This window comes from Pogona vitticeps, chromosome 1 (genome assembly GCF_051106095.1).
Source record: "Pogona vitticeps strain Pit_001003342236 chromosome 1, PviZW2.1, whole genome shotgun sequence".
Lineage (NCBI taxonomy): Eukaryota > Metazoa > Chordata > Lepidosauria > Squamata > Agamidae > Pogona > Pogona vitticeps.
This window is the reverse complement of record NC_135783.1, coordinates 140,896,991-140,957,948: the sequence shown is the minus strand read 5'-3', so window position 1 is coordinate 140,957,948 and position 60,958 is coordinate 140,896,991. Positions and strand designations below refer to the sequence as shown.

The 60,958-nt window shown below is 42.0% G+C and overlaps 1 long non-coding RNA gene across 1 annotated transcript; it reads left to right on the top strand.

Annotated features, from left to right (window-relative positions):
- Nucleotides 1-7,190: 7,190 nt before the first annotated feature.
- Nucleotides 7,191-42,447, top strand: LOC110074263 (uncharacterized). Its single transcript, XR_013542683.1, has 5 exons — nucleotides 7,191-7,352; nucleotides 7,442-7,520; nucleotides 8,232-8,284; nucleotides 39,515-39,717; nucleotides 41,086-42,447. It is a non-coding gene; the product is annotated as an uncharacterized LOC110074263 (long non-coding RNA).
- Nucleotides 42,448-60,958: the final 18,511 nt, after the last annotated feature.

Genomic DNA, 60,958 nt, shown 5'->3' with positions numbered 1-60,958 from the left:
ATTCTTTTTTTTCAGCACATATGCTTTGCGGCGAAGCCTCCAATAAAAAGTTCAGGATTCTTGCCATAGATACATCAAGCCACTCTGTTGAGGGGAAAGGATCATGATGGAACACAGGAAATCCAGGCATATCCTGAACCATAGAAATCTGGATAGAGAACATACGAGACTTGGAGATTAAGAAAAGGTTACATATAAAGATGTCATCTCTCAAATATATATGAAAACCTTTTTGGTGACATTTCACTGAAATATATCAACAGTGAGAGGTTGAAGATCTTCACACCACTTTCCAACATCCTACCCAACCCTGCCATCTCTTTTTTGTCAACTTCTTTCCCTCTTCTTTCTGACATTCTCAGCACAGTACTGTATTTAGAATCAAGAAGTGTTGGAAAAGAGTATTTACAAAGAATGTTTGGGTGGCTATTTACAGAGAGCCCCTTTACTTATCTTAAAATATTGTGGAACAATTATTTTTTTTAAAAAAAAGGTTTGGGGCTCCATTTGAAGTATTTTTGTTTAAATTTGAGCCCTAAAGAGAGCCATCCCACATATGTCTACTCATATGTAAGTCTTCTTCATTTTGGAAGAGGCTACTCCCAGGTGAATATAATTGCCCTAATACTATTGGTTAACTTGGTTTATTCCTTTTATAGTTAGCAGAGTATGAGGTAGACACAACTGAATAGAGAAAACATGAGAAAACAGCTTAAATCTTTGGAGCCCACCCCTTTCCACAGTGACTGGCACTTTATATGTTGAAAATCACGGTGGAAGCAATAAAGTAGGGGAAAAGTTTCTTTTCTTACAGTTGTTGTCTGTACAGTGGGGTCTTGACTTGAGAACTTAATCCGTATTGGAAGGCGGTTCTCAAGTCAAAAAGTCTGTAAGTCAAGTCTCCATTGACCTACAGTGCATTGAAAACCGATTAATCCCGTAACAGGCCGTTTTTGTTCCATTTTGGTTTTTTTCTGGTCTGTAAGTCAAATCTCAGTCTGCAAGTCAAACCTAAATTTTGCAGCCAGAGAAGTCTGTAACTCAAAAAGTCTGTAAGTCAAGCCGACTGTAAGTCAAGGGTCCACTGTACTTACAGTCAATAGAAAAAATAGGAAAAATTGGGTCTGCACACACGGTAGTGACATCCTCCATTCTTGTACTTACTTGGAGATCGGGGAAGAAAGAAATACCACAAATGAAGTGAAGTAAGCAAAGAAGGAAGAGGGAGCGGGGACTTGCCTCAAGTAGGGAAGGAACTCCATCAATCAAATCAACGGCAAAGCAATCGCCTTAGGCTGTAAACTGCCCTCAAATACCCAGTGTTAGTGCATGCAAGATTGTTATTATCTCAACAAATACTAGCAACTATCTTGAACTATCTGCTCTATTAGAACACGGTTGTTCCCTAGAAGCACCTACATTTTAATTTATATGTGTGCACATAAGTATTAAAATCTTAAATAAGGCGTGCTCATGAATATTTAAAGCAGGGTTAAGGAATGTGTGTCCTTTAGAAGTTCCTCTTCATTGGCTGTGCTGATGAGGTGTACAACTCAGTCACATCCGGAAGACCACACATTTCCACCTCTGGTCCTGAGCCTAGCAGCAGACATGAGGAACCACATCTGTGACAGCAGCAGACAAGAGAAAATGCCCTGTGGTATGGAGTACTATAAAACATTGCAGAATGCCCATTTTTATCCTGAATCTCTCCATAACTTGGAAATACAACAAAAGCGTCCTTATGCCATTTTCTTGATCAAGAATCCCCATGTTACAAGCTTAGTTCTGAAGAGTGAAATGGCAGTTTTCACTGCATATTGGCAGGAATGAACAGCAGCAAGCTGGCAATATCTACTCTTGGGCATATTTAGGATTTCTTTGAATACCTTGAATTTCACCCCCTACATCAACGGAGATAGTAATCATTCCACCCTTTTTTGGGGGGCTGATACTTGTTGTGACCAATTTATCACTGAGTGGCCCCACTTTCAGGTGCTGAACCTAATCTATTATTAGCTAGTCTAGTCCTTAGATGACACACAGAGAATCAACAACACGGTCTATAATCAAAAGTCTTACCAACTTTGTAAAACCTAGTGAAGTTTGTACTCTGTTGGCATTGCCTTCTGGATTTGAGGGGTACCTTCACATCACAAAGAGATGGCAGATTTGGACTCTGAAGAGACATTTCAAAAGAGTGGCATACTTTAAGGCTGTTTATTGTGTTGACCTTTTGAAACATCACTGTAACCAAAAGTAGATGTCTGTAAAAATGATCACTGTGCCCTGAAACATATAGCAGTCCTTGAGATATGAAAAAAAAACAAACCCTAGCTAATTCCTTTTTCTCATTGATATAAGTTGTCTTGACACTATGGGATGCCTTGGCAAGATATTTCCAGACTCGATGATATTCCTCACCTCCAGAACAAGAGTGATACAGGAGCATTTCTTTTCCTTTTTAAGACTCCTGCAATATGTGCAGAATATCTCTACAGTAGCCTGCTTACATCCAGTGTTCTTTCCATTTAAGAAACAAAACTCAGGCATGCCTGAACCCACACTGAACAAGAATAAAAAACTCAAAAAGATGCAAATAACCCGCATCTGCTACTTCTTTTGATTCTTCAAATTCATCAAGGCAGCAGCCATTGTAGTTGTGAGTTATTTGATCAAATTGCGGAAGATACACAGTCTGAACAAGATGCACACATTGTTTGAGTTTGGTAACACCAGGGGATAGACTGCAACTTTTGACATGGTTAGTTTGCACAATTCCTTCTCTTCACCTGCGAGGAAGAGAGACACAATGGTTTTACAGCTGGGTCCCCTCATAATGCTCAGAGTCTGAATGAAGTGCCCCCCATTCCCATCCATGTAAAGCAAGAAAGTCAGCCTGTAGTCAAAGATGCTGTCCAATATACGGTGGAGGACAAGCCTGCAGTTGTGGTAATGTGTCCTGAAGGACTGAAAGTACACCACACAAGAAATTTAAATGAAAAAAGGATGGGTAAATGAAAGCTTTTCTTTTTAAAAAAGAAAGAGCAAGGAAAACAATTATTTCATGTTTCAGAACTTCACTTCGGAATGTGTGTTGGTGGTTATCAGATGAAAAACCCTGAGAACAGGAACAGCATGGCAAAATGTGTGCACGCGTGAGTCATCCTTCTATTTTAATGGCTCTTTTGGAACATGTTTGAGTGGGCTCTTGAGATGTTGCTTTTCAGTCGTGCCATTGTGTAAATATTTGAAAACTAAAATTGAGATTTCAATTTTTTTAAAAAAATCATCTATAAGTTCATAACATTTTAATGGACTCCATGGCAGATGGCAGTAAAATCACACACACACACACACACACACACACACACACACACACACACACACACACACACACACACACACACACACACACACACACACACACACCAAGCACAGGACTTGGCAGGTGTGTAACACGACTCCTGATAGCAGGATGGCAAGATTACCTTCTCCTAAAAAACCATGTCTAAGGGACTTGGCTTCCAAACTGTTATTGCATGTCTGCAGGTGTTCAGTAATTGGATTAATGCAGAGCAGAAGGAATGTCTGCTACCCAAACGGGGCTGAGGAGAGCCACATTCATTTTGGAGAGCAACCTGGAATGCATGATGACAGGTCTGTTCACACACACAAAGCCTGATCTAAGTCTGTGAGTTTAAAATTAACCTCTGTGAGCAATCACCTTCCCGAGAAAAGTTTATCCACATTTAAATACAATAACAGCAGTGCCGTAAAGGAAGTGTGGGGTGAGGGTGGAAGGGAGGAGAGTTACAGGGTGTTGGCCTGATATTTTGATCGCGCTCCAAAAGCAACTTGTGTAACCTCTGTGAAAGATTTTATATCATGAATAACACTGGTCTCTAGAATCCAAGATGTCTAATTGAAAATGTCCTTGATAAACACAATAGTTCCTGGAAAACAGTGCATTGGTGTATAGAACTTATTCTAACCTGGGATCAAGATCCTTCATAGCTGACTGATATTCTTTTAAATATTCGGGTCAAACAACAGATAAATCTTGCTGTTGAAAACTAATGAAAAGTTCCTTTTCATTGAATAACCAGTGACCGTGACACCCATATTTTTGATCATATCTATGCCTACTTTTCATGCCATGAAGGAATTAGAAAAGATCAAGTGTAAGGATGTGTCACTGGAGACTAAGACCAAGATAATCAACGCTCTTGCATTCCTGATCATCATGTATGGGTGTGAAAGCTGGACAGTGAAGGAAGCTGACAGGGGAAAAAACCCTAATTCATTCAAATCACGTATTGGAGGAGATGTTTATGGATACCCTGGACTGCCAGAAAGATGAACAAGTGGGTCTTGGATCAAATCAAGCCTGAACTATCTCTGGAGGTAAAAATGTTGAAACCAACCCCCATGAGTTTCTAGGGCTGAAGGGGATTTGAACTCATGCCTTGAGCCCTAGTCTGGCACTTTATCCACTACATGTTACTGGCATTGTGTTTGTACTTTGGATTATGTATATTGCTTTGTGAACATTTCCCCCCTCAGAAACGCCCTGTAGGTTTGATAAATGATCACATTCTTCAGTGAAAGTGTCCCCCCGCCCCCAGTGAATCTCCATTGTGAATTCATGTGTCCAGATGACTAAATTTTTCTTATGGAAACAGAAGTAATCACCAGCAGATAGCTCACTATTCTGTTTATGGATGCATCAATATAAATCTACAGAGGCAAGTCAACTCACTATTTCGGAATTCATTTGTTTTGATTGTTCTCCATTGGTATTACTGGGGAGGTATGAAAGAAATGTTTTCTGGTAGCAGGATTATGAGTTTCTCACTGAAAGACCTAAATTTTCCCTTTAAAGAAAAGAAAGAAATTAATCAATCTTCATTAGTGCTTGGTTCCTACTTTTCTGCTGAGGTGATGATATTTTTCATTCAGGTGCCCATGCTCCATCTGTAGGCTAGCTTGAGGCTTCAGAGATATGCTGAGGTGCAGAAGGAAGGAAAGAAATGAGAAAGGAGCCTTTTGCTTAGTTAGTGCCTCAATTACTAGTAAGGTAAAGGTAAAGGTTCCCCTTGACATTTTAGTCAGTCGTGTTCGACTCTAGGGGGTGGTGCTCATCCCCGTTTCCGAGCCGTGGAGCCAGCGTTTGTCCAAAGACAGTTTCCGTTGTCACGTGGCCAGCGCGACTTAGACCCGGACCACTGTTTACCTTCCCACCGAGATGGTACCTATTTATCTACTCGCATTTACATGCTTTCGAACCACTAGGTTGGCGAGGAGTTGGGACAAAGCGACGGGCGCTCACTCCGTCGCGTGGATTCGATCTCACGACTGCTGGTCTTCTGACCCTGCAGCACACAAAGGCTTCTGCGGTTTAGCCCACAGCGCCACCATGTACTAGTAGCCTGTGGCAAATGATTTAGCTGAGTCTTAACTGATATTTCAGATTCAGTCACCGGGATTTCTGCTCACCTGTGTTGATTCCCTACAGAGCTTGGAGAACTTAGCTTTTTGGGATTAAAATTCTCAGGTTCCTGGGCCCAGATGCCTTCCTCACAACTCCTGGTTTTGCTCACCCCTGCTCCAATTACGAGACCATAAAATAAATCACTCAATTTTTCTACTTTGTTAGACTTTCTCTTCACTTTCTCACTAGCCTTTTAACACATGGATTTTACTTCTCTTTTCTTCACTCTGAACACTCTACTTGGGTACCCATTTTCTACAGCAAGCAAGGCACTGTGTTGTGTTAGAAAGAGGTGAGGCCTCTCAGTGTGTCACTCCCTTTCTTGGTGTTCAAATTGGAGGGAGGAGCGATGGCCCTCCAGAATGGGAGAGGCAGGAAGTTAGCAAGACCTCACAGGGGCCACCCCAAATCTTTTCTACCTGAGGCAAAGGACAAGATGTTGTCCTCCTGACATCCAGACTGACAACTGAATCTTATTTTAATAGCCGCAACAAGACTACATCCCCCATAACACTAGAATGGAGCACCTCATTGTCTATCCTTTATGTCTGATGCTGCCTAAGGGAGCTGCCTCATTGTGCCAAAAGGTAGGGTGGCCCTTGAGTTCTAGAAGTTGATGGTTTTATGTGAGCAGATGCACCTGGCTTCACCTCCTTACATGGTCTCCAGTGAAATGGAAGTCTCAGCATATTTTATATTTTTTCACACAGTGCCCTCCCTCTTGGCCTATTACTAAGCTTCTACATACAGGAAGAAGGAACATCTGGTTTAAGCTTTCCCATTGCAGATGAGAGAGAGAGAGAGAGAGAGAGAGAGAGAGAAATCTGCTAATTGTGGCATAAAAGGTCACAAAACAGCTGGCATATATTTTGCATTCAAAATCCGTATTTATTGTGTCTGTGCCATTCCCCCCAAAAGGCAAAGGAATTAAAACCATCCATTCACAGGCACAAAGATTTTCTCATGTGCATAAACCAAACCATCCCTTTATACCATCTCTCTCTCTCTCTCTCTCTCTCTCTCTCTCTCTCTCTCTCTCTCTCTCTCTCTCTCTCTCACACACACACACACACACACACACACACACACACACACACACACACACACACACACACACACACACACACACACACACACACACACACACACACACAAAAATTAGACAGGAAATGATGCCCTGCCTGGAGTTTGATGTTGTACTAAGGCTCATTGCGCCTCAACTCTACAATCTGTTTTCCATACAAGGGTGGGGTCCTATATGTGGGCACAAAAATACCTCTCAGCATGTACTGAGTGACCTGCATAACTAACCAACTATGGCATATCCAGAGCTCAGATGTAAGTAGTTCAGAATCACAAGTTCCTTGTAATTAGTTCCTTTCTGCAATGGCTAAGACATAACTACCATATTTTTCTGTATATAAGATGCCCCCACTTTTCTAACCCAAAATTAAGAAATCAATATTTTAAACATAAAACAGAACACATTTTTATTTAGTAATTAGGTAACATTTACATGCCAGTGCTGTCATGTTATGCATCACACGTCGCTTTGAGCATATCACTTTAGTCAGCCTCTGGGCTCAGAACGCTCGGATATTACCAGTCCCTGTTGAATCTGAGCACTGCCTACACGCTCCACCTCCAAGGAGGTGTGTTCCAATTGGTTTGTTCAGCATCAGCTGGTGTCAGTTACATAAGGCTCATAATTGGAGGAAGCCTGTTTGTAGAGGCAAGGTACGTGCTATTTTGCAATCGTGTGGCTCTCTCCTTGGCTTACTTCCATGTATAAGACAGCCCTCAATTTTTAGTCTAAATATTTCAGACAAAAGTACTGTCTTATACACAGAAAAATACGGTAAGTTACATTACAGTTATAAAATAACATGAAATCACTTCTTTATTTGTGCAATTGCAATTGAATTTTCGTTCCTGTTAATATTACAGGATGCATGTGGGTTCGCTCCATGGATCTGTTTCTGTACCCCAGACCAGCAAGTTGTCACATTCTGGAGTGTTTTAAACAGTAAGTGAAGATAACAATCATGTTTAAATATCATTGGGGGGGGGTTATTTTAAAAAGTGTAATTCTAACATGACTAAATATTTCTGGGCCTTCCAAAACAGGAATGGTAGCTAATTACTTTTAAAACTGATTTTCCAAGCTCTTGTGTTAGTAAAGGGTGAACTCTGTTTGAGTTGACTAGAAATTGGCTCAATGTTCATATACTTCTTGGAGCAGTTTTGAGAATTTTTAAAAGAGGGTTTTCCCCCCCAATCTTATAGTAATGATATAAAGTAATTTTCAAAGGTATAGATATAGCCATACACATACATATTGTAGCAATGTATATAATGTTGGAACGTATAAAGCTGGTAACCCGTACATGCCCATTACTGTATTATATCCTTGAGCTGTAACTGCTTCTTTAAGACATGCCCAAGTGAAATGTCTAGGGGTGCATTTAGATGTGTCATATAATGGGCTGTAAAATAGGTAACTCCATAAAGCTCCTGACCTCTCCATAATGCTCATTCAGTACAGAAATTCATGGCAGTTTCTCTGCCTATTCCCAATTTTCCTTTGATATATTTTGTGACTCACTGTATCTTGTGACTCATACGGGTCTTTATTGCTTTGGAATATAACATGTATTAACATTTCCATTTCAGTAACTGCATTACTATACTTTTATTTTTCTTCTTCCGAGTTACTCCATTAGTGTCTCTGTTTCAGGGGACAGCTCTCCAATTTTGTGGATGATGGATCTCATGACATGGTCACCAAAGGTGTGTTCTGACTAGCCAAATATGAGTTAGAAGCATCATTTTGGTAGATGACATTGTTTTCTTTTGTTTTGCAAAGGCTGTGTGCCTTTCTTTTCATTCCTTGCTGTCCTCCAAGCTACTCAGTAGCTAATGACATCCTCAGAGACTAGGCCAGTCCTGTCATTATTTATTTATTCATTTCAGACATTTTTATACTGCCCAGTTTAGTGACGTGCACTAATCTGGACAGTTGACAATATATAAGCTACCTCAAGCCACCCCCAAGACCAAAGGGGGGAAAATCCCATCATACACAACAATCATAAACAAAAATTAGAAATTGAAAAACCAGCATACAATCCAAAGATAAAGGTGGTGTATGATGAACCCAGATCCCTCAACTCCCTTGGTGAAAAGATATCTTTAAATGCTTCCTTTGTCTTGTGCATCTTCTTAAAGGTAAAGATGGAGCCACAACCAAGAAGGCTTGACTCCTAATGGAGACCTCCTTTGCCTCTCTCAATGTGGCCACCCATAAGAGCAAGGACTGGGAGGACTGGGTGGAATGAGCAGAAGTTCTTCAGGGGAGAGGCTCTGACAGGCAAGGAACCCAAAACCATTTTACACATTAGTACCAAAACGTTGAATCTGGCTAGGAAAGAAACAGGAAGCCAATACAGGCTAGCCACGACTGATCCAATATGGTTGAACCTATTCACTCCAGAATCAACCTAGCCACCATATACTGCACCTGCTGCTACAAGCTCTCGAGTCAACTTTAAGAGCAGCCCAAGCAGAGAGTGTTACAGTAGATGATCGTTGAGATCAATGGCACAGGAGCCAGCGTCATCAAGAACTCTGCCATCTGGGGGGGGGGGGGGACAAACAGAGCAATCATCCCAGGCAATGCAAAGCAGCTGCCTCGAGGTAGAGATGCCAGAGTACAGCCAGGACCACCAAGATGCTAAAGGACTGAACTCTGTATGTGCTCCAGCCCTCTGCTGAGTCAGTCTGTTATTTATAGATGTGGTAGAAGATTTTGTCCTAAGATTCTATTGTCATTCTGGATAGCTTCCATACATGGAATGAATGAATGCACAACATCATTGCAAACTTCACCTGAGGAATAAAATGTGTTGGGCTGTTCTGAGTTTCCATGCCTTGGTGGGTATGGTGAAACACGAAAAATATATGTCCACTTGTTCTGTCACCTTTTTCTGCCTTGGAAGTGGTCTATTGGAACAAGCAATGTGCCGCTTCAACTAGGAATCCCATTGGCTTCACTGTGACCATTGAACTGCAGTTCCCGTTTCAGCAAGGAACTGAACTGAGCCCGCTGGTGCTCCCATCGTGCTTAACGGATAATTAGACTATATTACCGCTGGAACTGAAACAAACTTCCACAAATTGGTGTTTGATTGTGGTAGAAGGAATCCTTTCACTGAACCGCTAAGCATATGGAATGAAGATTTGAAACGCTTCTCTGTTGTTCTTCCAAACCCTACACGCTAATCAGTCATGCTGTGCAAAAAGCTCCTTAAGTCTGATTTTTAAGGTGATAGCAATAGAAATGCCCCAGCTGCCTTGAAAAAAAGGCCAGCCTGCAGCACCAGGAGCTTAGGCAAGATATCATTTTGGTTTAGAAATCCCAGGATCCCCCATGTTGGCTGGAAACGTTTGGAGTTCTAGAGGAAAAAAATTATCTTTTCCAGTCTTTGGCAACATGCATGTTTAAGGCGAGCTGGCTGGGTAGCTCAGTGGTTTAGGAATCTGGCTGTGGAGCTAGAGGTTGGGAGTTCGATTCCTTCCTGTGCCCTCTGCCAGTACAGCCAGCCTGTGTGGCCTTGGGGGCAAGCTGCACAGTCCCAGGATGTCCCCAGAAGAAAGGAATGGTAAACTATTTTCTACCTGGAAAACCTTGAAAAGGATCACGATAAATCAGAATTGACAGGATGCCATAAGATGATGATGTCAGCTTCAATCTCTCCATTCATACCGGTTACTTTTGAGAAGGAAACCTAAATTGAGGGATCTTTTTTTCCATTTGTCCAGAGAACATCTGTTACAAGGCACCTATACTTACATAGCAGCTCTAGTTAGATGATGAGGGGGTTCCATGTTAAAACCCCCACACACACTAGAAATTAATGGTAGGAAGTGTCCTTTTGGTGATGTTTTTATTATTATTCCCAGGTACCATTCCCAGATAGTGCAGTTCTACTTCTAAGTTTCATCATCTACTCAAAACCTGAAATCTCCACTTGTGCTTTTCCCCAAGTGGGCAATTATGGTGGTTGTGGTTTTACACACACCCCTTCCTTTGGTTGAGACTAGCTTTTGGTGTAGCGCATCTGATCCTGAGTCTCACAAGACAACTTTGAGTAGCACATCAACATCCTGTGAGGTACAGATTCATGAATAACACCTTGTCTATATGAGAGAGATTCAAATCTCTCTCCTTTTTTCACCAGGCATGGGTTCCTTAGCAATCCAGTTAAAACAACCAGTTGAGAGATGTTTGTCTGTTTTATACAGTGAGTCCAAAATCTTACGTTACTGTCACCTGCTTGCTTGCTTGCTTGCTTGCTTGCTTGCTTGCTTGCTTGCTTGCTTGCTTGCTTGCTTGCTTGCTTTATTTATTTATTTATTTATTCATTCATTCATTCATTCATTCATTCATTCATTCATTCATTTATTTATATAATGACTTTTAATTTTGCTTCTTTTTAATTTTCCCCCAATTATTTTAAGGCATTTGATGCAACCACGTCTTTTTCTACTGTTGTTGTCGTCTATGCATTTCTACAGTTCAAAAAGCAGCAAAATTCTCTAAAGAGAAACAAAAAAACCACTATAGTTTAAAGCAACGAGAGAGAGAGAGAGAGAGATTTAAACTCCTGAAACAAATTCGAAACTGAGAGACAGAACAGATAAGTAGCATTACAAAAAAAACACAACTTTGTTGTGTCTTAAAACATACCCAGAGAAATGTCTCTCTTTTGAGCAGGAAAGTGTACAGTATATGGGGAGCTACTGGTGGCTTAGTTGAAGGTGGCTTCGTCAAAGTTGACCAGGCAATCCCAAGTGTTGCAAAGTTCCATTGACTTTCATACTCCGCAGCTTTCTCAGGCTATTCTTGAGTCTCCAGTTCTGCATCCCCATCATTTCCCAGCACCTTACTCATCCCTTGGTGGCTTTTGCAGCACTCCTTCCGGGCTATTGTTAGCATCCACATCCAAAGAAATTTGGAGGAAATGGGCTTACTATGGAAAAGACTTTAAAAGCATTCTTTCTACACCCCCCCCCCATATTTACAGCCATGAAAGTGTGACTAAATAGATGATTTAAACTTGGCACGATCATGCAGAAGCCAAAGTTAACAGATGATTTATGTGGCTTGTGTTGGCCTGCATCCTTCCTGCCACCAGACCTGTACCCAAAGTTTCATACATAGTAGCAAAGCAGCTCCTTATTTTTATTTTTTCTCCCTATCTTATCACCCCCCCCCCATCTGCACAATAGGATGTATCGTTCTTTGGGCCTTTGTACACGTCTTCGTCCCACTTCACCCGGTTCCTCTACAAGCGGTTTGGTGTCAGGGCTCGGAAGGCCAAATGTGTGACATGTAAAGTTCTTCAAGGAGGGCCAGGATCCAAAATTGCTCTCAGAAAGTGATGGCCATTGGTATTTTGGCTTGGCCTCGGGTTTTACTGCTCCAGCGGTCTCAGAAAGTTCAAGGCATTATTGTAGACAAAGCGTGTCTCCGATGCAAACTTCAGCTCGCCACTTTTGCCATCTGTTGCTGGCTGGTTTTCATTTCTCATGGAAGTGAAAACATCATGTCCCGGATAAAAGATCCCAGTAAAACAGTGCAGACATTTTTAGTAGTTGAGCTGTTCTCATAAAGCCCTGAATTGTTTGTTCACATTGGACTCAGTGCACTTTTATAGACGAGATGAGCACAAATGCTGATCTTTTAAAAGCACTTATGTGGACACTTGGAATTCGAAGAGTCCCGTAACTTGTTCCAAGAGAAGTGGCGGTGCGGGAGGGGAGAGACAAAAAATCACCCTTTTCCTTATTCACATGGTATGGGGAGTGGAGGGAAGGAGGGGAGAGAGATCCCAGAAATGGATTTGCCTGCTGAGATGGTATTGGATTGCTGTTTTGAGGGTTTTGAAAAAATACAGTCTTAACTGTGCTCCAAAATGTAGCTGTCGTCTTTTTTGCAATGGGGACTGAATACCCTACTGTGCATTTGTTTGCTTTAGTTTCTTTTCCTTTTGATATTTCTTTTTGCCTATTAAAAAATAAAGAGGCTGGTTGACTAGGAGCAGAGATGTGTTCAGGCCTGTAACCTCACAAGATTTCATGAAGACTTCAAAGTGGAAACTGGTGGGATCTGATTACATTTCATCACAGAGAGTAAATTTATGCCTCTAAGACATAACCTTTGGTTGCACCTCTCTGCTTCTAGCTGCTAACTGCAAGAGTTGGTTGTGTTGTTCATTTATTATGCAGTCACTCTGAATGAATGTCCACTTATTTTTCTATCAGTCTCCCTGGTGCTTTATGTGAGATGGGCAGAGGGGGGAATGCCGACTTTCATTTCCTTAAATTCAAGTGTTTCTAAAATGGATGTAGGCTACTGGATAGCAGTGTGGGGCTAGAATCTGAAAAAGCAGACTGAATGGCCATCTGCCATTCTATTTCTGGAATGGCCATCTTTCCAATGTAATAACAGCCAAAATTCTCTTGTGTAGTTATACAAATGGTGTGACATTTGGAGGCAAATTACCCAACTTAAAAAAATAACTGCATGCTGAGTCATAGAACTTGGGGCCATTTGCCTTCAACAGTTGTGTCGTTCGTAGTATACCGATGTGAGTAGGTGGGAAGATTGGGGTCAATGTATTGTAATACCTCATTATTTCCCAGACTAGCATATCCAACCTTGAGATTTGTTTGTTATTTCAAAGACATGGCCCAGGTATCAAAATTAGTAGATCTCATAGTCTGGTGTGAAATGTATGTATTTAGAAGCTAGTCTGATGTTTCATTGGAATCAGTGTTTCCAAGTAAATCTATGTAAGAACACAGATTTGAACACAGATATTAAATATTTATCCTACTTAACTGATCTGCCTTTCCTCTTGGTTTATTAGAAGTACAAAGATGTGCACCTGTGTTGTTGCAAGATTTAGCTGAAATTAATATACACAGACGGTGTGACTCCATAGGTTTTTCTTCTTCTTGCGGTTCAAAGTAAGATGCACATTAGCAAATTAGATTACAGAAGATACATGCCTGTCTTGGGAGTGCAGATAAGACTCCCCAGCCTCTAATCTCCAACCAACACTGCACTATCTGCCTTAGGTCTGCCTCAGCTGTATCCTTCTACATAGCATGTGTTGGCTTCATGTGTCTTTCAAATGAAAGCATTCCATGGTTCATAGAAAATTTATTCTTAGAAGATGTTATAAAGGTGGGAAGCCTCCTGACATTGGAAATCAAGATGAACACATGTACAAATCTATTGCAGAACTGGTTGCACCATGTAATGCTCCAAAAATACTTTTTAAAACAATATGAAGGTGTTTTTTTTAAAGTTACATTAAAAGGGCTAGTTTTTGCTTTAGATTACATGCAATAAAATTCTAAGTACTAAGAGTGGATATCATTTCTACTCATGTGTTAGCAATGCATCAAGAAATAAGAACATATAATAGTTACGTTTCACCTTTCTTTCTTTCTTTCTTTCTTTCTTTCTTTCTTTCTTTTAAAAAAGAACATGTCTGGATGAGTGCACTGCAGGGAATTTAGCTCAGTATATGTGCATAAAAAGCTCAGGTGATATGATGAGGTGTTTCCCTAAGAAACATTTCATACAGTCTGCTGGGCAAGCCAGTGCTTACACCAAGTTAACCTATTTTAGTGCTCTCCTTTGATCCCAATTGCTCCATTTTTCTCATCTTGCTTCATGTTATATTAGGATTGAGTAAAAAAGATAGTAGAGGGAACAGAGGGGGATAAAATAAGAATGTCATGTTTGGAAAAGAGCTTTCATATTCCTCCACATGTCTAAGTTAACTTATTACATGGTCTTGAGAACATCAACAGCATACCCAGAAATGATCTGCTTGCCTGTTACCTGTCAAATGTGCTTTTCTTTAATGGCTAGAGATCCCCTGTCTGTTCAATGTGTGGTATAGTAGGGGACTTCCAGAGTATAGCAGCTTTTCAAACTGAGTTTTGAACTTTATTTCCACAATGGAACTACAGGGAACGCTCATCAGAGCCACAGCACGAAGGTATGCAGTCAGAACTTGTCGGGGGAAAGAAATTCAAAATGGGTATGTTTAGTTTGCCTGGTTTGGACTGCAATGCCAGACTGCAAACAACGGGAACCCCAAATAGTATTATTTTATCAGAAGCATTCTTTTTTGAGAGGCTGCTACAAAGATCTTAGCTATACCGGTGTCTATTTATGTAACCTCTTTTCAACCCAGAACAGTCCTAGTTTCAGCATCCCTGCAAGCAACAGAAAAGTGTCAATCAAAGATACTTCTTTGGCATTTTGAAGGGTTAGAGAAAGGACAAGGCCTTCTTTGGTTCTGCTGTTCACTCAAGGTTTCCGTCTTCCAGCGCTGCTGCTTGTAGCCCTGGGACCCCCCACCTCCTCTTACTTGGCACCATCTACTCAGTCTCCTTCTGTGCTGAATCCTCACTCGTGCCCAGACATTAAAGGGAAATGATACAAGCAGTCAAACAGCCTTCACTGTTGCTTCCCATTTGTGCAGGGGAGATACCAGACCAAAGTGGTGGCAATGGCAAGAAAAGCATTTCTGGGGCAAGGGGTCTTTGGGATGTGTGGACTGGGATATGGGACTGAAAAAGTCCCCAGGAATGTCGTCCTCTGACACTGACGGCAGGAACTGTTCAGTAGCAGAGGTCTTGAACGTTGGTTGACTGCCCTTGATTAAAAGTAGAAGCTAGTTTAAACAGGGTCACCATCTATCTGCCATTTCCAAATCTGGAAGATCCCTCCAATGAAGGGAAAAGTAAACATCTAGTTCTGAGGATGGCAAGGAAATGGCTGCCTCTATGGACTCAGGATGCTCATAGATACTGGAGGTTTCACCCCTGGGTAGAGTAGCCCTAGAATCATATGAGGAAGCTGGACTGTCTCTTTTCCATGGAAGTAAGGCAAAGCAAAGTCACCGGCTCAGCTTGAAGCTTCCAGGAAGAGTGCTTGGCTCCAAGCATGATCTTCTTGGCTGTAAGGAGGTCCTCCGTAGCAAGGGGTTTCCTCTACTGGAGGCCTTTCCAAGGAAACTGAATGCTAAAACTTCTGCACCCGGAGGGGAGGCATGTACTCCACCAATAAAAGTGGGATATGATTCTGTGAAGTTCTGAGGAGAATGTTAGGAGGCAACTTTTTCTTCACTCCTTGTATATACTCCAATAGTCGTGATCTGACCTGCTGGTGAGACTGTACTTGACATGTGTCGTGTTCTCTGTTGGACTGGTGTGGTGGTCATAACTGTAGCACAAAGCCATGTAAATCCAAAATCAGAGTCAAGGCAGCATGCATGTATGGCAAGGGCAGTCGGGTAAAGGGAGTCTCACGAAAGAGGCAGCAAATTATAGAAATCTAGCAAAAAGTCAGGCTAGGCCGCTATCCATCACAAACCAATGGGGAGAATACATGGGATGTAGTCAACCAAGTCAAAGGTCATACATAGTCCAAGAACCAGCAATGATGCGCTGAATACAAATGATGCAAGATCAAAAACTAGTTGAGATGTCTCATCTTCTCAGGGATCTTATATTGTTGGGCTGATCAGCTGTAGGCATTTAGCCGACAGGGGCAGGAATTCAGCTGCCAGGATTTGAGAGGAAGAACTGGAACTTCTACTAAGGCATGCGCCTTCAACCTGAATCATTCTCATGAGGCTGGATGGTAGCTCTAAACTCTTTGTTCGACTTGCACACATGGGCATCATTGGCTCAGGGTTTAGGCTTTTGGTCCCCTGAGGATTCAGGAAGTGTGGGACCTGGCAATCCTTGACCAGTGTTGGATTAGGGGGTTTCTGCTTCATCTTAACTGGAGGGTTAACAAAATAGCTCCTGGACTATCACTGCCTGGTTGCTGATCTGAACTCAACCTGGTTTTAGGTGCTGGACTGCTGCTGGTTGCTCGCTTCAGTGTCCCCTGATGTGTTTTATCCATCTCACTGGCAGGACTTTGTTCGACCTTTGTTCCTGCTTCTAGATTCCTATTGCCTTGCTGGTGTGTGACCTTACTTGCATTAACCTTGGACCATTATAGCTTGCAGAAGTATTAACAAGGGTTGATGTACTTGTGGATTTCTTTCCCTGGCGGGTGGCTGGAACAGAAGGCTTTTGATGCCATCTTCAAATCTTTGAGCATTTTCCCTTCAATGGCTGTTCCCAGAGTCCTTATCGATGGACACCTTATTTGATCCCCTTTCTGTTGTCCTTCCAGTGGCAAACAAAGACCTCTTTTAATTCAGACAGGTCTTGGTATTTATATTTGCTTGTATTTGGAAAGGACTATTGCTTATTTTTCTTGTAGTTTCTTTCATTGCCTTTTAACCCATTTATATGTCTAACACATGCTCATTTTTATTTGAATGTTCATACTGTTAATTGTTAGCTACCTTAGCACTGTATTTTTTTTTTTTTTTGCAAAAAAGGTAGGATATAAGTTTAATAAATAGACAGACTCACTGTGTGATTCTGTAGCACTGTTCTGCTTTCCAATCAGGTAGAACTGCCAAATATAGGATGTCTGTGACAACATATACTAAGCATTGCACTATTTCAAATTGTGTGAGATAAACCTACAGTTTACAAAGTGGTTTACAATGTGTGAATGGAAATTAAATGAATGAATGAGTCCTGATCATGAATTATTATTTTTTTTTAAAAGCTTAAGCCTCATAGTAGCTCATTGGATTGAGATGAAAGCCAGGCACTTCAGGAATTGTACTGCCAAGCATTGACTGTGATTCCCCACCCCATTTGGAGCAAGTACCGTGTTTTGCAATATGGTATTAGTCCTGACCAGTCTTAAAGGGCTGCCATCATGTATAAGAAATGGTATAAATGTGCAAACAAAAATTCTATAAAAGTGTACTCTTCTGCCCACTTGAAATCAGTAAAGTTTTTTTTTATTGTTTTAATAACTTGGGTTAGGGTGTGGGATACAAAAGGTAAGACGGGAAAAAGGGTTGGGGCTGGGGGGGGAGGAGAAACAAAAATATACGAGCATCCATTCTACAATATTCATATTGCAGTATCCAAATTCAAAGTCAGCTTTTCTACTATTTTCTGCCTTCCAGATTTTAATTAAAATCAGTAAAGTTGAACACACTCTCTAAAGCAGTGGTTGCCAGCCTTGGGTCCCCAGATATTATTGTACTACAACTCCCAGAAGATTTCATCACTAGTTGTGCTGGCCAGGATTTCTGGGAGTTGAAGTCCAAAGTTGGCAAGCACTGCTGTAAAGCACTGGTTCTTAACCTTGGGTTACTGGGGAGTTTTGGACTGCAACTCCCAGAAGCCTTCACCACCAAATGTGCTGGCTGGGGTTTCTGGGAGTTGCAGTTCAAAAATATCCGAGTAACAAAGGTTAAGAACCACTGCTGTAAAGCATACCTTAGTTTTCAAATCTGGTCTATTTCTGGTCAGGACCTAGAAAGGACATTACCTAGGAACCTCAGTGGGGTCACAGCCTAGAAATCTGAGCATTGATGCTAGTGCATTAATATTGCCTTGTTACATAAGTCATAGAAGCATTTGCAGAGCTGGGCATCTGTGGTTTTTTTTTTCTTCTGTTCGTTTTTCCAGCCACCAGAAGAGATGAGATGTGAGCCAGGGAGTTTATGGCCAGTCTTTAGCCAACACATCTTGTTTGCCCATGATGGGGCCCCAACATTGCAATTAACGATGGAAGGGCTTTGACCATATGGAAAACTTGTAGGTAAATAAGTTACTGGGAATCTAGAGAGTGATGAAAGGTGTATTTTGCCCAAGAAAATGGTTTTCCGCTTACTTCCCTGAACTTTGCATTGGCTCCTTTTGTGCTTCAGAATCTGCTTGAAAACCATGACTTTAAATGCTCAATTGAGATTTATTAAAATACTCCAGCTACATAAATCCAACTGGGCAATATGTATTTTTAAGCCAGAATTCCTTCCTTGCTGTATTTTATGCACACGATCAACTTATAACCTTTCATTAAGGAAGCTGGGTTAAATCAGTGAACCACAATTTTTATAAGCTTTGTCTCCTTCAAATCTTATAAAACAAAGTTTAAGTGGCTTACATATCCCTAAATGAACTATAACAATTGCATCACAAAGTTCACTTAATTAGTATTGGGAGTGGGGTGGCAGGGGGAGGTGGTGGTGGTGGAGGACCTCTTTGCTAGTTTTCAGAATGCTTGAGATTTAACATACCGTATATGCTGTGACTGGAAAGTTGATGCTGACTTTAGAAGGCTGTAAACCAAATGAAGCCGCGGAGATAATCTGAAACAAATGAAAAGGTAATACAATAGCGCAATGCCATCTATATTAGTCTAGAATATCTTATTTGGAAGTTTTCTTTCATCTTATGAAAGAGATTTCTGCAGTTTAAAAATGTGATTAATAAATTACCCTGCATAAATCTTATGATAACGGTGATGGTCTTTGGAGAATTATGTAGCCACATCTGGAAAAAATATATTAGTGCCTCTAAAAGAACATGCTTTGCACTTCACTTACATGCACTGGGTGCACATTTTTTTAAAATTCATTTGTATGAGTATAAAACATCATCTCCCCCCCCCCCCCAATAAACCCTATGGTTTATTTCACAATAAAAGACAATTAAAAAAAAAAGCTTACTAGGAACTTTCAGATTATGATTCATCAGTGAGTTGAGTTGTTTTGCATTCACTACTGTACATTATACATTTGCATTATGGGATATGGGAATAGTTTATGCCTGAGCAGAGGTGGACAACTAGTAAATTGTCATGGGTCATTTGTTTTTGTTAAAGCAATAGAAACTAAACAGTCTGATGAAAAATACTAAGAAAAGCCACGATTCTAATTTTTTTAAAAAAGCAAGTATTGCAAATACCACTGTTTCATCTCTGTGATCCATCTGAGAAATGTCACACTGCAAGCTTGGGTAAGGTGGCGAATGCTAAGTCGAGCCAAATAGCGAGCCAAGCTTTCCTAGAAGACATGTTTTGCTGAAAAACATTCTGAGATTTTCTTTCTTTCTTTCTTTCTTTCTTTCTCTTTCTTTCTTTCTTTCTTTCTTTCTTTCTTTCTTTCTTTCTTTCTTTCTTTCTTTCTTTCTTCTCAGTCACTTTGATAAATCCTTTTGAGATGAGTTTTGAACTAAAAACTTGATTATTTTAATGTTAAATAGCATGAGAAAGGGTAGGTTTTTAGAGCCAATTTTTAAACTTTTTAAAATTTCCAAGCACATGTTTGGGGATCTGGTGAGTGAAAGGGAAGGCTATCACTGAACTAAGGTGACTCTCTAAATATTTTATATCTAGCTCTAACCAGTGATACGTATCACAATCATAGCTGTAATGTGCCTGATTTTATTTTCATATAGAACTATGCCTGTGCTTTACTTCCCCAATACATATAACTCATGTGCCTGTCACATGTTAACACTGTTCCTTGGAAATGGTCGTATTGATTCCAAAGGGGCTTTCCTCTAAGTAAATCCCCATGGTGTTACAGCTTAAAGTGCCAACGGCAAGATATATTTTGATAGAGTAATGGCAGCAGGATGCATCTCAGCTACTTACTGCCTCAGTGGGCACCTTATAGTAAAGATTAAGCAGCTCCTCACAGGGTTGGAGATAAGTAGAGCTAGAAAATTGTGGCTTGCAGATTATTTGTGAAGAATTTAGTAGTTACTAAATGAAATTTGTTGCTTTTCTGCACATGGAAGTGAGGGAAATGGTAACAGTCCTCCTGTTTCTGGTGAGGATGGAGAAAACTTTCCTGGCTGTCTCACATTGTCAAAAACAGAATAGTCCTCATCCTCTCCCTCCCCCCCCCTCTCTCTAGTTTTTTTTTTAACATAAATGTGTACGAGTCAAACTGTTTAAATTGCCCGAAACTGGGTTGGCAACTACTGGATAGGTTGTTAGCAACTTTCTTAATAATCAACCATCTTGCAGCGTGTGTGTGTGTGTGTGTGTGTGTGTGTGTGTGTGTGTGTGTGTGTGTGTGTGTGTGTGTGTGTGTGTGTGTGTGTGTGTGTGTGTGTGTGTGTGTGTGTGTGTGTGTGTGTGTGTGTGTGTGTGTGATGATCTGTACTCCACTTCCCAGTGGCAAAAACAATCCTTAGTTTGATACTATTAGTAGCCTAAGCCTTCCAGCCAAGTTATGCTACTCTCAGAGTTATGCCCCTTTCCCTCACTTTGTCTGATGATCACCAACAACCATGGCTTTGTGTGAAGCCATGGTCTCCCGGGCACCTAGGCGTGCCTTCTCAGGCTCTCTGGGAGCTCCGATGAGGCCTGGGCCACCTCACATTGTGAGCCTCCGTCATTGTTTACGAAGAGGGGGAACCATATTTGAATGTAACGCATAGCATAGAATGCATGAGAATATAATTTTATTTATCTTTAGAATTTAGGCTGAGGTGAGACCACCCTGTGAGGTGAGGCCCAGTCCAAAGGGCCTGGTTGTCCCCCATCTCCTGTTGTGGCTTACCCCATATAGCCCAAAGGGGATCTGCCAGGAGGGAGATTGCCTTCACCACAAACAAAAGGGGCAGTCACTCTGTTCTTCTGGCTACCTCCCCGGTTTTAACTAACTAGTGACCACCACACCTTCAAAACATCCAATTTTTGCACCACAACTCCCAGAATATTCCCAGAAGGGAACTTTTTAAGGGAAGGTGGCAAAGCAGCTATCAAAAACATTTATTCCACTTAATTAAATTTAATATATAGATTTCAAAAACAGAATAACATTCAGGGGCACATTCTCCACAGTCCCCTTGCTAGACAAGCCAGGTTTAGATGTCCATGCTTCACAGGATTGGCACTATGGTTGAGACAGGGCGGGCAGGCTGACAGACAGTTGGCCCTTTTCTCTCACAGTCGAAGATGTGGGGTGCGTCTGGGGATACGCATTGTCTTCAACTATAGCAACCAACCCTTGGACAACAAGTCAATGGAGTGTGAAAGAGAACTAAAATTATTCAATAATTGAGGGGAGAATTTCTCACTGAAAGAAGTGTAAGACACCAAATAGCCATTGCGATCTCGCTTTTGTTTCTCTAGATTGCTCGTCCATCAGCGATCTTCATTTTATGAATTTGGTCCAAATAGCAATAACCGCCAAAAACAATGGGGAAGTGTGTTTATATAACTACACCAAAGAGCAGTTGCAATTTAGATTTTTGCATCCAGAAAGCTCTCCTTGATTCTGTGCCTGAAGAAACTGTCAAATTTTATTAAACTGAATACCGTAAATGAAAATTGAAATATACTCTGTGTGTGTGCTTTTGAGTGGGGGGGGGGGGATGTGCCTGATCTAGGAACACTTATTTATCAAGGCTCTTTTTCTTTTCTTTTCTCCTTTTCTTTAGAGCCAAATTAAATATTGGAGTCTCCATCTGTAGACAGAGATTCAGACCAGAACTGTGTTACTTGACATCACTCATCTATTTTAATACATTTGGTTTGGGTCTCCTTTTCTAGCACAGGGTGAAGAGAGGGCAGGTCTGCCTATGTTCTTGATCTCTGGGTGACTTGCAATAGGTTGCCACGGGTTTCTGACGCTCAGTCACTTAACAATAGCAGCCACCAAATGGTAGCTGAAAATGATAACCTCTTGCTGAAATGAAGAAAGCTTGCTTTATCCAGAGAGATGTTTGTGTTTGTTGAGGGATTGTGAGCTGTGTTCATTTTTGGTATGTAGAAGAAAGTTGCTTTAATCTAGATGGTTATGATTTTCCCACTAGGTTCTAGTTGATGGATCCTGGGGTTCTAGTGGAAAGAAAAATAAATGCTGTCTGCCAGTGCAATTGAGAGAGAAACCATGGCATATTGCTTGGCTTTCTCCTTCAACTTCATTCAGATTCTAACCATCTTGCCGCAGCGAGCAGCTTTTGGCTTGCAACAGAGCAATGCCACACGTGAACCAAAGGGTTTAGGAAAGAACAAGTAGGACACCTTTCAGTGGCATTGTCTCCCACTTCCCAGGTAGAGTTGCCTGGTCAGGAACATCCCATTCTCTGAGACTGAAGGCCCTGAAAACAAGAGTGGATCCTGGTGATGTCACAGAGGTAGGGCAGGCAGGGCTTGAGGGGGTTAGCTACCAGCTGATTGTGGAAGCAGGCCCGAGGGGAATTTAGGTAGATGGCCCCAGTGCCTGAGCAAAGCAAGACTAAACATGGGAACCCAGAGCTAGGGAAGGGCAACCCTTTCGTTTGGTTCACTGGGCAGGCAGTAAAATGTGCCTTGCAGTGGCAGAAGTTGCAATCATTCCTTCTAGGGCTTGCATTCATGGCACATGGAATGTTTTCCCAGGGTGCTGCTGGGATTTATGGAGGATGCGCTGTGCCCACTGGTCTTCTGATGCTCCACCAGTTCCTTCATCAGTGTAATGGAGAGAACGGGGCAGGTGGTTGTAACGTTGAACATATTGATGAAGTGATCAGTGATAAACATTTTAAGAAATAATTTTAAATATTTAAAAAGGAAAACAGTGGAGCCCCCGCCACCCGAAACCCACATAGGCACAAATTAAAATGACGACAGCATTCATATCCACAAAACCACATTGAACTGAATTGGTTTAGAAGTGAGGTATTTTAAACAAGCCCCTGCCAGCCAGTTGGAAAAAAAACTCGCTTTGCAGTCCATATAAATTGATTTACTCCTTGTATTATCTGGCCAGAAATTTATAGATTGGTTTAAATAATGCTTAAATTGGTATAACTCAGGTCCTTATGGCCAGTATGACTGTACCCTAAGTGACAGCAATAGATCCCTTGGCCAACCGAATGGGGAAGGAGCAATTCTCCCATGTCCTGACAGCTCCTTCAGATCTGCTGTGCAGATTTTTAGGGTTTCTTAAATATCTGAAGAGAAAGAGGGTGTCATGGAGGAAAGGAAGGGGAAATCCTTTTGCACAATGGGAGGTCCGCCCAAGGAACACTTGATTTTACCTGTGGTGTTCACTATTAGGTCAATTTTTGATAAATCATGAAAAGTGTAAGCATGGCCTTTCCTTCTCCTCACCAACTTAGAACTGGTAGGGCAAAGTTGGAGGCAAATCAGGAATTCCAGAACATGGAAAATATTATCTCCCAAATTGTTGCCGTTTGAACATATGCTAACAAATGAATCCTGCACCTGACATAATCATCTTTAGAACAAAGTAGTGATATTCCTTCACCTGAGTTTTAACGGGTTCACATTCCTGAGCATTCTGCCAAAGGTGGTTCTGGAAGTGGGGCCTTTGCGTCCTCTCTGTGCGTGTGCTTGGCCACATGAAGACTTTGTTCACAGGAACATCTCTCCCCCCCCCCTTTTTTTAAAGGGTGGGAGAAAAATCATTAGAACCATGCTTGTATGTAATGATGTTGCTATACAGAAGGAAGTGTTCCCATTGAAAGGTATCTTATGCCAGAAAGGCTGAAGCTGCTTCACAATGCAATTTCACAGTCAGGGCTGTGAAGGTTCAGAAAGACTTAGGAGTGGGCTGTAAGTGATATATATTGTGGACTGGTGTACATGTGGCTTTCCAGACCTCATAATAGCTTCCTTCACCCTGTGTTAACTGAAAATTGCAACTGCATATATCCCAACAGTATTTATATTCAACACCCTTAACTTAGCCGCCTAGAATGGTCGAAATGACTAGATAGGCGGGGTATAAATACAATTTAAAAAAATTAATAACAAGAGAACTACTTGCAGGATTTTTAGAAAATGACCTTTGGTCAGGGATGGGGACTCAAGTCCCACGACTTGCTGTCAAGTCGGACTTAAGTTGCATTGATGACTTGATTTACGTTTTCTTTTTTTCAATGACTCGGACTTGACATGCAACTCAGAACCCAAACACCCCATCCCTTTTTCCCCTCCTGGGGAAAAAGCTTGTTTTTAATAGAGACTCAGACTTGGGGCTTGGGACTCAGGACTCCGTACCACTGACTATGGACTTGGGTCCAAAGACTTGCCAACATCCTTGCATTTGGGTTTCCATCCATATAATACCTTCTCCGTTTCAATATTTGGGACTGAGAGCATGTTCTTCCAGCCACCTCTTTGGATGAGGACATGTCTCTCTCTTTGACGGATAGCTTTCCCGGTTAACCCACACCAGGATAACAGTGTGTATCCCGTTCAGCTGGACAAAGCTTTCGGAGGACTGTTACAAATCCAGCTTGCTGGCATGAAAGAAGCCAGTCGGGTCTGATTTCAACCCATGATGTGAAAACCTCTACAAAGATCTCACTCTCTGGGAATGTGGTATTGGCTGGGCATTTTCTTGAAGGCCACCACAAGTTCAAGTGGTCATGAGAACAGGGCAGTCTTGCTGTCGGAACCAAGTGGAGATTGGTGTGTTGTTTCTTTAGCTCCAGACTGGTGGCTGATAGAAACCGCATTGCCTGACTTAGGGTGGAACACACTGGGTATGCTGTCTTTACCAACTCTTCCAGCACATCATAAAAATGTCCAAATCTGCATGCATGTAAAATTCCTTCCCCTTCCCCCCACAACCCAAAACCATATTGAAGAGAAAGGGGGAGGGTTGGACCTGACTTGGCATTGAAGTGATGTTATCTGCATGATGCCCTGAAATGGAATGCAGAAGGAGATATCTGTAGACATATGGCTTTAGCAGGTGATATGATGGCTTCAGATTTTGCGAGGAGTAATTCTCAGGAAACCTGGAAGCAAGATCGCCTAAAAACCTATTTGTTGTTCTTGTTGTTACATGTCATCAAGTGACCTCCAAAATTGTCCTCTCATTAATGGTTGCTCTTGCAAACTCAAGGATGAGGCTTTCTTTAGAGAGTCAATCCATCTCATATTTAGTATTTCTCTTTTCCCGCTGCCTTCAACTTTTTCCTACCAACTTTTCCTACCAACTTTTCCAGTGAGTCTTGTCATCTCATGATGTGCCCCAAATATAACAGCCTTCTCATTTTTTTTTGCTTCAGTTCAGACTTGATCTGATCCAGGACCCACCTATTAGTCTTTCTGGTGGTTCAGGGTATTCACAAAGCTCTCCTCAAAGCACCATATTCCAAACGAATCGATTTTATTTTCTGTTGGCTATCTTGACTGTCACATCCATACGCAGTAACTGGGAATGCAACCATCTTGGCTTTAGTCTTCAGTGACTAAGTGACTTCATCCTTACACTTGATGATCATTTTTAGTTCCATTTCTGCCCTTCTGAGTCTCAGATTTCGTCTAATTTTTCCATTTGGATCGATGACTGAATTGAAGTATATAAGATCTTTAACCATTTCCGTTTCCTCACTGTCAACACTAAAGATGTGTAGTTCTTCTGTAGTCATGATTTTTTCTTTTTTCTTTTTTTCAACTACAGTCTGGTTTTTACACATTCTTCTTTTACTTTCATCAGAAGTCATTTCAAGTCATCTTTGCTTTCTCTCAGTAATGCAGTGTCATCTGCACATCTTAAAATATTGTTATTTCTTTCACCAGTGCTCACTCTCTTCATCTGAATCTAATTCAGCTTTCCATATGATATGTTCTGGGTAAAGACTGTTGTCTGACATCTTTGCCTATGGGAAACCATTCTGTTTCTCTATATTCTGTCCTAACAGCAACTTCTTGTCTATAGTACAGGTTATGCATTGGAAAATCAAATGCTAATGTACCCCCATTTCTTTCAGAACAATCCATAGTTTCTAATGATCCACACAGTCAGAGACTTTAATGTAGTTTCTAAAGCACAGACTGATCTTCTGAAATTCTTTGGTACACTCCAATAGATGGCAGATATTTGCAATATGAACTCTAGTACTTATTCCTTTTTTGGTATCGAGCTTGAACATCAGGCATTTATTGATCCATGTGTGTCAAAAGATTTTGTTGCCGTTACACTCAAATTAACATTTATTAGTAGAATGTAGAAAAGGGCAATGGTAAACCACCCCTTGAAACTCTGATGACGAGACAATTTAGAAATGGAAAATGTAGTTCTTAATTTTGGAAATTGTGAATTTCAACTGTGAATGTACAAGTCTTTACTGTGGGCAAAAAAAATCACATCTTTTTGTGATGGGAAGCAAAGAGATCTTAGGTGTCCCTTCAAATAACAAGGCTGAAGCTAATTTAGATGCTGGACAAGGTTTAGAAAAAAGAAAAGGAAAAAGAAAAGAAAAAGATCCATAGGAGCCAAACCGAGTAGCTTTACTTAATGACTGGAAGGACTGAAAGCTCAGAGAATAACTTGATAGTACAGAACATTACTTGAAACTGGGCTCAAGACTCCTCAGGCTTAAGAATTCAACCACCCTACATTGGACTGAAAGGAGCTTTAAGGAGAAATTCCATCACTTTAGCACCAAGCAAAGCAAGCAAAAGAGAGCCCAGACTTCTGACTTAATTTCCTTGGCCACACACTCGTTTGAACCCTTCTTCTGTTGTGCAGATAGCCACCAGAGGGCATAAATGTCACCTTATGAACCCTGTAGCAATAAAAAAGAAATTGAAATAACAAAATTAATAATTATTAAATGAGGTTGACAGATGTCAAACAAAGCAGGCTAGCTGCTCCATGCCAGTGCGTACATGTGTCCAGAATTAAAACAATGCCTTGGGACTGTAACAGGAAAGCTCTGGGACAAATCACAAATCCCGCACTCATTTCTTAGCTATGAAGTAATCTCATTCACCAAAATCCAGAGGACTTTACATTTTAACACACTCCATATTCGCATTGGCACCCACAGAAGCTTGACTGAGGAAAAAAGGGCAGGAACGCAGATGCTGAAATGTGAACCGCGGCGCCTTGGAAGTGCATCCCAGCCAATGAAGCTTAGAGAAGCTGAGGAGTTTACATGGCGAAGGCATTTCCTGTATGTACATAAATAAGGCTCCAGTGTTTTCCACAGCAGACACATCAAGTGTAGATGACAGATGCACTTACACATCCTGGAACGCTATGTATAGTAACAGTGATCTGAATTCTGCTGATCCTTATATAGTTCCAACCAGACCACCTATGAACAAAAACAGCAGACATGAGGGAATACAGAAATTTCAACAACAACAACAACAACAACAACAACAACAAACCTTTGGGGGGGGGAACACATAATCAGCATGGAATGCCAGTGGAATATTATTGAGGGGGGCCCAGAACACAGTGACTAGAATCCTGAACAGGGAGTAATGCACATCAGAACCTTTTGTTGAAGGTACCATTTGCCCATATTGATATTTTTGAACGCTCTGATGGAGTGAGGGTCCTCAGAGACACATATGCTGGTGTGTAGGCAATGAAACTAGGAACTGAGGGCAGGAGGACTAGAGTGCTCCCTCTCCCCAGATCTTCTCTTTGCTACAAAGCACTGGGACATTCCCTTGGATTATAGCACTGCATTCTAAGTACCTCACCAAAATCCCTGGACACTGTAGGTTGGAGCCCTGGCAGTAAATAATGTCAAGTTCTAATAGCTGCATTGAGTAGTCTCTGTCTGTCTCTGCTCAAAAAAAAAGAGAGAGATAATTTCTAAATCTTGTTCATTCATCCATTTCACAGATAATTTGAAAGGCTTTGTTAAAAAAAAAAACCCACAACCTAATAAATTGAACATACTTCATTTCAACTATTGAATAATTTTTATTAAAAAATGAACAATAAAAAGGGGAAAAATTATAACATTGCCCATATAAAAAATCCTTGTCCACTAACAGCTTGACTAGGAAGAAAAATCTTTGCCGTCCAGCAGCATGATTGCCAATGACACCTGTCATCAGTCGGTCAAATACAATTTGGGATGAGGAAGGTTTACATTTACATATCCCAGGTTCTGATACATCATTTCTCTTTCCTTCTGCTAGCCCAGCTCCATACACAGCAAAATATCACTAGAGTGTCCCATAACAAGACAAGGAGCAATTAACTCTGCAGCACAGAGTATGACAACATGCATTTCCAAAGCAGTTCTTAGTAGCAGCTACGGCTAGTGATACATCTTCTAACAAGTACTTAGTAGTTTAACTGATGTAGGATCAAGGTAACCCCAACACTTCAGCAATTGCTTCAAGATTTATGTTTCCCTGTTTGGCTTTCATAAGCCAGACCATTCAGCAGCCAGGTTTGTGGCTGAGCTGTGAATGTTAACAGAGTCTTTGGCAAAATGCACACTCTAGCAAGAAAACTGAGCGAGAGAGAGAGAGATGGGAGACCCTATTTTAAACACGCACACACTTGCACACAGATTGTGTAAATACATGGGGGGGAGTGTCATCTTACAGCTTATGAAAACATGTGATTCTGCTAGAAAACATCGTTGAACACTGAAATTGTGTCAGACGTAATAGGTGCACTCCAGGGCTGTAGAAGGTGGACTGCTTCATTAGAGACTGTGATAGGTTTATTTCTTGATTACCTTTGCTTTCTATCATTATCTCCAAGCGGCTCCTTGTAATATGTGTCTGTGATCTAGTTGCATGTTGTGTCAGTCAGGGCAGTCCCACCCTCTCTACCTTGTGTCATGGCCAGGCCCCTAGGCTTTCAGGTATTTCGGGGGGGGGGTGTTCCTCCACCACTTCAATTTTTCACCCTACTACAGTTGACAGCCTGACCCTGGTATGGTAGTACCTAGACAGTGCATAGCCCTATATCCATTTTGAGGGTCTCCTGAAGAATTCGCTTCACAATTTTTTAATATATTTTTATTGCCCAAGTCTTCAGGAGAATACATTTTGGGGGGAGTATAATTGTTCGATGCTGTAATATTTTGAGGTGAATAAAATGTTTCTTATTGATCAAAAATGTATAATGTATGGATAATTATTTTAATATAAGAGACAATTGGTTTCATTGCAATAAGAAAGCAGTTCATGGTCTTATTAATAGAGGTTGAATAAGAGAATCAATTAATTATAATTTATGTGGGAAGTGTTAATATGAAAAGAAAATAGGAGGTGAAGCAAAACCTTTGGAGCTCTAGGGGAGCTCAGAGAAAGGACAGCCCCCTTTACACACAGCCTTGTGTGTAAAGATATTAGAATCATTAGTCTACCTTATTTCTGAGATTGATGTAGACAGAATTTCTGATCCAGGTATTCTATGTCTGGTTTCCTCTGCCTTTCCGCAGAAGTTGCTCAATACTGATCCTTCCCTCGGTGGGAGTCTTATTGTTCAGCTTCCCATGAGTGACTTCTAGTGGTGTCACATAAGCATGTTAATGAAGGTTACGTTTCAGGGAGTTTTCTAGCCTATGGTCTGAGCAGGTAGCCATACAAATTTCATTGGTGGCATCCATTCAAACAAGGAGTATCCAAGGTCAACAGTCCAAGATTAGTAGATGAGAGAGAGAAAGAGAGAGAGCGAGAGAACAGGATTCTGATGAAGAAAAAACACAGAACACATTAATAAACACTCCAGGACATTCACAGCAAAACATTCGGCAGCAAGATGTGGCCAGCAAGGTGCATGCTGTAACAAACAGTTTGTTTCCAAACTGCAGTTTCAAATGTAATACAGTATAGGCTGCAAATCAAATTGCAGCAAAACTAAATCACTCTGATGTGGCTTGCAAGAGTGGTCGCACCCTTAGTCATCATGACTAATTCATCGTGTTCTCTTTGGTGGGTTTCTGCGAAGCACAACTTCAGCATGGATCCAACCTGTTGAAGTGCTGTCTCGGTATCAGAAACTGGCAACCCCGTTAATCTCTGGGTAAACTGTGTGTTGGTAATTTTATTAATTAGTGGAATAGGCTATTCCTGTAGCTTATACAGAGTAATGGCAATAATAGTAATGCCACTATGTGCCATGTTGTCGTTATACATATTTTTAGTGGTGCAGGATGTGGAGCAACTTTTAAAGTATTATCCAAATCATTGGCTGAACTTCATGAATATTGTAATTCACAGGTGGAATATGGTGAGTCTGAGTTTTTCATCTCTCTCTCTCTCTCTCTCTCTCTCTCTCTCTCTCTCTCTCTCTCTCTGGTGATTTTGTAGTATTGTGTGTTGTGTGTGTGTTGCTGCTGCTGTTTGTGTTTCAAACTTCTTTTCAGAAATAAAGCAAAATTTCATAGGATTTTTGGGGCTAAAAAGGGAAAACAAGAGAGCAGATGAACCTTTTTCCATTTTGAAACCAAAATAGGAGGTGGACTCCTTTGAGGCCCTAAAATATTTAGAATAATTATTTTTTCCCCTTTTACTCTTACACATCCAATCCCTTTTAGGGCTGGAGCCATAACTTCATAAAGTAATGTTTCTGGCCTGGATCCGAAAAGCTGAGAAGCCAGAAATCTCACATGAAAAGCTTGTTTTTCTGAAGATGCCAGCCCATTCCAGAGCCTTGAGTGACCCAAAACCATCTGAAGGAACCTCTGGGTTTTTTGGCTGCAGCTCTCAAAATCAAACATGATCCCTGAACTCTTTTAGAGCAGCCGCCTGAGTACAAGAAAATATTAATATCCGTCTGAAAGACAATGATTATATTATTCATCAAAGCCTTAATGGTTCAGAGGTTGCTTTTCTGCTGGAAGCAGAACTTTACGGGGCAACAAGATATTCTTTGGAGGATTTGAAATATAGTTTTTTTAAAAAAATTACATCTAGCCACATACATACAATTATATTGTTGTTGTTACTTAACAGCAGAGAAAGAAGACTAATATTATTTTCCGTATCTCCCCCAAGTGTTGCTGATAATATTTTATGTACAGTATTTTGAATTCTTACGGGGCGGTCTGGTCATCCATATGAAGGCTTCTGGTATATTTTGGACACCCTGAGTTTGCCATTGAGTTGTTGACCACCTTTATATTCCAACTTCATTTCAGATTTGTTTAAGCAAGCTTTTCACCTGCACAACTGGCCCTTTTCAATGCCCAGTGTTATACACCCGTCCCAAAGGAGGCAGGCATTATAAATCACTATAATATGCATGTTGCTGCTACCAGCAGACGAGGGGCCTCACAAAGTGAATTTTAGATGAAATGAAATAGTACAGCCCACCCACATGAATGGAGGGAGAACACAGAGCCAGGATTCAACTGTACTGAGAACTGAATGTAAATGAGTTTTTTCATGATCCAGGCCGGCAACTTTGAAGATCCATCAGATTCAACAGCAGACATTTTGCTATGCACTTAAACCTTGTATCAAAATTATTGGGACTTTTAAAGTGGATTGTGCCCTTGATGCCCCATATTTACTGTCCTTCCACAAGCAAACTCCCCCTGAGTGAATGGTCGCCGAGGGGAGTTTTTAAAATGGATATTTGTGCCTTACTGCATTGGTGTTGCTGATGTTTTTTCTTATTGTTGGTATTGATCCTTTTGATATTATATACTCATTGTTACTAACTTAAATGCTGTCTTTTTATTGTTGGAAGCTGCCTTGGGTCTTTTTTTAAAGAGAAAGGCAGATTAAAAATATTTTTAAATAAGTGAATAAGGTGAGGGATTTTAGCTCAATGACAGAGGAAATGTTTTGCATACCAAAGGTCTGGGTTTCAGTATTTGTAGATAGGACAGGAGAGCAGCTGTCAGTGAGTGTAGATCAGTGGTGGGAAGTATGCATGAGTTTGTACCTCCTGGTAGATCTCTGACCTGTGATAGGTGGGTTAGGAATGTGGGCACCCAAATGATTTCACAATAAAATTAACAAAATGACTCCTCAGTTTTGTAATTGACATTGAAAGACAGGAGCCCACCTGGGCTGAAACACTACCTTTGTAATAAGCCCGGGAAAGTGTTGTGCTGTAGCTTAGCTGGGAGCAGACATGACCCCATTTATGACACATGCCCAGGTTGCGGGTTGTGGGGGGTGATCTGTATACTGTTGCAGTGGGTGTATTAGGGGGTGAGTGCAATAGGAATGTCATACTCTGCTTCTGCCCCCCCTTTTTATTTTTTAATTTTTTAAAAGGTGTTGAAGCACATTTGTGGGCATTTGATTGCCTGCCCTTCCCTTGGCCCATAAGCCCATGCATCTGCCTCTGTACAATACATTAAATGAATGGGTTGAGGATGAAGGGCAACATCTTCTTTCCAACCCCAGCAAGCCCATATATATAAAACAGGAGACCCATGTAGCGTTCAGCCCTGCCCTCACCTGTCCGTCACAGCTGGGCAGTGGAACAGCAGCCAATGAGGGGACGGGAGGTGGTGCAAAAGGGGGAGGAGCTGGGATATAAAGGGGTGTGTATGGTGCTTGTAAGGGAGATTTTGGAAGGAATTTTGAGAGAGTTAGAGATTAGTGTGTCTGTGGGCCTGTGAGCCAAAAAGTCAGTGAGAGAAGAGTCTGTGTGTGTCAGTGAGTGAGAGACCTTGATTAACAACTTGTGATTTACCCATTGTATTTTGTTATTCAAATAAACACATTTTGGTTTTAGAACAACACTTGTCTTCTTAAATATTTGATACTATTGATGGCAGCAACTGAGAAGGAAGAGTGAGCACTCCTGGAGGCCTGAGATATTAGAGGCTCCAGCGCGCTCGCTACAACCCATGACACGAATGGCAAATTGCTTGGTTATAACTGTCGATTGCAGTGGTTCTTCCAGAAGAGCTCCCGCACACTTTCTCCCCCCCCCCCCGGCCACAGATCTCCAGTGGCTCCACCAACTCTTTGGGGAATTATGATGCCCCATGGCCCCAGAAGGAGATGTCCTCTGTGAGTAACCAACTATTTTCGCTGGTCCCGAATCTTCAGATTGTGCAATTGCAAGTTTTAAAATATAAATTGTACATACACAGGTGCAAGTGGAAGTGCAGAGGAGAAGAAAACTTCTAAGATGCAACAGGAAAGAGGAATATTTATTTATTTATTTAATTTATACCCCGCCCCTCTAGACCATGTCTACTTGGGGCGGCTATATAAGTTGGTCAACCGGGGTGGGGGGGTGGGGGAACAAGGGCAGCTGGGAATTGGGGGATGGTGAAAAGGTGGACAGACAACTGATGGGGGAAAGGGGGGAGTTGTATGTAGCCCGAAATTGCAGTGTATGAGTAAAACAAAGACAGACAGACCGGAAAAGAAGACCGGGCACTGTTTCGAACTGTGGTATAGTTTGACATCATGTGCTATGTGACAGGAGTCACTTCAGATTTGATCGAGTTGTTCTGGAGAGGGTCGTTTTGCTTCTGGAGTGGTTCTTTGAAATTAGATTCCGGAGCTCTGAAGACTGCCCGGAAGGACATAATACTAAACAATAGCGATCAATAGCAGACCAGTTCTATCCTGAGGAATACTGAAGTAGAGCCAGCTACAGCAACAGATTCTGGGTGTCATGAATAGGAAGCAAATGGCTAGCTATTTATGATATTTGTCGCCAGGAAGGTAGGAGGCACCTGTGAGGTTTTTTCTGCCTAATATGGCTGGTTTGGGGCACTACTGTACATGCTTTGACTTTGGGATGGGATGGTACCCTTTGCAGCTCTGTCTCGAGCAGAAACATGTCTTGCGATGCCCCTAACCCATAGTCTGGCTCTCTAGGCATCAATTTCATGTGATTTCTCAGTGAGGAGGTTGCACCTAATCAGGATACCCACCAAATGTCCAGAAATTACATGTGAAAATCAGAGTAGAGTTGACAATATCCCTTTACAGATGGGTTACTTTGCTCATTCTTTTCTTCTTCCCTCTTTTTTTGCTGCTTCTTCTTTGTTTACTTCAGCACTACTGAGAAACACCAAGTTATATCACAACTTGGTTTCAGTTATTGACCATTTCCTTGCAGGTGTCATATTTTTGCTTCCAGAGATAGGTTTGCTGAGAACAGTCCTCACACTAAGCCAAAGGTTTCTGCCTTTCTCATGTGGTGCTTTGGCTGGTAGATATACCGAACCATCTGTGTTGGGTTTAGAGGTGGGTGTGGTGGGCGTTGATGTCAGTGCTGTTCTTTGATTCAGCTCTTGTAGAAAATAAATGTATAGAGTGCCCATGCAGGTGATGGGTTACAAGCTGCCCATGGGAAGGTTCCAAGCTTTCTTTCTTCTAAGCTAAGCTAGGTCATATATTTTAATTGCTGCTTATGAGATAGCTTTCCAGTTCCTCAGTTCACATAATTTATCTTTCACTACATCTCTTTTGGTCTGATTTTCTCCTTGAATCAAAATGGACACAGTATTCCAGAGAAGACATGAATACTTTCCCTATGCCTCTCAGGATTATCTTCCTTAAAACCCACCTAAAAATGGCCTTCTGTAAAAAAAAAAAAAAAATTGACATCACATGGCGTGATCCCAAGATTGCTCAAGCTTTATTCTTTTCCCAACACCTGTGCTCTTCTGGATTTCATCCTCTCTTGACCTTGCAGGAACATGTTTTCCATCCAGACGGAAGTAGCAAGATACCTTTATTCTCTGCCAGAAAGAACATTCAGCTGCAACTGAGAGAGCAGGAAGAAAAGGTGGAAGAATATTCTGACCCCACAAGTTAGCCAGAGAAACAACATCTATCAAGCGCCAAGCGGCAAGTGAAGGTCAGCTTGGATTCAACAAAAAAATCAATACCCATTTCCTGGCCCTGAAAAACGTTCCTCCTCCTGGTGCTTTTTTTGTTCCATTTCCATTCCCATTCCCCTCCTCTCTCTCATCTTTTTACTTGGCAAACCTGATGACAGGGTCTCAGTGCTTAATTTTTATGAAGCAAAGCACTATGGCTGCCAGGTTGGCAACATCCCATTCCCTGAATTTTAGGAGAGCCAAAACCTGAGACCTAGGAGCAAGTCCTTGTGATATCATAGTGTGTGGGCCTATGTGATGTCACAAACTCTTTAGCATCACTTGCACAATGGAGTGTGTGAGATGGATGGAGGATGCTAATAAATGTAAAGCCCAGTGTGTGGATTCTATCACCACCCTCAGCAGCAACAACAACTCAAGAACATGGGAGATAATGAAATACAGAAGGGAACTTCTGACCATGTCTGATGGCATATCCTGAAGTCCTGAGAGTGACCCCCTAAATAAAGCATCACCAGGTTGAAGGCATCCCCTTTTCTGAAATCTGAGGTCAAAACCTTGAGCCATGGAGAATGAACCTGGAACTCTCAGTATCCAGGTCAAAACCTGAGATCTGGTAACCTTTGTGAGATGCTTTAGAAGAAAAGTGGAGGAAAATGTGGTAAATAAACGCAGCCAGAAATGAAGTGGTGTTGGCCATCAGTTTTAATTGCATATGTAAAGATTCTGTTCTCTTTAAATAGATGCACAGTGCAATCTAATGCAAATCAGAGATAAGACCCACTGAGTTCAGTAGAATTTGACTCGAGGTACTAGAATATTGACACTGATTCAGTTACTATTTCATGGAAGCATTGCCTTCGTCTTTCAGAGCAGGAAATGAAACTCACTGAACAGTGCCCATATTGAGGCAGTTGTCTTCTACTTAAGGACCACAGACAACTTGTAACCAGGGCAGAGGAGGTGTCCCATCCTGGACCATGAGCTGACCCTGCCTAGAACCATATTACAGTAGGGTCTTGACTTGAGAACTTAATCCGTATTGGAAGGCGGTTCTCAAGTCAAAAAGTTCTCAGGTCAAATCTGCATTTCCCATAGGAATGCATTGAAAACCATTTGATCCGTATCTGCTCTTTTCCGTCCATAGAAACTAATGGGAAGCTGCTATTCTGCCTTCGACCACTAGAGGGGGATATTTTGTTTCTTTTTTTCTTAGGTCAAGAAAGGTTCAGGGAAGGCAGGGAAAATACAGTCCAGGCAGTACCAGGCAGTCTGAAGACTCCCAATCCACTCTCTAAACGCTGGGAGGAGTGAGGAAGCAGACAGGCACCCTTTTCACTGGCCAACAGTTAACTGAAAGTTCACATTTTGCACTTTCCCTGCCTCCCACGTGGTTTTTTTTCAGTTCTTAACTCAAATCTAAGTATGTAAGTCAAGTCAATATTTTCCTATGAGAGTGGTTCTTAAGTCAAAATGTTCTTAACTCAAGCCGTTCTTAAGTCAAGACCCCACTGTATACATGAGGCAGCCACCACATATAGATATGGTGCATCAACCACAATCACATTGGTCTGCATTTACATATGTGTTTGGTTTGGCTACATTTTCATGTGCATGCACACAACTTTTTATATGTACCCATAAAAAAAGAATATCTAAAATTCCTTTCAGGGTCATTCTCAGAAGTAGATCCATATCAGATGGAGCCAGCATGTTTTCACCGCTTCCAGCTGTGTGCTGCTATACATTATTCATACAGGGACCCTTTCCAGTTTGCTTGTTCCTTTTCCATGCCCCTCGCCTTTCATTTTGGAATCATATTTTGGATTGATTGCATTTGATTGATTGTGCCATGATTCTGTTTTTGTTTTTAACATTCCATCTTATTCTATTGTTTATTCCCATTGAATGAACCACCTGTTGTGTAGTGAGGAAATCAGGCTTGATGAAGGCCAGTTCTGTAAAGTTGCTCAGGAGAGACAAATTACAAGGCCATTCTAAGCCAGTTGTGTGAAAATCCTTAGGTAAACATAGCACGCAAGTCAACGAACCGAGCTCCCAAAATTGGCAAGGGTTTTTTTTTCATTTAGGTAATGGATAACCCTAGCACGAGGGTCTCAAGTGTTCCTCCTATGAACTAATCATGAGGAGGAAGCAGAGATCAAGCTTGGATTTTACTTGAGTCAAGTGCAAGAGCACGGATACTGTTAAAGGAGTACAAACAAAAAGGGCAGGCGCAACGTGGATGTTATGCCTGAAGTTTTACATTTAGTTCCTAGTTGAAGCATGCAGCGTCTGCCAAAAGACAAATTGGTTGCCAGGGCAATGCCTGAAGGAAGGGATCACATATCCTTGAGAGCTGAACTACAGAACAGTCATGCAGTTGATATGTCTGAATATCCAAGAGTTTTGATATGGAACAGCAATGTGAGGTCAAAAAGGTACATAGTATGGGGTGTTATGGAAGGGTCTGGGCATTTTATTTATTGCTTTAGAAATTATACAAAGTATAGGTCCAATCAGACCCTCATAGAAAGCCTCCAGAGGTTTCTCTGCCCACTTCGATATACATATTGTTGGGAGAAGCCTGCAGTTCTCAAGAGCCACCCAGTCCTTCCAGGACATTACTTTCTTTCAGCTGCAGACTTGTTTCCATTTTGTCCAAACAAGTGTTGATGATGAGAGCAGAATTTTTGCATACCCGCCCCCAAAACTCATTGAGCTACCTCAATGTATGGTGGATTGCCATCAGTTTGACAGATCAATATTTTCTTATTTAACATTACCAACAGAACAATTTGATATTGTAATAATTTGACATTCAGTTTAGTACAATATGTTCAACCTGTAGCATATCTGTTTTTTCAGCTGTATGTTGCAGGCGCTGATGTGAAACCTATGATCAAAGAAAGAATCCTAGTGATAATGTCTGCGACATTTTTATTGATGCCGACTGATGTACAGCTATTTGACTAATATAACTTTAACAACCTCTACCATGCTCCATTAAAATAAACAAGTTGTGAATTAAAAGACGTGCAAATGCATTCCAGTTATTTGCAATGAAGCTATCAATTCCCTTATAACGATTTGGATTTTCCTTCTGAAGGATGGTCCAACCATTTCAATAAAGCAACCATTCTCAGCTGGGGCCATATGGCACATTTGAAGGGTGCCACAGGCTAGAAACTCACACAATATATGGTCAGGAGACTTACGCAATCTTGATTTGGCCTAAATTTCATTCATATTGCCTTTATGGCTGTAGTTCCCAGAATTATCCAGACAGGTATGAATTGTAACACTTGAAATAGAGAATCCCACAGGAAGTTCCTCATTTGGCCTCTCCCATTAGGAAGACCAGTGTTGTGATGGGACAGAGGCAACTGGGGCTGGTTATAGGGATTCCATAACTCCTCTGTTGCAGCAGCTCCAACGGCTGCTGACCCATTTCTGGGCACAAATCGAAGTGCTGGTTTTAACTTACAAAACCCTAAACAGCTTGGCCCAAGCTATCTTAAAGACCATATCTCCCTTTATGAGCCTGACCGAGTGTTAAGATCATCAAGGGAGGCCTTTGTCTCGGTCCAGCCACCTTCACAAGTGCCCTTGGTGGGGACACAAGAAAGGCCCTTCTCTGCTGCTTCTCCCAGACTCTGGAACTCCCTCCCACTGGAAGCTAGGCTGGACCCATCTTTGTTTTTCTTTTACAAGCAGCCAAAGACTTTTTTCTTCAGACAGGCTTTTCCTTAATGACTGGCTGCCTAAGTGGGGGGTTTAAAATTGGGATGATTAGTATTTTGTTGTTCTAATCTGTTTTAATAATGCTTTTTTGAACTATTTTTAAAATGCAATGTATATTTAATTTTTTTCAAATTTCATTTTATTCATGCATACCTAACGTACAAAAGTAAAAACACTAAAAAACCTAATGATAATAAACAAAAACCATCAGATGTAAACATCCATACTACCCCTATAGATCAGAGGTTTCACCGTCATCTGGTATATTTAATTCTTTTTACATATTTATAACGTAATGTTTTTATCTATCTCTTTTAATGATATAAGCAGCCTTCGGTATGTTTTAAAGGGAAAGGTGGGGTGAAAATATTTTAAATAAATAAATGGCAACATAAACCATTCCCTCCTATTAAAGGAGAGAAATGTATGCTCTGTATGGCCTGTCCTGGATCTCCTGAGCTGACCTGTGGCATGGCTGTGCAGGAGAGGATGCTGTGCCATCGCCAGATTTGAAGGCTCAAGTGGCAGTCTGATAGGCTTCTGTGTAGGTGATCAGTGGGCAACCATCTTCTCTTTTACCTCAGGGACCTAAACATCTTGGATCAACCATGTTTTCCACAGCTTTTGTGCCTATTACCTTAGTTACTCTGAAAGCTGTGTTTCTGGGCTTATGTTGAGAATGAGCTTGTGGGTGCCAAGGATGCATTCTGTTTCTTCTGCTTATTTTACATTTTACATTGTGTTTTTTGTTCCTTTTTTCCTCCAAATTGCTCTGAACGGCCTGTAATGTGTTTTCAGACGATCTCCCATTCAGGCACTAAACCGGCTGAGGGCTCTTTTGCTTCAGAAGCAGAACAAGACAGAGTGTCTTCCACCCTAGACCTTGGAAAGGGACTATTAAGGAAAATGAATACAATGGCGTACTGAAGCCATCCACAACCGAGCAGGATGAGGAGGATGCTGTGGCTCCAGCTGCTGCATCATCTTACTGCTGCTTACAGGTAAGTGCAGCATGTCCTGGCATGGATTTGTCTAAAAAAGCAGTTGTCAAAGATCTGCTCAAACCATTATTTGAAGGAAACCAAAGGCAGTGAGCAGTGAATTCCAGCAGGTCCAACAGCTCCTCTGGTTTGGTGCCCAGAAAGTGTTGCAGACTGACATCAGTCAAGGAATGGTGGGAGCCTTTTCTTTCCAACCAAACATGAAACACATCTTGGGGCCCTGGGTTGGGGTGGAGTTGCAGCCTCCCTGACTTAGATTCAGATGGCTGCTCTTGAGAACCAGCAAACCAGTTGCATTCAGGTGCCAAAAAAAAGAGACCAGACATTTCTGGCCAGTAAGATGTTGTCAAGCATGTTGTCATTTTCCCCGCTCTTCATACCAACCATCATTTCTCCCCTTTTCCCAGATGTTACCAGAAAATTGCTGCCTTGATCTAAGCCAGCAAAGGACAATGGTTACAGATTTATCTGTTATAAATATAGAAGCTGCAGTTCTGTTTTCTGATAGCTCGTTACTTATTCTTCTTGTCATCTAAAACCAATGTGAAGTTAGTTTAATGTTGCCTTAGTGGTCCTCTCTCTTTTTCTGCGTATGTGTTAGATACAGTTGTTTGGCTTGGAGCGGAGCTGCATCTGTTAGCGATGTAGAAAAATGTCGGGCATGAAACATGTTTTCTCACACACATGTAAAAGTCTGGGCCGCTCAAAGGTGCATATCTTCCCCTGGCCTCTGCCAAAAACCATAATTTATAATGGCTGAACAAGTGGTTCCGTAAAGCAGAGATGAAATTATGGTTTGAAACAGGGGCGTTCTAATGTCTGCCAGATGATAATCCTGAAGGTTTGTGCACTCAGAATTTAGATCAGTGACCTTTGTTACCTTCTTCCCACATCACAAGATGGATAAAAAGATTATTTCCACTCTTCCCATATGCCAAGTGCATGTGAATGAATACCCTTTTAATCCTCAAAACTTACACCTGTGCTATCTTCAGACTGAAAAGGGTGAAGAGCAGCAGCTGTAGGGAACAGTGGCGGGCAGCGCTTAAATCTGATGAAGTGGATTTGTCCATGAAAACTAACATTTAAAAAAATCTGAAAGTTAGTCTTTAAGGTGCCACCAAGTTTTGGCTTTTTAAACTTTTTTTTTGTTTTATTTTCACCTGTAAGGTAGCGCTCAAGCTTACCTTGAAGTCAGCCAGCTTGAGTTCATAAAAATAATGTCTCAGGAAGAAGGACACCGGACAAATGAAGAAGCCACCTCTATGATTTGTTTGGCCCACTAATTCATTTTCAATACCAGAAATTGAGCTTGCATGCAAATATGTTATCTATTTCATTGCTCCTGTACTTTCTTGGTTTCCGTAGCTGATCCTGGGACAGAGAAAAACTTCATTGGATTTTACAGCCACAACTGAAGCCTCCCAAGGCTTACTGAGAGAAGAAATGTGCCTCCCCTTGGGAATTCAAAAATATTTGAGGCTTATGGGGGGAGTTTCGGAAAAAATGAACAACTTACAAGACATTGTGTGCTTTGTAAAATAACGAATGGCTAAAATGCAGGCAACTGAGGGGGAAAATCCACAAACATGCCTGAGTCAGTGTTGGGGGGGATCATACCATAGATAAAAGTCATAACTAAATATTCAACTTAGAATGTGTTTCTAAACATATGGATAAAGATCCTTGTGGCGGAAGCTCCTGAAGTCTTTCAACGTGATTTCAAACAATGGTGGGAAGAAAAACGTGGGTGGTGTTTGGAAAAATACAGCCAAATCCAAAAGAGAGAGATTTTCACATCTGTAAATATGACTTGGGAAGAAAAAAAAAGGCATTTTGTTGGCTCAGATTTTGAACCACTTCTGTTGTCAATCTGCCGCCCACTGCCCAGAAATCTAATAGGAGATCATGATTCACCTTTGGCCCATCCCTCATACCTTATTGTATACTGTACCTATGGATGGAAGATAAATTTATTCAGATCATGTTTGAATTCAATGTAACTAATCTTCCAATTTCAAATACTGTAAATGTGCAAACTGTCTGAAACCCAGTTATCCCTTTGAAATGCACATTGTAAATTAATTTTGATGCAATTCTCCAGTTCCATTTGAATGCACATGCATTCAGGTTTGAAACAATGCTCCCAAAAGCATTTATTTGGGGTTCTCTATGTGTACAAAACTGCCATTATTAAGAGAAATGCACCCAAAGGGGTACAGAACATTTCCAGGCAAACTACCACGGTCACTTTAAGGGAGATCATTCCTAGGAAAGCCACCTTTTCCAGTGTGATCAGGCATGCAGCTGTTTGTTAACACCCTGGATTAGGGAGTATTCAGCAAGACTGGATTGGGAATAGATATGAGCTGTGGTTCTCTTGTTTCTTCTCATATTGAGAGATTAAAACCTTTGGGACTAGTGCCAAATGGGCCACATTGGCAAACCTAGGCTAGATGAGCTCAGCCAGCACAGGAATGTGGAAAACGGGTAGGCATCGTTGAAGTGCATTTTCTATCTTTCCTCGCCACTAGCTATGGTGAGAGTTGGGAGTCCAAGAACGCTGGTGAGCTGCACATTCTCCACCCTTGATTAAGCACATCTCACTCTGTACTCCTCCACACTAGGTAAAAGATCAGCCTGGATGGGTCCCTGGTTTCACTAAAATGTAGAGGGCATGGATTTTGCAACAGGATTTTGGCCTGTGCATAAGTGACGGAGGAATCCTTCCCCATGTTTTAGCATGGTGCTGAGAGGAGGGCCTCTGGCAGATCAGCTATCACATCCGTTGCCTTTCCATTTTGCTTTGAGGTAGGCGGGAATTTGGAGACCATTTTTATTTTATTTCCTCACTTGGACCACTGTGCTGGAGGGAACAGGGTTGAGCTGTTGGTGTGGAAGGATTTGAGTGTGACAAACCCAGACCTACTGGGATCTATCACACAGTTACTAAGCTGCCACCAACCATTCCCTATAATAAGTCACACAGACCAGGGATGGATTTTTAAACAATAAAAGAATAAGGTTTATTTTAAATACAAACAGGGTAAATAAAACAATCAGGTGAATAAAATAAAGTAACGTGGCTTATTCTCACACACACAAGCATACAGTTTGGTTCACCTAGAACCTTTAACTTAAAGCACAGACCCTGAACCCATCAGTTCTGGCTAACCAACAGACCCCTGAACCTTTCAGGCTGGTACTCTGACACACAGTAGTACCCTGTCAGACACCCAGACTCCCACAACAGCTTCTTCTTCCCCAGCTGCTGCTTCGTCCCAACCCAGTGTCTCACAGTGTCTGTCTCAGCATCCCCCTTCACCACACAGGCATCACATATTTATACAGTACAGCCCCTCCTCCTGATGTCCCGCCTTCCACTCCCCATAGGATGGAACTTTCCCTCCAAACCCATGACAGACAGGTAACATCAGTGCTGTTATGTAACACCTCCCCTCTTTATAAGTTGTTTTGTAGGGGGAAAGCTAACGTGCTTTTCACCAAAAAACAACCTGTATAAAATACACAACAACAGTTATACATACTTATACTTACATTCTAAGTTAAACATTTCAAATAGGCATTTAAACATTTACCATATACATTACATCAATTTACCTTTATTAATACAAACCAATTTAAAACCAGGTACATTTTAACTTTTTGTTTTCATTATATACATATAGTCCATGTTCTTTCGCCGTCTTCAGTCTTCAGGTCTTCTTGATAAGGCGTCAGCAACACAGTTTACTGACCCTCTGACCACCTTCACTTCAAAGTCATAGTCCTGTTTGAAGTTTCCTACTCAGGTAGGACACTGGATGCTGGTCACCATTCTCATCCTCCTGGCACAGAACTGCTCCTACCCCGCTGTTAGACGCATCGGTGTAGATGATGAACTCCCGGTCGAAGTCTGGAGCACGCAGGACAGGATAGTTGATTAACGCCTCCTTCAACCTCTGGAACGCCGCCTCACAGTCGCTGGTCCACGGGATGCGGTCATCAGCCGTCTTCCTCGTCAGATCGGTCAGCGGAGCCGCAATCTCGCTAAACCTCGGGATGAACTTTCTGTAGTAGCCCACCAACCCAAGAAATGATTTGACTTTTTTCTTGGTGTTGGGTCTAGGCCAATCACGAACAGCTTCTATTTTGGCCTCCAGGGGTTTTATCACTCCTCCCCCTACCATGTGACCCAAGTATTTTATTTCTGGGCTACCCAGCTGACACTTGCTGGCCTTTACTGTTAGCCCTGCTGCACTTAACCTCTGCAGCACTAACTCCAGGTGTAACAGGTGATCTTCCCAGGTATTACTGAAGATCCCTATGTCGTCAATGTAGGCCACTGTAAAGTCACTGAGCCCTGCCAAGGTCTGGTCCATCAGCCTTTGGAATGTGGCTGGTGCATTTCTGAGACCAAAGCTCAGGACTCGAAACTCATAGAGACCAAAAGGGCTGCAAAAGGCAGTCTTTTCTTGATCCCTGGGATCAATTCTTAATTGCCAATATCCCTTTACCAGGTCCAATGATGAGATGAACCGACAACCCCCTATGGTTTCAATCAGGTTGTCTAGCCTGGGCATTGGGTAGGCATCAGGAGTGGTTACACGGTTTAATTTCCTGTAATCAACACAAAACCTAATGCTCCCATCAGGCTTGTCCACAAGGACTATCGGAGAGGACCAAGGACTAGAAGAGGGGACGATTATGTTCTCCCTCAGCATCTCGTCCAGCTCCTTCCGCACCTTGTCCCTATAGGGTCCCGTTACTCGGTATGGGGATACTGCCTGCGGGGGTGCATCTCCTGTGTGGATCCGATGCATCACTCCCTTCACTATCCCCGGCTTGTTGGAAAACACCTGTTGATATTTACTAAGCAGCATTTTTAGTTCTTGCTGCTGGTCTTGGGTGAGTGCAGGACTGATCTTTACCTCCTCTGGGTTGTATTTTACTTCCCCTCTACCCTCCCAGAAGGGTAATTCAGCTTCCTCACTCTCAGCTGCTTTTATCGCGAATAAAACCCTCTGTTCCCCTCTGTAGTAGGGTTTTAGGGCATTCACATGAACCACCCTCCTTGCCTGGTTCTCCTCCTGCTCTATTAGGTAGTTCAGGTCTGACATCTTGGAAATGACCCTATATGGTCCTGCCCATTTGAGCTGCAGTTTATTCTCTCTGCAGGGCCTAAGCCAAAGCACTTCCTCCCCTGGGTCAAAGTGCCTCTCTCTAGCTTTGTGGTCATACCATGTTTTCTGTCTGACCTTCTGAGCTTGCAGGTTTTCTGCTGCCAGCTCTAGATTTCTCCTTAGGTCATTCATCAAGGTGTCTATGTAAGTCACAACGTCTTGTGGGTCATCCTGGGTGATCTGCTCCCAATCTTGCTTGATCAAATCAAGGGGCCCTTTCACCCCTAAGTGTGCAGCAGACATGTCAGAGTGACCCCTTTGTAAGATCATGGGGCGATACTTTTCAGGTACCACCAGCTGACTTCTGATCCCATCTCCCCCTTTTGAGATATTCCTCAGGGTTTCTCTATATAAAATCCCCTTTTTCTCCAGAAATCTCACTGGGGTCTCAGGTGTTAGCTGGGCGTCAGTCACCTGTTCAAAACACTTTTGGAGAGTGGCGTCTGCCTTTTGCTCCTGTCCAAATCTGCTGTCTGTGGTTAAGGTTTCCACCACAGCTTCTGAACTCCCCTCTGCTTCAGTCTCTGGCTCATCATTACCCCCCTGAACTGTCCCTGTGGTGGCTTGTGAGCGTGTAATCACTAGCACCCGTTTCACATGTTCAGCCAGGTCATTTCCCACGAGCACGGCTGCTGGCAGAGTCGATGAAATCGCTATCCGCCAAACTCCCCTCCAGCCTTGAAAGTTGACAGGTACCTCCGCTACTGGCAGAGAGATTACCTGGCCCTCAATCCCTGCCACCTTCATGCTCTCATTTGGGATTATAAACTCCCTAGGGATGATATCTGGATGGCACAGGGTTACCTGGGAACAAGTGTCCCGCAGCCCCCTATACTGACGGTCAAGTATTCCTACGTCCACCCCTGCTGTCTCAAACAACTGAGAATCTGTTTTTATCAGCAAGCAGCGCTTTACCTCCAGTAGAGGACCATTTTCCTCAGCCTGATCAGCATAGGCAGCTGTCCCAGACTGAGTAGCCATGGCAACAGGCTCCCTCTGTGACACTGAGCCTTGCTCTTTCTGGACACAGAACACAGCTTTTGGCTTGGTCCCACTAGAATTCTGAGGCACCATTCCTTTTAGCTGCTTTAATTTCTCACACTCTGAGATTAGATGACCCTTTCCCTGACAGAAATAGCATTTTCTGGTATATTTTGATTCTCTCTCATCTTGTTTTGGTTTTCCCTCCAAAATCTGAGGTCTTGGTTTCATGTCTGAGGGCTTCCCTTCACCATGGGCCCCTCCCCCTTGCTGGCTTTTCCCTGGTCCCTGAGAGTACTTGCTGTAGGTTTCTTTGGGTTTACCTACAGATTTCCCCTCACCCAAGGGCTTTCTTATTTGGGAAATAAAATCTGCGATCTCTGCGGCTGCTGCCACAGATTTCGGTTTCCTTTCCCTCACCTGGAATTTCAATTCCCCCTGCAGGACTGAATAGAACTGTTCCAGGGCTATCAAGTCTTTAAGCTGCTCATAGGTCTCTATTCCCTCCTGCGATAGCCATTTCTCAAGCAGCCTCACCAATTGGGCCCCCACTTGGGTAAAAGTCTGCTCTGGCTTCTTGGTAAGGGACCTGAATCTTTGTCTCAGCTGCTCTGCATTTATCCCATGTCTTGCAAACACCAGTTTTTTAAACTCTGCAAAATCTTTCATCAATTCCTCAGGCATCTCGGCATAAACCTCAGCCAGGCTACCACTGATTAAAGACCGCATGATGGTCATCTTCTCAGTTTCCCTCACTGAGAAGTCCACAAACGCTCTTTCCACTAAGGAAAAGAACACCTCAGGACAATCTCCCTTGTGGTACACAGGGAATTTCTTCAGGTCAGCCTTAGACAGTTGGCCTCCCTCAGAATCCCTATTATTATTATTTTGGTTCATCAGTTCCAGTTTTCTTAATTCAAACGCCATCTTCTCTCTCTCCATTTCTAGTTCAAATTGCCTCTGTTTCTCTCTTTCCCTTTGCTCCATTTCAAATTGCCTTTCCCTTTCCTCCCTTCTTTCTCTCTCTAATCTTTCCTCCATTTCCCTCACCCTCAGTTCATGCTGTTGGGCTAGGAGTATTTTTCTGAGTTCTGGGTCCTGCTCTCCTGTGCTGTCACCCTGCACTGAGCCAAATTCATCCTCAGAACCTTGGTCAATCTGGGGGTCTTTCACATCACTCATTTCTGCCACTTGGCTTCGAGTCAAGGGCATACCCCCCCCCTCAGAACAGGCTGCTTTAAAAGTCAAGCCTCAAAATAAAACGACCACTTTTTTTTCCTTTTACCTCAGAACCAGCTCTCCCTAGAGATTGCTGCTGTTCTTCAGCACTAAAGTTGCAACAGTATCGAGTCAGAGCCTACCCCCCTCTGCTGGGCCTCTCAGCTGGCAAGCTAGCTCACTGTTGCTACGCAGATTTGCCTCAGCTTTTCCCGCCAAAACTAGGCTGCCTCAGAGCACCTAAATCTAAGTCTCCCCAGTTGGCACGTTCTTCTACTAGTGCACCTCCCCGTGAGGTACACCTAGAAGATTACCTACGCGCCTCAGACTGTCCCTGACTAGACCCCCCTTGCTCTGGGCACACTTGCCAAGGCTTTGCTGGACCGCTGGACAACTGGACCAGTCGTATCCCACACGCTGGACACCAATCAATGTGACAAACCCAGACCTACTGGGATCTATCACACAGTTACTAAGCTGCCACCAACCATTCCCTATAATAAGTCACACAGACCAGGGATGGATTTTTAAACAATAAAAGAATAAGGTTTATTTTAAATACAAACAGGGTAAATAAAACAATCAGGTGAATAAAATAAAGTAACGTGGCTTATTCTCACACACACAAGCATACAGTTTGGTTCACCTAGAACCTTTAACTTAAAGCACAGACCCTGAACCCATCAGTTCTGGCTAACCAACAGACCCCTGAACCTTTCAGGCTGGTACTCTGACACACAGTAGTACCCTGTCAGACACCCAGACTCCCACAACAGCTTCTTCTTCCCCAGCTGCTGCTTCGTCCCAACCCAGTGTCTCACAGTGTCTGTCTCAGCATCCCCCTTCACCACACAGGCATCACATATTTATACAGTACAGCCCCTCCTCCTGATGTCCCGCCTTCCACTCCCCATAGGATGGAACTTTCCCTCCAAACCCATGACAGACAGGTAACATCAGTGCTGTTATGTAACATTGAGAAACAAAAGGTCTCTCTAGGTGGCCCATGTCTACACCCACCCCACCATATCTCCCCTACATCCCGTTTCCCATCTTGGTCCATGGAAAATTGCTGATGATACATCTGCTCTTCACACGTGTGTGTGTGTCTGTGTGTGTGTGTGTGTGTGTGTGTGTGTGTGTGTGTGTGTGTGTGTGTGTGTGTGTGTGTGTGTGTGTGTGTGTGTGTGTTTCTGGCAGCCAAAGTGACATTCCTCCATGCAATGCAGCATTTATGCCACTTTCTATGACCACTCAGCCAGCTTTCCAGTAGAATCTGGGCTGTGACTATATGCTAAAAATATAATGTTGCTTACCTTTTCTGCTTTAACTAAAATAAGTATAGTAGTAATTATTAGGTGCCATTAAAGTGATTCTGACATACGATGACCCTTCTGAGGGTCAATTACAATTACACACTCCAGGAAAAAAAAACCAGATTGAATCTGCAGTGACTCCTGGAATATCATGTGATTTCAGCCCTTAGTGCAGTTGACAGATAGCGACAGTTTTGGGTGGTATAGGACCACCCCTTTTTCTTGCCAGTCACTTGCCCACCCCAAGGAAAAGAGTGGGCACATATAAGCCCCATTTAGAGATGAGCCACCAGATGTCTTCGTCTGGAGCTCCCATCAGTTCCAATTAGCATGCCGCGTCATTCAGGATTATGGGACTTGTCATTCAAATCATCTGGATGGTCAAAGGTTCCTTGTTTCTTTTTAAAATATTTGGAGGGCAGTCCTGTTGACATAATTGTTATTCTAGATATACAGTCCATGCCTAGCTTTGCACTGCTGGAGTACCCATTCTTCTATATGCATAAACTTTGTTGTAAATGGAACAGTTTCCATACAGGGGAGAAACTGCATCACACATTTGAAAGGTTTGGACACTATATTTAACTAATGAAACAGCTAAATAGGGGCAATGCCTTATGGAATAAATCCTGAATTTTAATACTATATAAGGAGCTACTCCTTGCAATAAGGAACAGGTGGTGAGCTGAGAGTGAGTGACAAAATTAGACTCTTTGTTAGAACATTCCATGGAACAAAAGTGGTGTTTGATTCGCAGAGCTTGGTTCAGGCAGAATAATGTTTCCATACATTTTGCAAAACTACTGATGCATCCTGCCACCCTTCCACCCACCTTTGGTAGCTCACAGTCCCAAGTGTGTTTTATATTCTTGGCATGTGGCATGTTATGTTATTTGAGTACATTGTAATGACATTGAGTAACTAGAGCTGGGTGAAACAGTTCAGTCTAAATAGGAACCAGCCCGAACCTTTGCCCACCCAAAAGTGACCTCAACCTAGGCCTTCTTTTTCAAGCCAGGATTGGTTCAGAGAGGTCAGCTGTTGGGTTGTCAGCTGGTGGCCAGACCTAAGAACAGACAAACCCAATTAGTGCCTTCCTCCTGCATCAGAAGGTTAAACATACTTTGTGTGCTCCTTCTATATTCTGGCAGCTGAGTCTGGAATAGACACCTTTCTGCTCCCGCCAACGGGCTTCCCTTTAACCAGTAGCAAGCAAGGGACTGATGAAGGTTTTCCTGCATGCTTTCTCAGCATCTTCCTTTACCTAGAAAGTTTTCAAGATATTGCCTCTGGCTTGATCCATGTAATGTCATGGTCATTGTGCCAAATTTTCTTTTACCAGTCAGAAAAAAAAAACCCATTTCCTTTTCATTTCTTTTTCATTTCCAATTGGTGAATCCCAAACAGCAGGGTTTCGTTTTTCTTCAGAAAATCTATGAGTTGCCTATTCATTTGCATTTTCTGTTTCACTTAGCAGGATGATTTTGAAGCCTCCCCCGATAGGAAATCTGAATGACAAATTCCTTGGTATTTTTGATCAGCAAAGCTAGGATCTATCACCGGACATACCTCAGGTTTGCTGTTTCATCAAAGTCCAAGTCTGGCACAGGTGTCCTCTGCCACCAGAAGGAATGTAGTTTGATCCTCTGCTTAGGGGTGGTGCTGACTAGCTCAGAAGATTGGTGGTGTGATTCAGTTAGAACAACTGAATCACTGGGAACTTGGTACCCTTATGTATGTCCCGTTGATTCAGTCGGTCAGCTCTAGTTGGGAATTAATAGGATCTGAGCCAAAGGTTATGCATCTTTCCCAACAGAATGAATGAATTGAATTGAATTTATTATTATCAAAGACCAGGACCAACACATTGTGTAGTACAAAACAAAGCAGAACATGCAATGTACATTATGCCAAACACCGCATCCTCAAATTATATCAAATGTATGACACAAGTATCCAAACTATCCCAATATAGGGGATATGAGTTCAATAATTTGAAAGTACCTTTTCGTATTTGCTCCTTTGCCTCCCTACGCCACCAAAAGACCCACTTTTGTGCTATCATTTTAAAAATAGAAAATGCTTTACGGAATACAAACCGACATATGCAAACAAATCTCTGATAGCTGCCCTGCTGGATAAGATGCAAATCTGAATAAACAGCCAAAGACAACTGCTTTTGGTGTCAGGAGATGCCTAATAAATGGCAAGCTCTGGTGTCCTCTTTGACTTGCTGTGCCCAGCAAGCATTAGAATACTAAGCCTCTCTGAAGCATTTTGTCTCACACGGCCTTGCGAAGTGCTTTACGTTTAATCCCTAATGCAAACAAATGTCTTCTGTGTTGACGCCATTGGTGCTTTATGGAACATGGATGCCAGCGAAGCAGCCCTTGAAAGCCCAAGGTTCGTGGTCAATCAATGTGCCAAGGGCCTCCCCACCTCCCATTTCCCTTTACACATCCTTGATAATTTGATTAAAGCTGGTAAACAGCGTGAAGCATCTGATCTGTGAAAAGGTTAAGGAAGGGTGCATGCCTAAATATGTCCTCAATTTTCCTCAACGTCAGATACTCAAAACTGTTCTAATGAAAATATTTATGATGCGTTCTGTAAAAATGTAATCCTATCTCTTTCCTGATGGATGAACTCTTGTTTCAAGAAAGATATCCATCTACTCTCCAGTTCTATTTAGCACAGACCCAAGGAAAGCAAAACAGGCTAACAGACCAGGTTTTTATTCTGTATGCTGCTACCCTTGGGCTTAGAATTTGATGGGGATTAAGACATGGTCATGATCTCTTCAGACCCATCCTTAGAAGAGAGAGAGCCCTCAAGTTGTTGTGAAAGGAAACACAGTATTAAAATGTCCAATGTATTTTGGCCTGAAAATATTTTAAGGCCTGTTTCAGGGGGTTAAAGGCAAGAATTGGCAAAAGTTTCTCTTGAAAGGATCTCCAATAAAACTTACTAGCAACTAATCCTTCTGTACCGTAGACTCCTTCTACAGAAATTTCTCCACAGTGTTCTCATTAATCCCCTAAGGAAGGCCCTAAGTTCTTAAGAGGCAGATGTTCTAACAATAAACATTACTTCACAACACCTTGAGACAGGTTGCTTCCATACATGGGTCCCATTTGAATGATCCCCAGTGTCTTCATTCACTGCCTTCCATCTGTACTCTTCCTATGCTTTCCCGCCATTTCTTCCGTCTTTTTTGTTCTGTTGCCACAGAGAATGAATTAAGGAAGAAAAGACAGAATAGCTGCACAATGCCTTTTGATTGGTGGGTGAGGAGTCCTTGGACTGGAAGCACCCCAAAGCCATTCTGATGACAGAGAGGAGTTGAAAGCTCACCCACACTTCCCTCTCTCTCTCTCTCTCTTTGGTTGATTATAGTACACTTTGTGTGTTCTTCTTCAGGGATCTTTCTCAGGTACAGACTAATTTTCCTGGCCTTTGTCTAGTGCATTTCACGGTCTCCTTTTCCTTTGGAAGGAGATGAAACTTCGTTTTCTAATAGCTGGTGTTGAAATGTCTCTGATTTGACTAATACTGAGCTTGTTACTGAGAGAGCTGGATATCTAAATCATTTGTAATTGGTAATGTATAGTATAACAGATCATGTTCCAGCCAAAATTGGAAGAGTTATGCTGTCCCACTTTCTTCCTCCTTATGGAAGCTCTCAAAGCAGTTATCAGAATCCAAATTTCAGTCAGGATAAAAGTAAAAATAATCTGCATGATTAAAACCTTGAAATATGCAGGACAATAATAAACATGAACAGAATAAAGAGGAGGGCAGAACTGTAATGCTCATGATTTGAGGGGTGTGTGTCTTCCCCCAAATGTGAGGGTAAGGCAACCCTCTTTATACCAGGGGCTGCCTATGGCAGAAGCTTAGAAAACTGGTCAACAAATATCACTTGATGGCTTAAAAGCACCAAAGGCAAAAACTTGATTAAAAAAGAAAAGAAAAGAAACACAAGGAAAGGGAAAATGCAATTAAAGAGAATTATTTCACTGACTTACAATGCATGTTTCAGCTAGTTGGTAAAATCTGTCACAAAAATCTTACTGAATTAGGAGTGATTAAATCACCTCATTTAAACAGGCATGGAATACAACGTCAATCTGGTTTGAAAAGGTCATTGGCGTGACCACAACTTGAGGGTCAGCGGCTGATCCAGAGCAGCTGTTGCATGAGAATTAAGCACTAGACCACCAAGTACAGTGTAGTGCCATTGAATTGCTAGGTGCTGTTTGGTGGGTGGCGGCACACAAGTTCTCAAGCATCATCTGCAAATAGTCATCATTTAAAAAAAAATTAAAAAGTAGTGGCGAGAAGACAAAACCAAAAACCAACTTGAATCCTTTGGTCCACAAAATATGCTGATTGTGAAATGAATGGTTCTATTTTGTTTTTATTATTTATTATTTGATTTATTTGATTTATACCCCGCCCATCTGGCCTAAAAGGCCACTCTAGGCGGCTGAAGCCTTAGTAGGAAGCTTTTTTCTCACAGGGCTCCTTCATGTGGAGGATTTCTAACTCTTATTTGTTCATTTCTTTTTTTGTCGCTTGCTGATGGGTGTTGAAGATGTTTGCTAGGCCTTGCACCCTGACGGTGCACGATAGTGTGCTCAACTGCTTCTCCTCTTTAAACCTCTGTGAAGTTACCAAACAATCAAGGTGGCTGACCATGTGGTGTTTCAGAGCCTAGCCAGCATCACCAGTGGGGTAGAGTGATGGCAGCTGCAGTTCACCAACATCTGGAGGATCATGCCAACCCCTACTATGAATTCAGAGAAAATCTTTACCCTGTAAAACCACCAGATCTAGAGTCTAGCCTGACCTGGCAGCATTACTTCTAGCAGTCTGTCAAATTCCCATAGATCTGTGAAGGGACAGTTCAAAGCACTGTCTCAGTTGGTAAAGGAGAATGCTGTTTACATCACTGGCTAACTAATCTTCATGTGAAATTAATTTCCATAAATAGATCTGGTAGTCAGATTTCTCTGTCCTAATCCTTTTCTCTGAATTGTCTTGTTACAGCATACTTGGGATCTGTCCCACATTTATTACATTCTTACTTAATGTAGAACCTGCATTCCTCACTTGATGTTTGCCATGTGTTGGGCCCTACTTGAAAGTTATAATTCTGTTTTTCCCCCTGCACAGTTACTAGACAATTTGTTCATGCCATATGCAGCTCCATCCCATGCATGTTTGCTCTGAAGTATGTCCCACCCTGTCCAAGGGGGACAGACTCCCTATGAACTGCCAGCTTCAGTTTTCTAAGCATCATTTCAAACTACAAGTGGTCAAGGAAAGATTTTAAAAAAACTCAATAGCCTGGTTGCAATAACAATATATTGCCTTGAGATTGCTACTTTTAAATTGATTCCTCCTTTATTTCCATTTCTTTCACTTGCAATCTGAAACACTGAAGTGAAATGAAGCAGTTCCATTTAAAATATATGTATATGTTGCTATATTTCTTATATATCTTATATATATACCTTTATAGGGATGTGGTGGCGCTGCGGGCTAAACCACAGAAGCCTGTGCTGCAGGATCAGAAGACCAGCAGTCGTAAGATCTAATTCATGTGACAGAGTGAGCTCCCGTTGCTTTGTTCCAGCTCCCGCCAACCTAGCGGTTCGAAAGCATGCAAATGCAAGTAGATAAATAGGGACCACCTCGGTGGGAAGGTAACAGCGTTCCGTGTCTAAGTCGCACTGGCCATGTGACCACGGAAGATTGTCTTCGGACAAAACACTGGCTCCATGGCTTGGAAACAGGGATGAGCGCCGCCCCCTAGAGTCGGACACGACTGGACAAAAATTGTCAAGGGGAACCTTTACCTTTACCTATATACCTTTATATTTTGGGTCACCTTTTGGACCGTTCTCTAAGTGTGGTCCTCTCATGAGGAAGTGGCGATTTCTGGAACTGAGACTGTAGGTTTTGTTTTTCTGCCATGTGTGTTGATATATTTTGGTGTCTGGTTCCCATTCAACACTACAGGAGATATTTTACCTAGAACCATAAGAACCGATCTAAAACATAAGGATGATGGTTTCACGGATGTTGTGCTAAAGAAACTCAACAGTTCAATTTTGTTTGGGATACTACTTTTAGAACTATCCTCTTTATTAGGAAACGAAGCACATTAAACCGCTGGAATAATGATTTGCTTCACAAATGCCAATGTAAAATATCTTCCACGTCTTCTTTGGATGCTCAAATATTCTTTGCTTTACACTGAATTATAATCAACACCCATCAGATAAAGTTTGGCAGACATTCAGTGATACTTAATATTGGACAGAACTGATTGGTGATATGTGGTGGATATATAATCATAATCATAGAACTGCAGGGCTGGAAGGGACCCTATGGAATCATCGAGTCCAGCCCCCATCAAGGAGGCCCAGTGGAGAATCAAACTCCCAATCTCTGGCTCCACAGCCAGAGACCTAAACCACAGACCTATCCAGCAGTTCTTCATCAAAGAGTTGTTGTTTTTAAATGCTCTTTTTCTCTTGGAAACACGATTTACCATGATGCCTTCCAAGAAACATGTGCCACAGAGATTCTGCATATTGTAGATCAGGAATAAGATCAGCAAGTTTCCTTTCCCATAAATGCTTCTAGACTGATACCGGCACACCTACGAAAGGGCAATGGGATTAAAAGGAAGATCTTTGCAAAGTACAGATGCCCATGTGATGCAGGCAGCAGGTTCTTTACACCATGGCCTTGACCAGTCTAAAGAAATTGTGGATGCGTATGAGAAGAAAGCAGTTCACTTGCCTTCACACTTTGTTTTCATATTTTCCCCGTTGGATACATTTCATTTACACGTTTTCTTAATTAATTCGTATGCTCTATCTCAGCTGCACATTTGCCCTCAGTGATTAATGACTGATTATGCAAGCACTTTGAACAGTCCCAATTTCTGCATTTTAGAATGTGAATCTATGTTTTGTACATGTTTTAATTCTCTAAAATGCCCTGTCAGTTTCCCGAATGTGTGAATTCTCAAGGTGCAACGCATTTCTTCTCAGAAAAGCTCTCCACAGATGGGGGTGGGGGGTGGGGAAGGCTATTTGTGTCAAGACTGTGGAAGCCAACAATATTCTTTTCCGTTCCTTTTGGTGAGTTCCCAGTTGATTCTTTTCCGACTCCTTGCATTAATCTACAATGGATATGGAATAAGATGGGGCACAGATGTGACTGTTCTTGAAAGAAACAGAGAATAAACAGGGGGAATCTGAATGATATTTTAATTCTCTTGCTTCAATAGGGTCGAAGCAATTACAGCAGCCAGACTCTGTGGCGAAAAGGAGCCCAGATTTTTCACACTGAAAGGAGAAAGGTTTAAGATGTTCTCATAAAGCAAGGCCTCATCCAGACAGAGTTACAGCTTTCTTTCTTTAATTGCAACAGGAGGCGGTTGCTTGTGTTTAAATCTCTGCTCCAGAAACTGATGTGACTTTTAAAAAGCACAGCGGTAGGAGCACAACCTATTTCTTGACTATCAGCCTAACTTGCACTCCATGAAAGGAAGGGGCCAGAGATGAGGATAAATTGCATGTCTGTTTTCTGATTGTCAAATAATGAGCACATATTTCACCTTCCCTCCCCCTCTGCAAATATTCCTGAAGAACACCTGTATACCTTCACTGTTTTATGTCTGGTGTATGGAAGCAGGTCTGTACAACATCCAAGCAGGTAAAATGAAGGATGGTCTTGCTGCCTGTTTGGAAGGCAGTAGGTAGGACGCTGACAGAAAGCAGGCATCCTGCTGCACCTGATGTGCATCTGCTTCATGTCTGTAGTCCTCATACATTTACTTTAGGCATGCTTTGGGATCTGCTTCCCTTTTATGGCAGGGAGGGAATTCAGAGTGTAAGGACAATGTCAACCTTTAAGTATTAAGGATGTACCAAAGAGGCATAAATACTGTCTTGGTGTACCGAATCAAGATAGGCCTGGAGTTGGAGAGGATCATAAGAATACTAACAGAGATCTCCACCCATCCCCCAAATGAGACCAAATTTATTTAATTTCACTTGATGTATTCATGACCTAGATAACAAGATGTGCTTCCCCACCATGAATTTGCTTATTGGTTAGATATACAACATCAGTAGTTGGCAGATACAGTATTTTACAGTGGTTGACAATAAATTCCTGTACCGAAGGCTTATACGCTTCCTCAAAATATAGCTTGAGACAATTGACGGATCAGTGAGTATTACTCAGAGCTTATAAGTAACAAGTTATAGCTCATGTGGTTACATGTAATGAGTTCATGGCGGGGTAGCAGAAGCATAATGACATTTCAAGAGCAATGTCAACAAGGAGGAGGACATTGACTTTGTTGAGAGAACAAGAAACGTTCCTAGTTACTTACCAATGTTCCTTTAAAAGACATTATGAGGGATATCAGAGGCATTTTGGAAGGATTTTTCAGAATTCTTTTATCAATCCTAGAGGTGTTTTATAAAGTGACAGGAGGTGGCATATAAGCAATGAGCAGCCCAAGTAAAGTACCAAGTTGCTTCTTCAGCATTGTAACACATAACCAATGGCTACTTTCAAACAGTGTAATGAATAATGGCAACTTACATTACTTTTTTTAAAGTAGCTTTCCAAGATCTATTACTTTTAGGAACCACATTTCTCCAAACCTTATTGACTTCTCTGTTTATGCTGGAGCAAGAGTGACATAACTGAGGTAAAAATGTGGTGTGAGTCAAACCAAAGTTCAGAATTTCTTCAGTCTTACCATTTCCTTGGGAGAGAGCGAAGCCTTTCCTTATATATTCATTATGGATGCCATACTTCCTTTTCTGTGCCACTTTTTCACGAATAGTCCAGAGCGTGAAGGATGTGAAGGACAAGATTGCACCTCTGCCACAGATCGTACACAGAAACTGAGTGGACTTTAATATTGTGTGTTGAATTTTACTTTAATGGTGGCAATGAGTTACTGAGCTTCATGAAACCTGAGGCAGAAGGCTATTTTAGGGGGCTCCAGAACAGACTGTGTGAGAGACACAGTGCTGTCCTTTGGTAAAAGAGGGTAGCCAGAGAGCTGGAAAATTATTACTATTGTCATCCTGAGTGTCTCCACCCAGAGGCTGCTGCTTCACTCTGCTTGATGACAGGGCTGGCCCTGATTCAATCTTTTCAAGAAACTTATATCAGTGTTAAACAAGAAGCATGACAGATTAGCATTCTCATTAATTGTCTTGTAGCAACCACACACCTACTATACACCATCAGAAGACAGAAGGATAAAAGTGCTCACTGAAATCTAGTGAAATGAATGAACAGAACTTGATTCCTGATCTCCAGTAATAAAATATCTCTACAATCTACACATAGGCCCACAGAGCTGAAATACCTGTGCTCTCTTAAAAATGAAAAACATGGTCTAGTAGAAGAACATAATCTCAGTAGAGGTGTTGTTCAACTTAGTTACCTTAGTTTAATTTAAGACATTCTGATTATGTTGTGTTTTTATGTTGTTATTCTTGTCATTGATGTGAACCACCCAAAGTGACCATTGATCAGATGGAAGATATAGAAATTAAGTAAGTAAGTAAGTAAGTAAGTAAGTGAGTGAGTGAGTGAGTGAGTGAGTGAGTGAGTGAGTGAGTGAGTGAGTGAGTGAGTGAGTGAGTGAGTGAGTGAGTGAGTGAGAGTGAATTTTGAGTGTGGCATCTGCTTCAAGGGAAAAGGGGGTAAGAGAAACTTGCCTCATTTACTTGCCCATAGCCAAACCAACAAGAAGGACAAATAGGTAGTTTGGATAAGGACATCTGGAGATGGGATCAGATCTGGCCCTATCATTAGACAGAGTGAAATGACTGCCTCAGGTGACAGATTTCAGGTGTCTTAAAGGGCCAGTGAATTCTTGGTTACTTAATTAGGCACCATTATATTTTTACTGCCAAGAAGGAGGAAGGGGCTTGTGGATAGCAGCTGTCTCATGTGCCAAAATAACTGAGCCATCTTTGAGCAACTTTCCTGACTCCCCGGCTTATGCAAATCTCATTGCCTTTCCTATTTACCATATTAAGGCCAGATATAAAATTTGAGAATTTCCTGGGACACGCTCTTTTAAATCAGGAAGTCCCACCCCTAGGCTCCAAGTCACTGCACGGCCCTGGGCAAAGCCTGTGGTCTCTCTCTCTCTCTCTCAGCTTAACCTACTTTAAATAAAACACTCATGCTACCTCTAATGTCTGAGGAAGTCGATGTGATCCACAAAGGATCACATTAACGAACTGTAAGTCAGGAAAGTTTTAAGGATCAGATCATACTTTTGCACTATTAAAGAGCAGGCCGTGTAGGTGGGGCTCGTCAGCCCTGGAAGGCAGCCCATCTAGGAGAAGGAAAACTCCAATTTCAAACCTCCACTGCCTTGTGGCTATATCCACTCATGGAAAAGGCTTCAGGAGTTAACCTCGAGGCAAAATCCGGAGCTGGAGTCCCGAAGGCAGCATGTGTTGTTCTGCCAACTCCTGCGACATTGCTGGAACCAGTTGTATTGGCTCTTGCCTTTCCATTGGACCATTTCAGCAATGTGGAGAGGGGGGATCTGCTGCTTGGGTAACAGCCTATCCTCCATATTACCTTACCCGGGCTTCATGTTCTGGAGATGACACTCCTCAATTCAGAGCATGTTACCATAGTCTCTCGAGACTGAAGGATGCCTATGCTTTGAGCAACGTGCACTTTGACTCAGGTGACTGGGAAGCAGCATTGGTGGCTCTGCCCCGGGTACTCCAGTCCTTGGGTCATTCTGCAGGTGTGTGATGGTCGAGAGATGAGAAGTCCGTGCCTTCTCAAATAAAAACCTAAGCTGGTCCACAATTCTCTGCTTATAATTTGAGGCAATTATTCCAAACTCCTAAGGCTCATATTTCTTAGCCAGGAAATGCAAAACATTGTGTCATCAGTAATTATTGCATGATTTCCTTTAGTTATCTTTGAAAGCAGCCAGAGATCAGGTCCTTTTCTTTCTAGCTATCAGGCACTGGTTATCACCAGTTTCCTGCTGTAATTTACCACTGGTCTTGTCTCCAGCTTCTCACTCAGCGGCAGTTCAGCATTGAATCTAGTTTCATTGTTTCAGGAAGAATCTGTGTGCAACCAAGAACACCAGCTGAAGGAAACAGCTTCTTGATTCCAGCAAAAAATGGTTGAGCAAATTGTTTCACTTGAATGCAGTTTCTCCCTTGCTCTCGTTTTATTTCCTTCAATAAATCCTTCCATCCTTCCAATGGAAGTCCAACCTCTGACGCAGCTTTCTTAGGCTATGGAAAGGTTGCATGAGGAAGAAAAAGCCACAGCTTTCCATACAAACTGGAAACACATAAATGGTTAATTCTCAAGCATGGTGAATGTAAACAGTGGTGAATTTTTCATGTAAGAAGTGTCAGTGTAAGGCAATGGCGTGTTTCAAGACAGCAAAGGACCAAACAGCCCTTCATGACTTGCAGCCATGACCTAAGGCAATGCCCTTCTATGCTGTGTCCCAAAGTATGTGTCCCATGCCATTTTGCCTCCTAAGGAACAGTGTCTGCTACAAAATCCTGTTATATATTGCAAAGGATTCTGGGAAGACAAGGCCAGAGTGGCCAGACCATGAGGTAGGATAAGGAATAAAGTCGCAGGCAATAGATCGGGAGTGCCCTGAAAGGGCAGAAATTATTTAGTTATTTCATTTGCTGTTTGTTTTTGTTTTTTACTGTTAGGGCGAGTAAGAGTTGTCAAAATATGGTTGTTGTAGGTTTTCCAGGCTGTTTGGCCGTGTTCTGGAGAACACAGCCAAACTGCCCAAAAAACCCACAACAACCATCAGATCTTGGCCGTGAAAGCCTTTGAGAATACAGTTGTCAAAATAACTTGCCTGGCTTTGGAGACTATACACCACAAGTTGGGTTGCGAAAGAGTGATGGCATTTCCTCATACTGCAAAATGTCCTTGGCATCTCCTGGATTTCAGGAAAGATTTAGAAGGGAGAAATTCAGTTTGTACCAGACCCAGGCAACCCCTTGGGAGGTCGCTGTGTGTCGAATGTGTAATATGGAAAGCACAGACGTGTCTGAGACATCGACCAGGCTGTGCATTACTCAGAATGATTGGTGGAGGTGATCACGTTGTCTTTCAGGAAACTGTGTCCAGCATCAGTCATTTACTTACTGAAGTAAGGCCTGCAGGAACTTGGAACTCCCCAGTAGAGATTTGTCGCTTTGGGTTTTTAGTGCCTATTTTAGGTAGGTAGCAGTGGGATGTAGAAGAGGCCAGTTGGCCTAGTACTTTGTCTCCTCCTTTGGGGGAGCAAATTCCTTGACATTCTGGTGTCTGAGGTGAAGGACAAAATATGTCTCACCATTCTTTGACCAGACCAGATGTTACTTCAACAGCAGCTTGGAATTAAGTTATTAAAACTAGTTACTTCCAATTTAGTTCCTTTCCAAATACCTGAGGTATAACTGAGGTATTTTACATCAAGGTTGT